This window comes from Triticum urartu, chromosome 3A (genome assembly GCF_056163025.1).
Source record: "Triticum urartu cultivar PI428250 chromosome 3A, HENAU_Tu73, whole genome shotgun sequence".
NCBI lineage: Eukaryota > Viridiplantae > Streptophyta > Magnoliopsida > Poales > Poaceae > Triticum > Triticum urartu.
In genome coordinates, this window is record NC_141875.1 from 461,967,998 (window position 1) to 462,038,839 (window position 70,842).

The 70,842-nt window shown below is 46.5% G+C and overlaps 4 protein-coding genes and 1 long non-coding RNA gene across 8 annotated transcripts; 2 read left to right on the forward strand and 3 right to left on the reverse strand.

The window, feature by feature from the left end:
• Window positions 1–36,883: 36,883 nt before the first annotated feature.
• On the reverse strand, window positions 36,884–37,611 carry LOC147980079 (uncharacterized). The gene is made up of 2 exons (XR_015619092.1): window positions 37,422–37,611; window positions 36,884–37,297 (listed from the first exon to the last, which is right to left on the reverse strand). It is a non-coding gene; the product is annotated as an uncharacterized LOC147980079 (long non-coding RNA).
• Window positions 37,612–37,866: 255 nt separating this feature from the next.
• LOC125544338 (trans-aconitate 3-methyltransferase) lies at window positions 37,867–39,079 on the reverse strand. The gene is made up of 2 exons (XM_048707987.2): window positions 38,810–39,079; window positions 37,867–38,709 (listed from the first exon to the last, which is right to left on the reverse strand). The coding sequence occupies exons 1-2, from the start codon at window positions 38,957–38,959 to the stop codon at window positions 38,074–38,076; spliced, it is 786 nt and encodes a 261-aa protein (XP_048563944.2). The 5' UTR covers window positions 38,960–39,079; the 3' UTR covers window positions 37,867–38,073.
• Window positions 39,080–39,499: 420 nt separating this feature from the next.
• Window positions 39,500–42,119, reverse strand: LOC125544337 (violaxanthin de-epoxidase-like protein). Of its 2 annotated transcripts, none has more exons than XM_048707985.2 (3): window positions 41,831–42,119; window positions 39,966–41,385; window positions 39,500–39,784 (listed from the first exon to the last, which is right to left on the reverse strand). In XM_048707985.2, the coding sequence occupies exons 1-2, from the start codon at window positions 42,110–42,112 to the stop codon at window positions 40,087–40,089; spliced, it is 1,581 nt and encodes a 526-aa protein (XP_048563942.1). In that variant the 5' UTR covers window positions 42,113–42,119; the 3' UTR covers window positions 39,500–39,784; window positions 39,966–40,086. The 2 variants fall into 2 exon arrangements, with proteins under 2 accessions (XP_048563942.1, XP_048563943.1); XM_048707986.2 differs by having other exon boundaries at window positions 39,500–39,802.
• A 155-nt stretch (window positions 42,120–42,274) lies between these two features.
• On the forward strand, window positions 42,275–52,116 carry LOC125544339 (uncharacterized). Of its 2 annotated transcripts, XM_087547354.1 has the most exons (5): window positions 42,275–42,461; window positions 42,556–42,859; window positions 43,745–43,936; window positions 44,025–44,155; window positions 51,481–52,116. In XM_087547354.1, the coding sequence occupies exons 1-5, from the start codon at window positions 42,411–42,413 to the stop codon at window positions 51,730–51,732; spliced, it is 930 nt and encodes a 309-aa protein (XP_087403480.1). In that variant the 5' UTR covers window positions 42,275–42,410; the 3' UTR covers window positions 51,733–52,116. The 2 variants fall into 2 exon arrangements, with proteins under 2 accessions (XP_087403480.1, XP_048563945.2); XM_048707988.2 differs by lacking the exon at window positions 51,481–52,116 and having other exon boundaries at window positions 44,025–44,336.
• Window positions 52,117–54,347: 2,231 nt separating this feature from the next.
• Window positions 54,348–59,935, forward strand: LOC125544336 (protein IQ-DOMAIN 31). Of its 2 annotated transcripts, none has more exons than XM_048707984.2 (7): window positions 54,348–54,601; window positions 55,086–55,219; window positions 55,779–56,015; window positions 56,537–56,740; window positions 57,762–57,821; window positions 57,968–58,985; window positions 59,582–59,935. In XM_048707984.2, the coding sequence occupies exons 2-7, from the start codon at window positions 55,127–55,129 to the stop codon at window positions 59,611–59,613; spliced, it is 1,644 nt and encodes a 547-aa protein (XP_048563941.2). In that variant the 5' UTR covers window positions 54,348–54,601; window positions 55,086–55,126; the 3' UTR covers window positions 59,614–59,935. The 2 variants fall into 2 exon arrangements, with proteins under 2 accessions (XP_048563941.2, XP_048563940.2); XM_048707983.2 differs by having other exon boundaries at window positions 54,352–54,601; window positions 55,776–56,015.
• The last annotated feature ends 10,907 nt before the right edge of the window (window positions 59,936–70,842 follow it).

The following is a 70,842-nucleotide window of genomic DNA, read 5'->3' on the forward strand; positions in this document are numbered from 1 at the left end:
CTTGTAATATAGAGGCACTTACTTGCATACTGCCATGACGCTGGTGGGTCCCTACTATCATCCTCTCCACGTACAGTCATCTCCTTGTTCCTCTCGGTTGTTGATGACGTTGACGATGCAAGAGGGCGGCGCACCGCACACGGTGAGCGAACCAAGGCCGCAAGGCGGAGGACGACGGCGAGGCCTCAGGCGGAACGAACAGAAGCCATGGAAGATGCGCCGGTCCAGTCACAGGAGGAGGGGAGTACAAGGGTTGACTGGTTCGGGTGCGGGTGCGTGTTGGGGTTAATGTCGCCGGAGAATAACAGGACGTGTGGGGGAATAGAGGGAGGGACTGGCCAACGTTGGAGGGTATGTATGGTAGGGCGGCGAAGGCGCAACCAGCCATGGGAGGCGGGAGCAGGCGGAGCCGACGGGGTGGTTTGGTTTGGGTGGCTGGAGGAAGAAGAAGACAAGAGATAGAAGATACACGACAGATGTTGGATGTCAATCCAACGGCTGGTAGGCAAAATCGTTTGTTGACTGGCTAGTAAGTCGACACCACCTTGGATAGGCTATTTCCTCACGGGTCCCAAATGTCAGAATCTAAATCTGTCACGGTCATGCAGCCTTTGCTATGAAAATTTACAGCCCATTTGATGTGCTAGTTCGAAATAAGTTTGTGGGTGCTGGTGGGGGCTAATCACTTGGCTTCTGTAATGCACAGTGAGCTCAAGCAGCCGGCGAGAGTGATGTTATTTCCCTTGGTTGGGATTTGTTAGTTGTTACAATATTTCACTCTAAATTAAACGACTGGCAAGCCATTTTCCTTGCTTCAAAGAAAATATGACAGTCACAGCTGAGTTGAAAAGGGCAAGAACATCTAACTCCAGCTTACAAACTGTACAAAAGCATGAGGGTTAATTGTACATCAGGTTTACAAAAAAAACCAGGTTGAAAAGGGCAACAACATCTAACTCCAGCACTGTTTTCGGAAGTCACAGTCAAATGGATCGGTCAGATCCATAGAATGAACATCCTGGGTCATAAAATTTACTGGATTATGACCACAATATGTTGTAAATAGAAGCCCGGCATGTTCAGACGCTCTTTTGCCCACCTGAAACTCCTTTTTTGCTCTTCCACATACCCATCCGTCAAAACCATGCTGCTGATAAACTTAAGCCTGATGGACAATAGTAGCCTCACATTCAACAGGAAGAATGTGACAAATCTAGTGTTTGCACGGTTGGCTACATATCGTTCTAGCGTTATTGTCTTCAATCGAATCTCATGAGAAGTGAGAAAATCCCAATGCTTACGAATCCACCGATTGGTTATAAGTTTCTTACCCCGCCCTATTGCCTAAATAGACATGAAGATTGAAAACAGTTAAGGTCTAAAAAAAGAGTGTCGAAAGAGCAACAGTTGAACGGTTAATTCTAGTACACTATTTGCGGGCTTCCAATGTGCGTGAAATTATAACCTTTATATACAACTTCTCCAGACATGGAAAGCATTGCAGCAAGCCAATAATCTTGTTCAGATCAAAACTATTCATTTGGATATATAAGATCTTGACATAATCCAGCACCATTGATAGGCCATCCATGGAGAAACTCTTCATTGAGCATAGAACGTAATATTAGTACAAAATGTGTACTCCAAGATGACATATAACTTACGCGCGAAAATTTAAAATGCAGCTTATGGTTACAAGTGTAGATGATAATATAAAGTACCTGAAGAACTGTGGAGCCAAACACCATATTGAAATGAGCACAGAGATCATGTATTACACCCAAGGTCTCCAGTTTAGGCGCAGAGAGGACGGTTATTTGCAACGGTGAATAACTAGAATCAAGGATCAACCTTTGAAGTGAAGGGGCATCTTGGATGATGAGCTGCCTTCCGTCAAAAGAAATTCCAATTCTTACAAGGTTAGGCGACTTTATTTGGAGACAACCGATTCTATCTGTGAAAACAAGCACCAAGCACTCCAGGGCAGGGCAACTGGAGTGGATGATGCTGTGCCATGAGGCCTCCGATATACGAACCCGCACAAGTGAAAGTTCTTGAGAAATGGGAGTCGAAGGTTCAGTACTAGATTGTCTGGTAGGTCGCACAGCGCAAAGGTGGCGGTGTGGAGAGAGGACGAAAACCGCGAGATGGACATCGGTGCTGAGGGCATAGGTAGATGGCGTTCGGTATCTGGTAGGTGATTTCCAGGGGAATAATAGAACTCCAGCAGCTGTAGTTCTATGAATTCAGGGGATTTCATCCAGGCGTCCACCGTGCAGTGCATGGTATGCTTGCTCAGGTAGCATGACGGGATGCAGAGGCTTTGAACGGAGCCATGGTGGGAGGAGATGATGGCTCTAGGGATTTCAAAATCATTGAAGAGAGATAGCTGACGACAGTCGAGATTAAGGGGCACGGCGCGCCATAGAGGCGCCACTGAATTGAGAGGACTTGGGTGCGGCAGCAATCCTTGGTGGGGAGAAGCGAGATGATCTCCCCAAGGACGGCTTCAGGAGATCGCTCATGCGGTCCACCCGAGATTCTATGGGTTCCTGGGATTTGGTGGGGGCGGGGTCGCCGCTTCTCCCCACGCTGCCGGGTGCAGGATCTACAACAGGCGTCGCCACTTGCGGGAGCCTCATCTTCTTGGTGCTGGGGTCAGCCAACTCCATTTTCCTCGAGGGCGTCGCGTTCACGGATTTGAGCAGAGTAACAAATGACGAGCCTAGTTGTAGTGCGAGTGAAGAAGAAGGGGAGCTGGGGGTTTTCTATAGTAGTGAGGAAGAAGGGGAGCTGGGGTTTTCTGTAGGAGTGAGGTGAGGAATTTGGGGGTACGAGTGGAGCGAGCTGATGTGAGGTGGGTGGGAGTGAGGAGGAAGAAGAAGAACACCCAGGTTTTTTTGGGGGGCGGTGTGCTGGGTGTGGGTAGCGCCTCTCATTCAGTAAATATATGGACTTTTGAATTGATTTTACTATTTACTAGGGTGGATGGGCTGTTTTTTCTTGGGCCCAAAGAAACAATTACTACTAGTACAATGGAGACACTCTACAGCTACCCAGAAAAACAATTACTACTAGTAAAGTGGATACAATACCGCTTCTGGCTCCTCCTAGGTCATCGAAACGTCTCCCTCTACTGAATGCCGTTATACTTTTTCCCACCGACATGTGGGCCACGCAGCGCGTGGGCCCAAATGCCATCCACCAAATTAGAAGGCAGTATGCAGGCGGAGAGTCACCCCGGTCGTAGCGCGACAGTAATGAACCGTCGTATCACAAAACCCCACCTCCATGCAGTCTAAGTTTGACGGACGAAGCAACCATCATTTCACTCTTCGCTGAATCCCCTTCTCCCTCACCGTCTTCAAGAAAGGCAACACTCGCATCTACCACTGTTCTTCTCTCCCAACGAAGGGAAGGTAAGCGGATCCATGGTGTTGGTATATTTTCGTTCAGAGGAAAAAAAGAACTTTTGCAAAGCAGTAACCGATCCTCACTCTCTTTTTTGTTTCATTGTCATTGCGATTGTGTTTTCCTTTCAGTGGTCTCCTAGTATTCGTCAGTTTCATGATGGACCAAGGAGAACCAGGCAAAGATCTGCTGATATTGGAGCAAACGCGGGAGGCTGATCCCCATGAGACAGAGAGCTCCAAGAAGATGGAGGCAGCCACCAAGCCGACCCCAGATACGCTCATGGCCACTACTGAGATGGTCAACGCCCCGTTTGAGGTTATAGCCCCCGTGGCACTGCAGGAGCAGTTTTCCCCTTCGAGGATGTGTCCCCTTCCCCCCCCCCCCCCCCCGTTGAACTGCCCAAGGTGATTTTCTTCTTTGTCGATCTCGATTGTGGTTTTTCATCTAAGTATGTGGTGATGAATAATGCAAAATTTTATTAGCTTCGATGCCATGCTATACATAGTGGTTTAAATAACTTGTATTTCTTATACTGGAAAGTAATTCAGAATTTGTTTCTGTTTCAATCAGAGTCCTGATGCAGACAAGGATTGTGTGGTTGTACATGTCACTCGCTATGAGGCGGATGACCTGAATATACGCACTGGGAAAACAGAGTTTTCAGGCTGTTGGATCCTCGAAGCCATTTGCGCATATACCAATGAAGAGTTATATTCCAGCCTCACTGTTGTCAGGCGTGTTGTCCAGGGTGTACTGAAGCACAAGAAGTTCATAGCTACTCCTTCGTTTGTGAGGCATACTGTTCTTGTGAAGCTTACGCAGGAATATGATGTGGCATGCCTCCACAAACAAGTTTATGAGTGGCAAGGCCACAAGGTTGTCTTCATGAAGGTTCACATGATTGAGCTGTTGCCAGACGTCCTCGATGATGTTCATGGCAAGCTCCGTCTTGTGTCCAACCCAAATTAGATCGAGGCATGAAATAGTTTCCCCAACTAGTGTTTAATAGTAGTTTGGATTGTGTCTAATTATCCGAACCTTGCCTGTTATCGAGCCCTCCGGGGCTAGTACTCTATTTGAATCCGTCTATGGGAACTGCTGCTACTTTTGTGTGCCCATGAATCATGTGATAACCATCATAATTGTTGCCAAAATAGATGCGTCCTCACTAGTTTTTTCAGGAATACGGCATGGTAAGACATAAGTTGTCACGGTATATCATACGAGCAGTGTGTGTTTTGATGAAATAGAGTACTCATTCGAGAACTGTGAGCCGACGTATACATAAGTACTTGTAAACACTGTTGGTTCTACCCCACTTGTAGGCAGTTGTGCAAAACACGGCACATTGGCTCAGCTCACTTCAACACTAGGCTATCGACTAGCTAACAATCAACAATCTATTGTCTGACATATAAGCAACTATGTATCCTGTTACAGTGGTTCATGCAGTTAACTGAGGCCACAATGTAAATTCCAAACGTTCACACGCTAGTCCAGCGTTCATGTGGAACACTCACACTAAACTCGGCTTCATAAAAACTTGAAAAGCATAAGTTAAGCAATTTTATACATCTCAATGATTCATAGAACATAACAAACATCACAACAAAAGACAAAGTTGTGAGAAGGTTTACTAATCAGGAAAAAGCAAGCAAGGCTTCTCTGAGCAAAGGGCCTCCTGGTAGGCTTAAATTTCCTAGAGTTCACTCTGGTTTTTTCTTGTTGCCACCATTCAGGGTTAGGTTCTCTCATTCCAGAATAACCAATTATAATTGTGTTCACAGCTGAAATGCTGAACTGAACCATGTAGTGTACTGACCAGGTGAAATTATTGTGCATTCCACTAAATTTAAGCACCGCTATTTGCATAAATAAGCAGACCACAATGCCTCTTGTCCGCGCACCTGTCCAAAAAACCACCGTGCAGCCGTGCCTGCTAGTCCTCGGTCCATGGATGAACTGGTAGAAAGTACATTCCGGACTAGGATGCAATTGTTTTCTCTCATCCCTACGCTACAATCAAGAATTAAAACGTACGAATCAACTTCTTTTATATTGCGTTGGTCATTCTACCTAGTAACTACCAATGTAGGAATACCTGGAAGACGGGTGGTTAGACGACGGCAACAAGAGATAGCCATCTCATTTTGCGCAGTTCTACTAAAACTGAGGTGTGTGCTTTTGATTGCGTGGATAGAAATGATACGGAGACAGACATCCCGAAACGATATGGAGACAGACATCCCTGTTTGCGCAAATACGAAATACGGTTATTTAAACAGTGAAAGATATTTGCAGTGGCGTATGATTAACAACATCATCTATTGTGTTATAATTGGCACTAGATTGATAGTATGAAAGTGTCCTTAAGTAAGTAGCATCACATCACATAACACTGCCACTAGATTAACATGCAGAACAATAGCATTAGTATTACTGTCATGAGAGTAGCACATGGTCAGTACATGTGCAATCAAATTTGTGCAGTTCCACTGGGATGAAGCAATGTTAGCGGTGTGAGATTTAAGTGTAACTGCAAAAACACAATTCATGGGAAATAAATCAAGACAGAAGCACTTCATAAAATGGTGGTGGCATTGCCTCAATTTATCGACGGCACTAGACCATTACCTATAGTGACATTAGGTGGCATTGCTTAATGCTTCATGTGATTTTACATTAACGGTAGTGATATGGGCGTAGGGACAGCAGGGCATAAAGTGGTGAGGCAGATGTGGTTGCCGAGAGCGGCAAACACTCAAGCAACATGTGTGCATTTGTCCCATTTTTTATCTCCTGGGCGACATTTTCCTATGTGAGCATAGGAAATCTAGACCTGCTCATTCTCATTTGCGTCCTTTTTCAACCAAGAGATAGGTCCACTTCCCCCACCCTTCGCCATCCACCATGCTTTCTTCGTCTTTTCAACCAAGAGACCAGTTGGGTAGCCAGTATCTACTACTTTCCCCCGTTTCCTCTTAGAACCAAGTCCTAGATTCATGCTACAGCTTTCCCACTTTCTTCCCTGTTTGAACCAACTCTTAGAGTCGACTGTATGAACTAGCTTTACCTCTAATAATAGTAAAAGTCTAGGTGGCTTTGGAACAGCGGACGGAAGTAGAAAAAGATCCACACGAAGCCAAGTGGGGAGCTGGGGCAGTACAGCAAGGCAGGTTTTGAAGGAATATATACCTGAGGGTCGTCGGCATGTGGCAAAGACGGCGTCGGGAGGCCGCATCTTGGCCACAATACCGCACGGAGGAAGAAGGGGTTGGAGGCCCTCCCGAGCCGGCGCTCTCTCGAAGAGAACGGCACGGCCGCCGATTGGGACGCGCGGGTAGCCGTTGGTCTCCTCCCTCGCCGCCGACGATAGTGTGAATGATGCACCTACACCCCTGCCCCGGTCGAGGTTGTTCGGCCGGATTTGTGACCAGCCGTGAGCTGAGAGAGAGTGTGTCCACCTATGTCTTGCTTAGATCTGGAGAACATGAGAGAGTGAACGAGAGGAACCCTAGTAAAGAAAGCGCTAAGGCTCCTGCTTATATATAGTGGAGTGATTTTGTTGTACCAGCTTCAAAAAAATGCGCTCCTACGTGTACCCACGAGTGGGTGTGAGAGAACTAGTGCGTGCGTGCACCGCTTCCCTTCGTGAGAGTACAATATATTATGCCCAAAGAACATTCGCCGCAAGAGTAATAGTATAAGTGTGTGACGTGTGAGCTAAAATAAAATGTGCGGGACGTCTTTTGTTTTTTAGAAGTTCTGAGTGTAGGGTGTGAAGAGCACATATGTGTGTGACGTCTACCTACAGATAGATGGTGGGTGCGAGAGGACTTGGGAGAGTCATGACTCATGAGGGTGCGTGTGCATGAGAGAGAGGGGGCACGTACAAATGCAATGCATGTGTCCATAAATCATTATCCAACAAACGTTCACCACAAGCCTTTTCCTGATGAACGCCGTAAGAACCGTTAGATCGGCATCCGACAGTGTCAGTTTTGCCATGTTATTTAACAGAACAGCCACTCCTCCTACACACAAATCTTCCACGTGAGTGTTAGCAACTGGCGTATGCTCCCTCTGTTCCAAAATGCAGTGCATATAGCTTTATTGAAAATTCGAACCTCGCAAATTTTTTACCGAGTTTTCGTGTACCAAATTGCACATGTAGAATACCCTACATATATATCATTTCATTCATATTCGAGAGGTAGCTATAAAGATGGGGGAGGAGTCTACAAAGAAAGACCAGCGTATCACCTGCAGCAATTTCAACCATCCTTTGGTGTGGAGGAATATCATAGGAACTCTATATGATAGGATTTTTATAGGATTTTTTTCCTTTAGAGCCAATTGGTTCATAGGAATAGATTCATATACTCCACATTTCAAAGGAAATAAACATGATATCATTTCTATAGCTTTAGAGCCACTTGGTTCATATGAATGGATTCCTATACTCCCATAATTTCAAAGGAAAATAAACATTAGCGTATATTCAATAGAAAAGTTCCTATGATATGAACCAAATTACATCTCTTTTCTAATCCCTCCTCATAGGAATTGAGATACATGTCATCTCTAGATTCAATAGAGAAGTTCCTATGATGTGAACCAAATGACATCTCTTTTCCAATCCCTACTCATAGTAATTGAGATACTCCATGTCATCTCTTTTCCTACAACTTCCATGTATACATCTTCTATTCCGAAATAGCTAGTACAACCCACTAGTAGCTTTTTTCCAAGACATGCAACTATGGCACAAGAACTATATAGTGTGCAAATAACTTTGAAAGATTGTCGCTGGATGAAGCTAATCCGACAGTGCAGAGATGGCAAATCCGAGCACTACTGGCCGTTGGATATCAACATTCCACCAGATCTGCCACATGTACAATTTAGAAGACTCCGCGGTTGAACTTAAGCATAATGCACAAACCTCAAAACACAAGCACTTCTCCTTTGTTCTAGAATCTTCCGTTTCATAATTGATTTTTTTCTAAATGAATTTCCATTATTTGTTTTTTACTTTATTCTTTACAATGCACAACCCCATGAATCTTAACATTTTTATAAAACTAATTGATTTTGAATGAGATGAACTATAAGAACTAAACGAACATCTACATCATGCATATATGACTCAAAGCTTTACATGCTATAGTGTGTATTTATTCATAATTTGGTTTCGAAATCTCATGCGTTCAATGCATGTGTACCTTACTAGTTTTGAGTAGAGAAGAAAACTTCACGTGGCCCCGGGTACATCAAAATGCAGGGCCCATGCATCATTGCCTTTCGGTCAAACCTACGTCCACAATTTTTTGTACGTACTATATCTCCACTGGTCCCCGAACCCAAAATGCTGCCTCGTTCCCCTAAAACCAAGTGGCCCACACATATTTAAGGCGTCGACTCGAACTCAATCCCTCTCCCATTTACTACGACGTGGCCCCGCACGCCGTAATAGTACTCCTATGAACCCTACCACCGCACACATCATCGGTTTTCTTCAAGAGGACGAGGGAGAAGCCGATTTGTAGTGGAGGCGCTTTCAAAAAAATGATATGTACTGGAGACCCCTACCCTAGGGTGCCCTAGGTAGCTGCTGCACACATCATTGGTTTTCTCTTTTCTTTATGCTCTTGCGCCCTAGAGTGAAATGATGGTTGCTTCGTCCGTCCAGCTTAATGCGGGAAAGGTGGGGCTTTGTGATTTGACCCCTCATCGCTCATTTTCTACCACTACGGCGCTACGACCGGGGTGCCTCCAATTCCAACCGCTGCTCCGAACTGTAATTTGGTGTATAGCACATGGAACAAGACGGTGGATGAGCCACATGTCGGCCAAAGGGGTCCTGTTAAGCGTGTCGCCGTTTCGTGTGCAGACTGACCCTGCTTGAGTTGCTACGCCAACACGACAGGTGCAGCCTACCACTTGGTTTTGCTCCTTGGTGAATCCCGACTATATTGATCTAAAAAGATACGTACTGAACTACCCTCTCCATCTCGTTTTTTAGGCGTCTTGGTTTATAGGGCGTGCACGTAGTTCTAGGTCATCCATTTGACTAACTAAATATGAGTTACTATGTCACAAAAAGTATATCATTGGATTATTAAGTGGATGTAGTTTCTAAACATATATTGTTCATCACATATATAGCCAGTTAAATTCTCAACCTAGAATGACGTGCATGCCATGTAAACCGATACGGAGGAAGTATAGTAGTAAAAATGAGGTGATTTTACCGAGCGATCGGCGGGGAAGCATGGCCTGTCATGCGGTCCCACATGTCATGATGTACCAAGGCGATGCGCGTGTCCCTCTTGAGGCAGAAGCAATACTATGTGGTTTGAGATGATGGCGAACCGAAGTGTGAAATAATGGTTGCTTCGTCCGTCTGGGAAGGTGTGACATTGTGATTTGACGTCTCATTGCTCATTACTACTACTAGGGCGGTACGACTGGGGTGCGTCCCCCTTGCTGTTCTGCACTATTATTTGGTGCTTGACACGTCGACCCGGTTGCTATATGTCCCACATGTCGGTGACAGGAAGTACAGAATCCATGAAAGCGAGCGTCGATGGAGGAGTACAAGACACGGCTTGGGTTTTTGCTGCTTTGCGCGATCCATCGATACAAACCCCGACTAAAAAAAGGCGAGGGCGGGTCTTTTCCCGCGCGGCGGGCAGGGGAGTTTGGCATAGTCTGTTCAAGGCAAGGAGGCAGGAAGGGAAACAAGCAAATAAAGGTTGAGCGACTTAGTTTTGGCAAAATATGATTTTACGGAGTACGTACCCACTAGGGTTTATAGGGATCATCTAAAAACATTCGTTTTCCCATTTTATAAGTCCCAATTCTACTACTAGTAGTAGTACCATCACATGTTGGATTTCGAGGTGCGTTAGATCACCCGATGCAAGCAGTGTCAAGAGAAAACTCACCAATGCATGTAGAAGTTCATGGAAATTTAGTGGTCATTCATGCATTCGTTCTAATTAATGCCTCGGTAAACATAACTTCTTGAGAAAAACGAGCATACTGATTACTTGTGCAAACTAGGAGTACGAAATTAATTCGACCACTCACCGTCTACCTTGGTTGGAGAGATTTTCAAATTGAGCCATAAACTGGAAAGGAGGGAGTAGTAACTTTTGTCTTGATTACTATTTGTGGCCTTGTATAGATGCAAAATGTATTTTTTTATAGTGGCCTTGTATAAGTAAATGGAGGGAGTACTAAAGGACATATATATTCCAAACAATATGATAATCTCTCTAACCAAGGTAGTAGGGACGAGGAGTAAACGGAGGGAGTAGTAAAATTTTCTCCTCGTCCTGCGAGCCACCGCGCGCGTGGGCGAGGGAGCGGGCGTAAGGCGTACAATACTACTACTAGTAAGCAAGCTTCACCTCATCCTGCGAGCCACCGTGCCCGTGGGCGGGGGAGATGGCGTACTAAGCAAGCTTCTCCTCGTTCCGCGAGTTGACGGGACACATCAAAAGTACTCCAGTGTATAGAGCCTTGCCTCTAAGGTAGGCCCCACATGGTTTGCCTCTTTTTTAACATAATGTGTCAAGTCGCAATTTGTTTGTTCACCCGTGGTAGACGATCCTCCCTCCACCAAGTGGACAACCAGTACACGGTCAAATTACCACGTGGGCTGCCTTTTTGTACAGAAATGAGCTCCACCGTGTACCCGCGCGGGTGTGGTTGGGAAAGAGACGGGAGTACGTGCGTCGTGCGTGCACCTCTTCTATTCGTGCACATCCCCCACCTATGTGGGTGTGTGTGAGAGATACAAACCTAGACAAATGGCTTGTGCGGAATAACTACTCTTCGTAAGCCATTGTGAGAGTGGACAAAATGGTGAAGGAGGAGATAGGGGAGCGGCGGAGGTGTGCGATTCTTGGCCGGCGTTTGGCCTTGATTAAATAGGAGATTAAATAGATGGCGGATGGGAGGAGCTCGGCTGGAATTGTGTTTAATGCCGGACGTGTGTCCAGAGTGGGTTTCTCGGCTTCCACACGGGCGGGTTTCATGGAGGCGTTTGAATGAGGCAATGAGGCGTATTCAACCGGGTGTGCAGCGAGTGGCGCCCTTGACTCTGGCGTAGGACACCGCGCAGTTCTTCCACTGACGTGTGGGCTCTTTGGGTACATGGCCTGCATGTCAGTGACCCAACGCAGGCAGCACACAGCAGAGGTACCTTTGGTGGGCCAGGGCGGTCAGAAGCGGGCATTTCATAAACCGATAATTGTTTATTGTGTGACGTCATCCTTTTCATGTAGATATAAGCCTACTATGTTGATAGCCTGTTCGATACGTTGTGATTCATAAAGACCGCTGCAAACATCAATGTTCTGCTTATCACAGATAAGATTGATTAATACCCGTAACAATCCATGTCCTTAACAAAGGGTGCATGCACGTATAGGTTGAGCGTGTGTCTTGCGTCGTGTGCTGTGTGCATGCAGGCGTGCGAGTATTGCGTGCATGCAAGGGTATGTTTCAATGTTGCATGCATGTGTGCGTACGTGCGTGTGTTCGTGAGTGCATGTGTACATGTCAGTGTTGCACGCCTGCACGCGTGCGTGTGTTCGTTATGTGTACGTGTCAGTGTTGCACGCCTGCATGCGTGCGTGTCTTGCGTGTGTGCATGTGTACGTACGGGGTGAGGCTACATGTCAGTCGACTGACTTTTCCATCTCTCGTCATTAGATTTTCCAGTCGTTGGATACGAAATCAAGGGCCTGTAGTTTATCATCAAACTCCACCCTCCTGGGCCGCCAGCCACCACCGGCCGAACCGCCGGCCCACGCCGCCCGCGGCCGGCCCGCGCCGCCACGCCGCCCCGCCCGCCCCGAAACCACTCCCCACCGCCAGTCCGCCGCCGCACCGGCCATCCCTCTAGGCCCCCCAGCATGAGCTTTTTCTCCGGCGATCCCCACCCCACCGCCCAATCAACGCGCCCCCACCGCCGGCGACTGCCAACCAGAGGTCTCACGACTTCGAGTACCCACCGACCACTAATTTATTACCATTTCTGTCCTTCATATACGCGCTGACGGGTGGACCCTATGGTAGTGTGTGCCGCTAAATGTGGACCGTTGGACTGGTCAATTGATCGTGTCATCAACAAATTATGGAGCTATATGGTGAGCCAGTGACCATATGATCACCCTAAAATGTATTCTATTAACACAATACAGACTCAAACTACCATTTCTTTCTTTCATATACAGGCTGACAGTTGGGCCCCACGGTTACGCGCCCGGATGGCGCAACACTAGTTGCGCCACATGGAATGTTTGACTGGTCAATTGATTGTGTCATCAACAAAATATGGAGTTGTACGGGTGAGCCAGTGATCGTATAATCATGACATGTATTTTTTTAACACGGTACAGACGCAAGGGCTCATATATACGCACAAGCACTCACCGCTATAAGCACACACGCAGACCCTACCCCTATGAGCACCTTCGAGAGAGTGAGCCAGCATATGATCTTGAGATTTTACGAAGTCACCATAGGTTCCTCGTAGTCGAGTGGAACGTCTCCTCCCACTGAACGCACATCGCCAGAAAATACTGAAATTAACCCAGGATAAATGCGAGCACTGGGACTTCAATCCTGGTGGGCTCGAGAAACCATTGTCCTCCTAACCATCCAACCACATGTTGGTTAGCACGACAAAATGTATGTGGTGACGTGATGAGCTTATTCTGAGGTCCAGTGACCATATCGTGCTTTCGCTTCAAATACAATGACCGTAAGTGTCGTCAACAATATACAGAGCACGCATCAAATGCAAAGTCCGTCAGTGTCATCAAGAAAATACGGAGACGTATCATGAGCTAGATACTGTATGATCACCACGAGAATGCATACGGTGACCGCAATGAGCATATTCTGAAGTCCAGTGACCATATAGTGCCTTAGCTTGAAATACAGTGACCGTCACGTGTGAATGTGTCGTGGGCATGCATACTTTGAGAGGACAGAGAGATAGTTTGTGTGCGTACGTGAAAGTGGTATAGAAAGAGGGGGTGTCCGGTGGAGACAAGGAGAGATATGCCCTTCGTTTCTCTTTCCCGTGACTAATATTTTAGGAGAATATATAAACATTCACAATGCAGAACAAATATTTTTGGATGCACCATGCAATTAACTTTCATGTATAACATTGTACTATTGTATATGCTTATTTTCTTAGTGGCCGATTGTGAGTGTGGTGTGGTGGGCACATCATTTCTAGTTGTGGTGAGTCAACATGAGGACTCATGGGTCGGTTCCATCCTGCGGCACATACGTTGGACCAAGACGCGTTATACGAAGACCCATGTGGAGGACTCGGCCTACAACATGAAGCTAGCTACCAGAGTCGCGGAGAACTCTATCCCCACTGGTGATAAGCCGACTATATATGATTGAAGCTTGGGGGCTAGTTCATCAATAGTATACACACACGCACAATGCCTGGTATTCACGTGTACTTTGTACACACCCCTATCACTAATATACAGTACCAGGAGTAGGCTTTTTACTCAACTGCAAGGGTCCAAACTAGGGTAAAACTTTGCCTAGTATTACCATCCAGCCTAACAGTCAGGGATATCCTACCGAATGATATGATGGAATCATATTTGCCAACTACTAAGAGAGAGGTGTGTCTGGGGGGGCAATGTGTGCGAGAGAGGCCTAAAGATAATGTGCGTGCGGGACACATATATGTGCATATAGAGGGCTAGTAGAGACCGTGCGTGTGTATATATGCATGTGAGAGAAAGTGTTTTCCAACTGAGATTAGTGAAAAGAGTGGTACATAGTAGTCAGAAAGAGAGAGAGAGAGAGATACAGAGAGAGCATGTGCGTGAGACTCCCCGACACCCCGAGAGAGATTGTGAGCATGTGTGAAAGAGAAATGCCGATGCATATGAAGTTTGTGCACTTATGCGGTAGATAGAGATATATATAAAGCGTTTGTGAGAACGGGCCGATGCATAGTGCATCTACGTGTAAAAGGTGGTTCTATGCATTAAATTAAAATATAAATGGCATTATTATTTTTGGATGAGATCATGAATTTTGTAAATTGTGTGTGGATGAAAATCAGTCTATCAGACACCCATATTCTATTGAATTCTAGCATGTGCATGTGTTTATTTCATATTATCGATCCATAGAGTGAGAGCAGTTTGAAATACAGGCAATGGATGCTTTCTCAATTCATATATAAACATTAATTAGTGCACTCCATGTTGTTAGTGTGAAGCACTTTATACATCTGTCACTTGCATGGATACATTCCAAATTGCTAGCTACGAAATAGAATACATGTCGAATTCAACATAAAGGGGGTTTCGAAGATTCGAATTCATAGGAAGTGCATCCATCTATTTGAACCCAAGATAATGGCATTTGTAAATCAGATGTAAAAGGGGCAATCAATCTTTGTTGTGCGTTTGAACATGCTATATATATTCATACGCATGTCCAACTTCTTTTTTTGCAACCAAGGAGATTATATCTGGAACCATGCATGAACTGAGGTAAGTTGCATATTTTTTAATATATACTCGTGTACAATGTATATTCAAATGTACCCCCTCCATTTCAAAATAATTGTAGCTTTAGGATTTTCAAGAGTAAAGATTTCTGAAGTTTGACAAATCCTGAAAGTGCAATTCAAGAGAACCGAAAACGTTAATGCTTCTGCTCCCAAATATTGAATGAAGCGCCAAATAGGCCTATGGTCACCCAAAACCGCGTGAGACTAATGTTTGGTGGTAGGAATTACTGTCCTAACTCTGGCCCGTGTAGTCTATCGGCCCGATGTCCAAAGGTCTAAACCGGGCACTACTAGGGAAAACCCTAGTAGTAGCGCAGGTTTAATGCCCACTAGTAGCGCGGGCTGTCGTGCTACTAATAAGGTGCTACAGCTATTACTTAGCAGTAGCGCGTGCGACACGCGCTACTGCTAAGACACATAGCGGCAGCGCTTATTCTCTCCCGCGCTGCTGCTAATCTAGCTAGTTGCAGCGTGTTTACTATCCATCGCTACTAGTATTCTTTTTTTCATTTTTTCATTTTTAGTGTATTTATACGCCGTTATAAAATTTTTGGTACAATACCAATTATGAGGTTTATATCATTATGTTCATAACAGTGTGTCAAATGAAGGTGGATCAGGTTCAAGTGGAGGCAATATGTGGTGCATGTCAAAAGTATACTACTAATCCAAACTTGATCTAGTTTGGACTAGTAGTACTTTTGATGTGCACCACATGTTGCCTCCACTTGAATCTAATCCGCCAGCACAAGCTATTTAATCATCATCATAGTCATTACCACCAATAGTATTTATTTAATCACCATAGTCATAGTGTAGCACATCATCATCCGACCAAACTCATTCTAGCTAGCTAATCACCACCAACACTAGATGTGGTAGCTATATAATCACCACCAACACTAGCTAATAATAATCATCATAGTCATTACCACCAACACTAGCTATTTAATCATCATAGTCATAGTGTAGCACATCATCATCTTCAAACTCATTTCTAGCTAGCTAATCACTCCTGCTGCTCTCTCTCAGGTAAAATAACATAAAACATGTGTAGCTCTCCTCCTTCATCAAGTTGGATCATGCAGATGAACCTGTCTCCTAATCGTGGGATGCGCTTTTCATTGCTGCCCCCTCGTACTTCTCTGCACACCTCCATCACAAATTTGGTCCAGTCTTTCACTATTAAGCATTGCTCGCTATTAGAAATCCTGAATGCACTAAAATGCATTGTAGGATATCTTGGCCGTAAGCTAACAATACTCATGGTACCTTTAGTCTCGATCCCATGAGGCACGACATTCATCGGGAGTCCCTGTTGAAGAACATCGTATAGAAACATACTTAGCAATGAAGTTTAGCTTAAAAATAATGTATGCAAAAGATGCATTGAGGACAAATAGTAAAAATCTTACCATCTTTCCTAAATAGATGTGACCGTAGTTCATTACAAACACTATTGGTCGCACGTTTTCAGTACTAACATTTCTAAGTGCAGGAAGAAAATTTGTCTTGACAGTATCAAGATCCTCAAGCCATGAAACATAATGACTTAGCAAATGAAGCAGATGTCATGCTTAATTACGAAAAAAGACTTGTCGTTGTGACTTACTGTATCCACTTCGAAGTTCACGTCCAGCTTGATGCTGAAGTGCCTATCATCATCTAGGAAGATTCCGTGGCACAGGCCGCGCTCGTCTTCGCAGTATTTGCAAATACCGAAATCCTTTTCGTTGTCAGACATTTTCTATGTTCATAGTTGAAACATTAATTGAAAATCTATCGAAGACAACTACCAGGATACTCAAAATATCTTATAGGACTCATATTGACATGAGCATTCAATAAGAAAAACCAAATCGCAAAATAAATAAGTATTCAAATTAGCATGCATTCAATAAGTAAAAGTAAATCATCCCATGCATCCGTACATCGTCGAATATTATCACTAATACATCCCGAATAGTATCATACATATAACATCACTAATACAACTAAAACCCTAGCGCACGACGGGTATCGGCGCGGGCGGTGGACACCCAAAGAGAAGGAACCATCACAGGATCATAGCTCTAGTGAGATCCCTGGAGAACCTGCCAGGTATTGGAGAACCTGTGCTCCAACGCAAACAAGTAGCGACGGACGTGCGCGTCCTCCTCACTGACACGGTGATGCACCACCTCCGCGGGGTCATCGAGCCTCTGTACCGTCACTGGCCCACGCGACCGCCACCAAAGAAGGTTCGGGTCAACGACAGGCTGGGTCCTCACCAACCTGCGCCCCCGATAGGTAGCGCCTCCCAGTACCACCCCGGCGGAGCTCAGTCCCGGACATGGCCCATCTGGTGATGCAGGTGTCCTCCGTCGACTCGACGACGAGGATACGGCATAGGCATCGTCGACGTCAATGCGGGAAAAAATGCTTTAACTAAAAAAATAACAACAAATGTGACATGTTCAACTAGTTCTATTAATTCAACTAGTTCTTACAATTAAATCTAGTCAATTAATTCTATACCTAATAAAATGAATAATGACATAAAAAAGGCCTATGCTTTGCAGGAATGTTGACTCCTTCCCGGTGTGGCAAATCCCGGGCACTCGATATGTCCTAGTTTGTAGCACAAGTCATGCCGAAATTCACGGAAAATTTCGACATGACTTTTACTAAAAAGTGGACAAATCGAGAACCTGAAATTTGCCGGAACGGAAATGAATCAACATTCCGGCAAAACATAGGCCACTCGACTTCATTCCCTGGAAACAACAAAGCCACTTGGGTACAATCGAACCACTTCAATAATGGAATGTGCAAATGAACATCAATGACATATATCATATAACAACAATCTTGTTTTTTTGTTTACATAGCAACAATTAGTTTAACCAAGTTTTTGAAAGAAAAACAATTCTGTTTTTTGTTTTTTGAATGAAATTACTGTTTAGGCATTTTCATAAAAATTTGCCCTAGCTAATTTCCTAAAAAATTGCTAATCATTTTTCCTAAATGCTAAAAAATGCCTACTGCCCTAAACAAATCTAGGGTTCATATGAACATCAACACAACATCAACACATATACGAATTTCCCTAGCAGAGAGAGAGGAGGGTATGGAAGAGGAGAGGTAGAGCCTTACAGTGACTGCAGCGAGGGAGGGGCAGGCGGCGTCGAGGACGGGGTCGGGGCTCGGGCGCGCGGCGGAGGGCTGCGTCGATGTCGGGGTCGGGGCGGCGTCGAGGGTGTGTGGCGAGCGGCGGCGAGGTTGAGGGCGGTGGCGGGCGGCGGCGGTAAGGTCGAGAGCGGCAGGGCGACGGCGGCGATGGAGCAATTGGGGGAGAGGGGGAAGTGGAGGGGAAGGACTTAGCGAAATTTTGAGCCCGCGCGGCCGGGGGTTAAGTCAAACTAGCAACAACGCATTTTGACGGAACGCGCTATAGCTAAGTTAGCTATGGCATGTCAAGCGAAACGCGCTACAGCTATTCCTTTCTGTTTTATAATATCAGTAGCGCTTTGCCCTGAAAAAACGCTACTGCTAAGTCTAAGCATGTAAAAACTTCAAATATATACATTGCTCATCATTGATCTTTTTGTGTAGAATCCAAATAGTCAACATGAATCCTCACAGTACCTGTATAGGCGCAGGTGAAGATTCATATTGCAGCCACAAATCCTACACATATAGTTCAATGAAGACCAAGTGCTCGAGATAGTTTGAGAAGTAACATATTTAAGGTGGTAAACACCTTGTTCGCTTAGTAGTATGGGACTAAACTTAATTAGGTGCAATACTTAGCAGTAGCGTGTTTTGAAGAAAAACATTGCTACTAAGTACTTTAGCAGTAGAGCATCCTCGGAAGGGCGCTACTACTATATCTAGCCTGGGGGCAACACCGTGGCAATTATAGTAGTAGCGCTTGTTTCACCTAGACCGCTACTGCTACCGTGCTATTAGTAGCGCGGTTTTCTGAAGCTCGCTACTGCTAATTAGCAGTAGTGTCTGTTTTTAGACCGCACAGCTGCTAAGATTCTGTGTATAATGTTTTCCCTAGTAGTGGGGGTAGGTTTGTAACTTCACCATGACGCCAGTCTCAACCGCCTCCGAGAAGCATTCATACGCCGTGGGCGCCTAAACACCCATGCTCTCGGCCGAAATCTATCCCGCCCACATTTGGGACACCTGAGATTACTGTCCTACCCCCAACCCACAATATGTCCGAAATTTTAGACGGGGACAAAGTTTGTAACTTTCGCCAAATTTCAAACAAGCGTGTCCCAAACCGAAACATTGTTCCCCTTAGTTCCCCGCCTCCCTCCGTTTCCCCATTCATACTCCGTGGGCGCCAAAACGCCCTCTCCACCAGCCGCGAAACCCCAGCCTCCTCCGTCCTCTGCCCCATAGCGCCCAATCCACCGCCGCCCTCCTCCATCATGTAGCATCCCTGACGTTGTCGTCCAACGCAACCGCAACCGCAACGGCCTCAAGGACTTAGCAACTGAAGCCGAGGTAGAGCTGCCTCCACGACGCCGACGCCGACGTGCGCCGTACCAGAACCACTCCGACCACGCCGTCCTGCGCCTCACTGTTGTCGCTCCACTGTCACAACCATCCACCGCACCGGAACTGTTCCCGCTACACCATCGTTCATCGCCTCGGATCTGGTCCCCGCCGCCGACAGACGACCACCGCACCACACTCAACAACTTGGCCGTGGGTTCGTCCAAGGCTCCACCGTCCTCCACAACTTCTTGTTTCCAGCGAACCACAAGATGATTGTTGGAAAAACAAAAGGAGGACACAACACTGCCAGCAGAAAGAGGTACTCCTCTTCCCTTATTCGCCAAACCTTACGTCTCTTCTCACACCATATTCATCCCACGAAAGAAAATAGTTGAGTGCTTCTTACTGCATCTTCTTCGTGATACTAAATGCACAAGGTTTCCTCCCTTTACTATTTCACCTTTGCTAGAGGTCAGTAGCCCGCCTGGATTTCAATTCAGGGTCAGTCGAACCGCAATTAAAAGAAGCAGCACCCGCTTAGGCGCGCGGAGCACCTAGTCCACCTGTTCGCCGGGGAAGCGGCGCATCGACGTCTATCATAGGGGTGTGGTGCGCAGGAGGTGCTTGCGCCCGATCTGGAGGTCGGCGGGGCTTGAATGGATGGCTGGGGGCGGTGCCAAGCACAACGGTGCGGTGACGTCGAGGGAAGGGCGTAGGAAGGGGACTGGGCCGGTGGTCGCTGGCGTTTCGAGGAAGATCGTCAACACTGACTGGCTGGAGGTAGATGAAGGCGATCTACCCGTTCTTTGTACATCGGACGGTGCAGAAAAAATGGACTGACCTATTTGTTTTCAGTCGACTGTTATTTTCATAGAATCCTATAGTAATTTAGTGTGCCATGCATGTTGTAGAGCTATCATATGTCTCCCGTCATTTATTTCTCACCGACCTACTATCTGCTACCTTTACACTGTACTATTTGTGCACACACTTCACCCATACTCACACTATTGTTTTTTATGCATGGGTATTTCAGACTCTGACGCAGTGTTGATGAATGCAGAAAAGAAAAGACAAAAGTCGCTCCAGTGTAATTCGAAGATAAGCACTAAGCGTTTCAGCGCTCTAAAGGGTGCAGTGTCAGCAGTTGAAGACAGTAAACGTAGCTCTGCAGTTGATGATTTCAATTGCCACACACAACCATCCCAGGTGCTTGCTTTAACTTCACGCTGTCAAATGTGGTTGCATGTTGCATATGGTATCTAGCTTGTATTGCTTCCAATTTGGTTAAATTGTATCTGCTTACTTTACACATTATACCTTTGATAATGACATGCCTTCCTATTTTTGATACATACTACATATGTCTAATAACCATGTTCGCATATCAAACTAATGCTCTTTTGTATCCCTCGTCAATCACTTATGATGAGATAGTCACCCCAGTGGGTTACTGTGAGATGTCATACTCGTTTAAAGAGTGCGGTGTCATCCTCCCCACATGATTCTCAAGAAACAGCAAGGCTAAATGAAGATAGTCAACGTAGCTCTCTAGTTTATGACCGCAATTCCCCCACACCACCATCACAGGTGCTTGCTCTAATTTCGCAGTGTGATATGTGGTTGCATGTCGCATACGGTGTCTAGCTTGTAATGCTTCTAATTAGGGTAAATTGCATCTACTTAGTTTACAAATTATACTTGTGAATATGACATGCCTTCCTATTTTTGGTACACACTACATCTATGTGTTAACCTTGTTCTTACATGAAACTACCTCTCTTTTGTATCCTGCATCAATCACTTACGATGAGTCACCTTTATTTGTTGCATATTGCATATTATTTCTAGCCTATTGCCATGTATTGCTTCTAATTTGGTCAAATACATTTGTTAGGCACCCTTTTAATTTGGCAGAGTGATATTGGTTTCATCTTTCATATGGTTCCTAGCTTCCATTGATTCTAACAAGCTCAAGAACCTTGTGCTTAGTTTACACTTTATACATCATACATGTCGATATGTCACGCCATCATGTTTTTCATACATATTCCATCCTCCTATCATGCGGCTGCCTTACATGAAAGTAGTGTTCGTCAGTATCATGCATCAATGAGTTCTGAAGAGCAAATTTTATTCCTTTTTCTTGTGGGTTTGACTTGACAAGGCAAAATCAAGAAAGAGGAAGGAAAAGAGTAAGGAAGGCGATGGTGGTGGTCCTCTGCAGCAACATAAACGGAGCATCTGTACCGATTCTCCTTGTACTGATAGTGCATTACAAGGTCCAAGTCTCTACTCCCCTACTCCACCATTCAAGGTGCTTGCTCTAACTTGGCAGTGTGATATCTGGTTGCATGTTGCATATGGTGTCTAGCTTGTATTTCTCCTAATTATGTAAACTGCATCTTCTTAGCTTACACATGATACGTGTGAATATGACATGCTTTCCTGTTTTTGGTACATACTATATCTGTCTATCACACCATGTTCTTACATGAAACTACTCTTCTTGTGTATCCTGCATCAGTCACTTATGATGGGACACCTTTAAGTTGGCAGTGTGATATTGGTTTGCGTCTTGAATATGATTTCTAGCATGTATTGCTTCTAGTTTGATGAACGCCACCTATGACGAGACAGTTTTAACTTGGCAGAGTGATATTGATTGCACCTTTCATATGGTGTCTAGTTTGCAGTGCTTCTAATTTGTTGAAGTGCCTTCTGCTTAGTTACCACATCATAGGTGTGAATATGTCAAGCCGTCCATTTTTCATACATATTCCATCCTCGTATCATGACTTTGCCTTTCATCAGAGTAGTGTTCGTCAGTATCATGCATGAATGAGTTCTGAAGAGCGAATCGTATTCCTTTTTCTTGTCGGTTTGACCTCACAATGCAAAATCAATAAAGCTAAAGGAAATTGGCAAGGCATTGGATGATAGTGGTCCTTCCGAGCAACTGAAACGGAGGTTATCTACATATTCTACTCCGCCATCCTCCTAACAAGATTCGCAAGACAACGCAAGGCTAGACAGTCAACATAGCTGTGTAGATGATGAGCACATCTCCCCTACTCCACCATCACAGGTGCTTGCTCTAACTTGGTTCTATTATATGTGGTTGCATGTTGCGTATGATGTCTAGCTCGCACTATTGCTTCTAACTTTGTTGAATTGCATCTACTTACTTTACACATAATGCCTGTGAATATGACATATGTTCCTGTTTCTAGAACATACTATATCTGATCACACGATGTTCTTACATCAGACTACTATTCTTGCATATCCTGCATCAGTCACTTATAATAAGGCACCTTTAGGTCGCCACTGTGATATTGGTTGTGTCTTGCATATGATTTCTAGCATGTACTGCTTCTAATTTGTTGAAACACCATACAGTTTGAACTTGGAAGAGTGATATTGGTTGCATCTTTCATATGGTGTCTAGCTTGTAGTTCTTCTAATTTGTTGAAATGGCTTCTACTTAGTTACCACATCCTAGGTGTGAATATGTCACGCCATCCTGTTTTTCATACATATTCCATCCTCGCATCATGTGTTTGCCTTTCATCCGAGTAGTGTTCGTCAGTATCATGCATGAATGAGTTCTAAAGAGCGAATTTTATTCTTTTTTTCTTATCGGTTTGACTTCACAATGCAAAATCATTACAGCTGAAGGAAATTAGTCCGACAATGGATGATGGTGGTCCTTCGGAGCAACTCAAACAGGGGATCTCTACAGATTCTACTCCGCCATCCTCCTAACAAGATACGCAAGACAACACAAGGCTGGACAGTCAACGTAGCTGTGTAGATGATGAGCACATCTCCCCTACTCCACCATTACAGGTGCTTGCTCTAACTTGGCACTATTATATGTGGTTGCATGTTGCGTATGATGTCTAGCTTGTATTGCTTCTAACTTTGTTGAATTGCATCTGCTTACTTTACACATAATGCCTATGAATATGACATGTGTTCCTGTTTCTAGAACATACATGTACATGATGAGCACATCTCCCCTACTCCACCATCACAGGTGCTTGCTCTAACTTGGGATTGTTATATATGGTAGCGTTTTCCGTATGATGTCTAGTTTGTATTGCTTCTAATTATGTTGAATTGCATCTGCGTAGCTTACAACTTATACCTGCAATGATCACTTACCCATAAGACACATTTAACTTGGGACTGTGATGTAGGTTGCATCTTGCATTGTCTTCTAGCTTGTAATGCTTCTAATTTCTTGAAATGGCACTTACGACGAGACACTTTTTACCTGATAGAGTGATATTGGTTGCATGTTCATATGGTGCCTAGCTTTCATTTCTTCTAATTTTGTTGAAATGCCTTCCGCTTACTGTTTTTTCATACATATTCCATCCTCCTGTCGTATGTGTGAATATGAAACAATGTCTTTTTGTATATATTCCATCCTCCTATCCTGCGCTTGCCTTACATCAAAGTAGTGTTCGTCTGTATCATGCATCAACCAGTTATGCAGAGCTAATTTTATTCATCTTCTTGTGGTTTTGACTTCATAAGGCAATATCAGAAAATAGGAAGGAAAAGAGTAAGTTAGGGGATGTTGGTGGTCCTCCGCACCGACGCAAACAGAGGCTCTCTAGATTTGCCACTGCTACTGCTAATGAAGTTGAAGTCCCAAGTCTACATGATGAGTTCATCTCCCGTACTCCACCATCGCAGGTGCTTGCTCTAAGTTGACAGTGTGATAATTGGTTTCATGTTGCACATGTTGTCTAGCCTGTATTTCTTCTATTTTGATTAAATTGCACATGCTGAGTTTATACGTTATACATGTGCATATGACATGGCGTTCAGTGTCTACAATACACTGCATCTATCTATCATACCATGTTCTTACATCAAAGTACTGTTGTTGTGTATCCCGCATCCGTCACCCATGATTGGATGCTTTTAACATGGCAGTTTGATAGTGGTTGCATCTTGCATTGATTTCTACGTTGTACTGCTTCTAATTTTTCGAATTGCCACTTATGACGAGACACTTTTAACTTGGCAGAGTAATATTGGTTGCATCTTTCATATGGTGTCTAGATTGCATTACTTCTATTTTCTTGAAAATCCTTCTGCTTAGTTTACACATCGTAGCTGTGAATATGTCATGCCGTCCTGTTTTTCTTCAATATTCCATCCTCATACGGTTGTCTTACATCAAAGTATTGCTTGTCTATATCATGCATCAATGAGTTCTGACGAGCGATTTTATTCTTCTGTGTTTGTGGGTACGGCTTGACATGGCAAAGTCAAAAAAGAGCAAGGAAAATAATATAGTAGGGAGTGGTGTTACTCGTCGGGAGAAACGGAAAAGGATCTGTCGTCCAGATTCTGCTGGTACTTATAGTGCAGTAGAAGGTCCAAGTCCACTGGCTAAATCTACAAACACAGTATCACCTCCTCCACCAGCTGCAGCATCCGCTTCAACTGTACCAGCATCTCAATGAGTTACTCGTTCGTTTGCTTCGGAACTGGCCGGCTCCCAAGCTACCTTCACACCTAACACTACTTCCGAAGCACTGCTGACACAACAGGATTTGGCAAGATCAGATGAACCTCATGAGCATCAACACCAAGACGGTACCTGACTGAGTCAAGTTGCAGTTGCATGCTCCTTTATATGTACTCTCATAGTTTGATGTACACTAACACTTTCCATATTCATTGTTGAACTAGCACCATGGCGCAAGCGGAAACAGACATCAGGGATAATTCTTGACAGATTAACAAAATCTAAAGGAGGAAGAATGGAGATCCATTTTGAGGCAGGTTTAAAAAGGCCACGTGATGCTACAGAGTCAGCCAAGTTAGTATCAGAGGCAGCCGTTGCCATTAGATGTCATGCACGTATCCTCCCAACGTGGATCTAGTACAAGAATGAGAAAGACAATACCCAGTTTAACACCTTCCTTGACCATTTATCCGTAAGTAATGTTATCCATCGCAATTAGTAATATTATCTTGCGATGTCCCATGCTTTCTAGCTTCCTCCTAATAAGACCCACATTCTTTTTTCAGCAGATGAGGTTCAAGTTGGATCCGAAAGATGATGCAACTAAACAAGTATGCACTCATGTTTTTCAGTCTGCTCTGCGACAGTATCGGTACCACCTTAGAAAATCTCACTTTGAAGGCAGGGCTAACAATGAAATCGCCCAAACATCTCTAGTGGAATATATTACAAATGAAGACTGGACAGCCCTCGTTAAACACTGGTCTGATCCAAAGTATCAGGTAGGCTATATGTATTTGATCAGACCACATATTGAACTTGTATTTATGTATGTGCCTTACAAGTGTATCTTCTTCTAGGCTAACTATTTGAATAACAAGACCAACCGTTCTAAAGTGAAATTCCAACAGACAACAGGATCTCGTAGCTATATTGCACACTACATGGCTCTTGTAAATAGCTGCTACTTCCTTCTTTTTTCTGTGCCATATTATCGTATCTATATTGACTTGTTCCAAATATAGAGGAAAGCCTGTGTGAACCAAAAAGAACCTGAACCGAATGCAGTGCAAATCTCCAAGGATTGCCACACCAGCAAGATGAAGGGCATGAGCACACCAGTTCAAGCCGCTGTTGTAAGTCTTTACTCCTCCCGCCTTTAAACTGATTGGTATTGTGATGTGTTCGTTTAACTACTTGGTTTGCAGTCAATGTCAGTTACTCTTTTCACTTTTATACACAGTTGTCTTAACGTATCATTTCACCTTACATGGTTTAAAAGAGATGAAGGATATTCTTTTGGTCTTGATCTGTAATCTAGTTGTTATGTTCACGTGCGCACACAATGATAAAATAGCCTGTTTGTTTTATATTTGTTTGCCCATGATACGAATGATGTCATACTATGTTCATCCTACTTTAAACCATTTCTCTTTATCCTTAGATGTCAACGAATGTGAGGAAATAGACAATACAGTAGGCATGCTACATGGACATATGTTCTGAAAGTGATTTTATTATGTAGTTGACACTACAATACATGCTAATGTACTACAGTAGTTCACCAAAATAAGTTATGTATAAACGTGTAACCTACTTTGTTTGTTTTTGTCTCATTAGTAACTTATCTGGTACACTAATCTACAAGTTCAAACTTTCAGGAAGCTATGGAACAAATGATTGAACAGCCACAACCACCTGAAGGTGACAAAGCTACCACAGGCACAATGTCACCTCTTGCTGCAGTGCGTAAGTATCTCTCCACTAACAGTGCAAAAAGCACCTTCCTGCATAATTCTGGGTTGGTTGTCAAGGTAACCTCGTCCAAATCGCCTACTGAACAAAATCTTCCTGCTAGACAGAGTGATATATCTGTGCTCCAGACACAAGTCCAATCCCTAATGGACGTCGTTTTGGAAACAAGAATAGTGGTTGACAAATGTCGTCAAGATATGAATGGTTTTGAAACCAGACTATCAGACATTCGCTTCATTGTTCAAGAGAAATGGGGAAAAAGGTGAAGATCGTGCTGCTCCATCAGATTCTACAGCCTGAAACATTAGCACTCAGGTCAAATGATATGTGCTTCTATACATCTGATGGTGCTTTTATCTGCAAGGACTGTAAACTTTATGCCAATAGGCCTTTTGTTGTATGGTTGGAATTTATTTTGTTGTGATACAACATTTATGATGCTGCCAAAGGCTGCAGTAATTACGACGCTATTTTGTATAGTGTAGGTTTATCTTGGTAATGTATTCGGCCGAAAACTTCGTAGGAGCCCAACATGCCAACATTCGTCGGGCCCATTCCAATTGGGCTAAAAATGATTATGGGCCAAAATTTGCATGTAGCCCGCTAAAAATATCTGGGCCTAAATCAGCATAAGCTTTCATATTTTTCTGGTAGGCATGTGCCCATAGTGGGCCTTTAACAGGCCTAAACATAATTTGGGCCCTCAGTAACAATAGGCCGTTTACAGGTGTAAATATCTCGAGCCCATAAAAAACATGAGCCTTTAATAGACCGAAAGTGAGATTGGGCCCTGATTGTGCCAAATAACCCACTGGTCTTAGCAGGCCGAAATGGTGGCCCATTTACGGTGCGGATCTTTCACAGGCGGAAATTCGGACGGGCCGTAAATGCGCCGACCTAATACACGGGCCTTTAACACGCCGGAAGTTCGGTCGGGCTAGATTATCATCATTTTTATATGGGCCGTTAATGGGCCCGATGTGACGTTGGGCCACATATGGCCCATGGATTTCGTCCGACGTTAACAGGCCGAAAGTGGCCCAATTCTATAGTGGGCCTCTAACAGGCCGAATGTCATACATGGCCGAATATGACCCAAATCCTTCACGGTCGTTTATGGGCCGAAATTTTCAATGGCCTGTAAATGGGCCCAAATGAAGCAGGACCTTTAACAAGCTGGAAATACATCAGGCCGTAATTCAGCCCATATACTTAGTGGACTATTAACGGGCCAGAAGTGACCATGGGCCGCGATGATGACAAGTTTAGGACAGGCCGTTAATGGGCCGATTTGACACTAGCCGTACGGGCCTTAAGTGAGAATGTTGGGCCTTTAGCTGGGCCGGCCCATTATGGTCTGCAAAATCTTATGGGCCTTTAGCTAGGCCAGCCCATTATGGTCCGCTAAATCTTGTGGGCCTTTAGTTGGGCCGGCCCATTTAAACTTTATGAGCCCGTCCACGTGTCAACATATCATAGGCCCATCTCGACCGTTGGATGAGTGACACCTGTGCCAACGCGGAGCTGACGCATGGTTCCGTTGGCCAATGAGAATTTTGCACGTGGAAGATCGGCATTGGTCGTCGCTGTTAGCGGGTTATCGGATCCAAAATCGGACCTGATAGCTTAACGGCGTCCCGCTACGGTGGATGCCACGTGTCGGTCACCCTTGATGAAAGCACTTCTATGACACGCGATTTATCGTCATGGAAGTGGACACTTCCGTGATGATAATTTTGGTAATGTCATGGAACACTTCTACGACAGCACAGGTATGACTATCTTCATTCTGTCATAAATTTGTCATGGATGTACATGCATGACAGAAAACGTGACCTACTATGACAAACACGTATCATCACGGAAGTGTATTTTTTTTGTAGTGTATGCGGGTTTTAAATACTTACGACGCGGCCAGAGGCTTGCTTCGGGGGCGTCGGTCCGGGCTGCTGTCGACGTCCCACGCGGAGTTATCCGCAGGGGGACCCTTCCCCCTCTTGGGCGCCTCCGCCTCCAGATTTGTGGAGGCCGCCCTCTTCTTCCTCCCCCCATTAGGGGGAGAGGTGGTTTCTTCCTCCTCCTTGTCATCGTCTTCGGTGGCGGAGGAGAGAGTCTTGTCTTCGGACGACACGTCCGAAGCTCCCTTGCGGCGGAGGCCACTCCGGACCCCCTTGTCCTTCTTCTTGGCCTTTTTCTCTGGCGCCTTATAGGGCGCCGGCACTAGCATCTTCGCCAGGAGCGGGATAACTGGTTCCTCGGGCAGCGGAGCCGGACATTGAATCTGCTCCACCCTCTCCGTCCATACCTGAAAAAAAATAAAGTTTGGATATTCTCCTTGAAACAACCAAGTAGAGGATGCGTCTGGAGACGTGAAAGGCTTACCGCATTGGCAGAATGGGTAATATCGTGCCCGCGGTCCAAGTCTATGGCTAGCGACGTCTTGTTGCCCTTAAAGAGAAACTTCCAGGCATCTTCGTGAGTGGTTCCGAAGAGCCTTTCCAAGGTTTGGTGCTTCTTCGGGTCGAATTCCCATAAGGGACAACTTCGGCTTTGGCATGGGAGGATCCAGCGAACCAGCATCACCTGGATTACATCGACGAGCTTGATGTTTTTATCCACCATGCTTTGAATGCGCGTTTGCAGCGCTATTAGCTCATCCGAAGAATACCAATTTGGGCCCTTCTCTATCCAGGAGGTGAGCCGTATTGGAGCTCCAGACTTGAATTCGGAGGCCGCGGCCCAGGTGGCGTCGCGGGGCTCTGTGATATAGAACCATAGTTTCTGCCACTCCTTAACGGTCTCCACAAAAGTACCCTTGGGCCATGTGACATTGGGCAGCTTGCTCACCATGGTGCCTCTGCACTCCGCGTGCTGGCCATCCACCACCTTCGGCTTCACATTGAAAATCTTGGGCCATAGTCCAAAGTGGGGCTGGATGCGGAGGAAGGCCTCACACACGACAATGAATGCTGAGATGTTGAGGAAAGAATTCGGGGCTAGGTCATGGAAGTCTAGCCCGTAATAGAACATAAGCCCGCGGACGAAAGGGTGGATAGGAAACCCTAACCCGCAGATGAAATGAGGGATGAACACCACCCTCTCGTTGGGCTTCGAGGTGGGGACGATTTGCCCCTTGGCTGGAAGCCGGTGGGCGATTTCTTTCGCCAGATACCCGGCCTCCCGAAGCCTGGTGATGTCCGTCTCCCTAACGGAGGAGGCCATCCACTTGCCTTGCCCTCCACATTCGGACATGGTTGAGTGCTTCCTTGAGGCGGAAAGAATGAGGAATTTGGCGCTGGAGCTTGAGAATGGAAGGGCAGAGAAAGAGAGAAGGCATGGGTGAAGAAAAAGGAATCCTTATCTCCTTATAAAGGCGGTGAATATCAAGCGCCTCCCCACTCGCCTTAAAACTCGCCTGTTCCCGAGGGCTGTGTAAACGACACGATTAGATTACCCACGCCCGTATTGATGAGAATCCCGCAATAAGGGGACACGATCTCTGCTTTGACAAGACGTGCCTACGAAAACCGCGTCTCGAAACGTGGAACGGCAGACGGAAAACGGTTCGAAATGATGACCAAACAGACGTGATGACACATTATAAAAAGTTGTAAGCGGATTGGACTCGTGTAATATTATATTCTCTACGGTTGTGTGTGGTACTTGTGTTGCAGATCCGGAGACGTTCATTGTGTCCGAAGACTATCTTGGAGTATTCGAAAAGGGGAACCCGCCTTGCAATGCCGAAGACAATCTACGCGCCGGACACCTCGTCATTGAAGCCTGGTTCAGGGGCTACTGAGGGAGTCCTGGACTAAGGGGTCCTCGCGCGTCCGACCTATTAGACATGGGTCGGACTGATGGGTTGTGAAGATACGAAGACCGAAGACTCTACCCGTGTCTGGATGGGACTCTCCTTGGCGTGGAAGGCAATCTTGGCGTCCAAATATGAAGATTCCTTTCTCTCTAACCGACCTTATGTAACCCTAGATCCCTCCGGTGTCTATATAAACCGGAGGGCTAGGTCCGTAGACATATCTCCTCATAATCATAGTCAGACAGGCTAGACTTTTAGGGTTTAGCCATTACAATCTCGTGGTAGATCAACTCTTGTAATACTCATATTCATCAAGATCAATCGAGCAGGAAGTAGGGTATTACCTCCATAGAGAGGGCCCGAACCTGGGTAAATAACGTCTCCGCTGTCTCCTGTTACCATCGACCTTAGACGCATAGTTCGGGACCCCCTACCCGAGATCCGCCGATTTTGACACCGACACCGATCTCGCAGCACCATCCATCTCGATGGGTAAAGCGCATATAGAAAACCATCAGATCGGATTCCAGCCGCCTGCATATCTTCAAAATGGATCTTCCATCTCGCCGGATGCAGGAACCCTCCGATCGGCTCCTTGTCCACCAGATCGATCGCCTCGCAAGACTCTAGCGGCGGCTCCGGCGAGATTGCCGGCGCCGTCAGCGCGGGCGGCGGCCGTCCTCCATGATCCGTTGGGGGCGGTTCCGGCGGTGGCGGCAGGGCCGTCGACCAGTCGCCAGCACCTTCACCCATCAGGTCTGGACTTGTGTACTTATCTTTCCTATGTGAGCGGGAGCTTATCTCCACTCAGTAAAAAACAATTAATGATGAAAACAACACGCAAGTTTTGCAACAATTAAAACAAGGCAAAGTGAATCATGTCTCGATAAACAAATTAATCAAGCATTTTTTCTTGCGCTCGGAATGTCTTTGGGCATAGAAGTGATCCGGTCCTTCGCATTGTTTCCAAGAGGATTCTTTTGGCCAACATGATTCTCAACTCTTGGGTGGGCAACCCCCACCTTCTTCCTCTCAAGATGCATATGGTCTCATGCCTCCATCTTAGTCGTCTCTATCCTCTCGCTCTCAATTATTATCCTTTCCTATTAAATTTCCTCATCACTTTTGCACATTTAAAAAGAGCTTGCATTTCTCCTCTTCTTCTTTTCTCTTCAATTCCCACCCTTTTTTGGAAAGGATCTTCTTGTTGACTTCCGCGGCCGTTAGAGTTGGGTCGTGTCCATGGAGGTGTTTGTGTCTTGGATGAAGCCTCCAAGATCCCCCCCCCCCCCACACACACACACATTAGGAGGCCAGGCCGGGGTCCCGCCCGAGGCACAGGCATGGCCGAGGGTGCGGGTGTGACAGACGGAACCATCGCGGATGTGGTCATGTACACATCGGCGATCTCCTTCGTCGCAGTTGCCTTCTCAGCATTCTCACAGGCGCACTGGCAGGCACACCAGTCCTTGCGGGCAATGCTTTCCACATTCAGTCCCGATGCGGACAGGGGCCCCACGGTCTCTGTCGACCCAAAACCCATGCTGACGGGTGTAGGATGGGCAGACCACGACGGTTACGAGTGGGGTGGGTGGCAGCACGGACGCGGAGTTAGGATTGAGGCGGGCTCGAACATGATGAAGGGAGGATAAGGGATGAGAGGTTGCTCGGGGAAGGGTTGATTTTGGAGGATTTAGGGCGTGTCTAGAGTGTCGGGTTTGACATGGCGGACATGTTCGAACACGTTCAAACGGTCCCACACATATGTGTTGGGTTTGAAGCTCGGTGAACAATCCGAACATTTTGGCTACATATGGGGGTGTTCTTTGATGGAACATTTTATGTTCGGACACTCTCCGGGCTGTCCACTTGGATACATGAAGGGTTTTCTCTACCTGCCGCTCTGACGGCCGGTGGCGGGTAGGAGAATCCCGATGCCTCAGTTCTAGCTAGTAGATAGGTTAGGATTTCAGGCCACGTAGAAGCGACGCTGAGGTGGATGGTGGCGCTTTATCTTTGAGTCGGTCTTCTGGACTTTGATTCTTCTCGAGTTCGTCTATCGAGATGGATTAGACAGAGTTTCGTCATAGATTCTTGCCGGCTCCTCGTGACGGCAAGGTTGGTTTTCTCGCCCTACGTTCGCGACTGCAAGATTTTGTATCGGGTTCTTCAGATTAATTCAAGGGCTCAATGGTGACGACTGCGGCTTCGGGACACTGGTCCTTCAAGGTGTGTGCACGAAAACTTACCGGCTGTCGTCGAGAAGGTCAAGGCGGCTCCTGTATAGGAGCGGCGACATCACTCGTCAACGGATCGTTTCGACGGCGATAGTGGTCGTTCGATGGTCCAAATTTTTTTATGTGATTTTTTTTATGTTTGAGACGCCTTGTAATTTTACTTCTCGTAATAAAAAAACATACTCTGCCTTTTTCCGTTCGGTACGGTGGCACTGTAGGCATTCGAAGCCTCTACGGCTCTACGGACGACAGAGGCTGTACGCGTCGCTGTCGCGTCCCTGCCTGTGCACAGTGGCAGCGCACGGTCGGTATGTTGACATTTGCTGCTCCCACGAGACCAATTTGTGCGGTTCTTGTCATCGAGACGTCCACACGAGGCGACGTACGTACAGCCAACTCAACGCGACTCCGTGCAATTCAGTTTTTTTCTCGAAAGCATGCAATCCATTCTCCTGTCCTGAAGCGCTCGGCCTGATTGATCCCTCTCAGGCCTCTACTCTCTCCGGTGACATGTACGCGGGTTAGGCTAAGTTATCTTCAGATGCTACGTTGCAAAAGGCTGAGATCGACCTGAATGGGACTGCTGGCAGGCACTGGCCGGGCGCCAGTCATGTGAGATCATGCGTAGTAGGGTCGATCGTGGAGGGCTCCCCGTCTTGATATCATCCCGAAATGTGAACTGTACCCCCATGAAACTCTCGGAAGACATGCCCATGAGAGCTCCTGGGATGCATGGCGCAGCAGTACACGAACCATCTCTCGCTGACCGTGAAGTGGTGGAGCACAAAGCGGTGGAGCACGACTCCCACTAGCACTAGAGCTGTGCGTCCCTTTTTTTCCTTGCCAATGCGTTCGCTTCTGCTTGTACGGTTCCGAGGCATGCATCTTGCTGTTTCCCTTGACGGAAAGTTATTATTTTCTTTCCGACGGAGGTGCATTCTGGACGGAATCGCATCACATGTGATGTCGTAGGATTACGATGAGGCTTGAACGGTCGAAAACCCAAGAGAATCTCCAGCTAGCCCGACCGGTCTCCAGTGATTAGTGTGAAGTGCTGTAGTTGGATTGGTTTTGATAATACTCCCTTCGTTCCTAAACACAAGTCTTTGGAAAGATTTTACTATAGACTACATGCGGAGCAAAATGAATGAATATATACTCTAAAATGCATCTACATACATCCGTATGTGGTTTATAGTGAAATCTCTATAAAGACTTATATTTAAAAACAAAGGAAGTACATAGAGAAGAAATTGCATGCATGCATGCATGGTTTCCGACATGCGATACGTGTTACTCAGCCGGGATGTACATATACACGTACAGGTACAGAAGAGAATATACACGTACACAAGAGGTGGTGACGGAAGCACTGAGCTCACGCGGCAGGTTAGGGCATCTTGGATCATGGAGATGAAGGATGCATCGCGCGTATGGAGCCAGTTTCGTGATCCAAGAAATGAGGTGGGGTTTGATATGAGTGGCTGCCATGGCGCTTCGGACGAACGAAAGAAACACGATTCTTCCTGTGTCTGTTTTGCTCGACAGAGATGCCAGAACTCCAGATTAGACTGTCAGTTCATTTTCAGCGCTGAGATGGCAGGAGTGCACTACCTGTGGATAAGGCTGGGAGCGGGATCCCGGGCTACCAAAACTAAGCCCTAGCACAGTAAACCAGCAGCAAGATCCAAACGCAGAGTCGGGTTGATACGATGCTGGCGAGAACGCATCTCATTTTCTTAGTGTACTATGTATATTAGTACTCGCACCGGCCCTTTTTAGTCTGCATATAACTTTTGTTCAAAGTCAAAGTATATTTACTTTGACCAAACTTATAAAAAATGTATCATTCACAATGACAAACTTGAGAAGATGTGATCACCTACATAATGACTTGTTGGGCGAAACTTGTTCCTCGGCTTTCAATGGTCAGGCATCAGTATCCTAGGCCTGCTTCATGTCTTTCTTTCTTTTCTTTGTAGAAGAAAACCAGGGACATTCAAATCACAGCTAATCCTATATGACGCCCATGTGCGCGTCTAGGCGCGGCTTCGTTGAAGCAGAGGCGGGATGGGCCGGTCCATTCGGCAATGAGCGCGCTGTTTTCTGATCCATTTTTTTCTTCATAATTTAGAAGCGGTTTTTCTTCAAAGTCACTAATTAAGAGGTTCCCCATGCAAAAGTCACGTTTCACCTTCGCTGGTGCTGACAAGCGGTGTATCACATGTCTGTCACTTGTCGTAAACTGAGAGCCTTTTTTTTTAGATTACTCTTTTTGAAATGACTGACTGTCAAGTGGTAGCCCTTACAAAGGTGCTTCGTCTCTTAAACTGTGTGTTCAAATCTTGAACCGTTTTTACCATTAGATTGCTTGCGCCGATATCTATGAAACTAGTTTCAATGTTAATAGGTTTTGATGAAATCTTTTCAAAACTAGATCCGATGTTAATAGATTTTGACGAACTCTTTTTTTCTCCAAAAAAAACCAAGGAAAACTGAACAAAAGAAACAAAAAACAATAGGAAAAAGGCTAAAAATCTCGAAGCATAATTGTACTTTTCACTTTCTTTTCGAAACACGGGTTGCCCTTTTCCTTTTTTGGGGAAGCACAGCTGTGCTTCTTGTGGAAGCACATATGCCGCACTTCTCCCATTTTCGGGAAGCACGTGACATGCTTTCTCGTGGGAAGTAAAGGTTGTGCTTCTCACGGATGCACAATTGTTCCTCTCGTAGAAATACATGTTATGATTTTCCTTTTCTCGGGGAAGCATAGTTGTGCTTCTCACGCAAGTACATGTTATGCTTCTCACGGGATAACGCTGCTTCCCGAGAAAACCTTTTTTTCGCCAAAACCTAGTGAAAACCAAAAAAATCGAAGAGACTACAAACCAATAAAACACGTGCAAAAATAGGGAAAAAGCGTAATCCCGCGGGGTGCATATAACGTGTGACACCTTATAGTGCTGGCGCACGCCACGCCACGCGCTTGAGAGCTTCCGCGCCAGGAGTGTGACCGCTGTGGAGGGTCTGTTATATAGTTGCTCTCGTCTCTGTTTCAATTTTTTCATGTGCAAGTTTTTGTTTCGGTTTTTTCTTCATTTTTTCCTTTCAAATGTGGTTTTCTTCTGCTTTTTTTGTTTTCTTAACATTTTCTTTTTTATAGTTTCTGCAATATGCAGAAGGTTTTTTCCAATATACATTGAACATTTGTTTTCAAATACATACGGAACTTTTTTTAGTATGTGGTCCAACATTTTTCAGATACACACTAGTCATTTTTATACATTCAACATTTTTTATATTCATTGAAATATACAGACAGTTTTTGTAAATATGCTATAAATAATTTTTTAATACACACTGGACATTTTTTGAATATATGGTGGAATTTTTATATACACTTAAGTTTTTTATAAAATGCATGTTGAATTTGTTTCTATTTTTTATTTTTTTAATATGTTTTAAAATATCCATCTTTTGAAAAACATCAATCATTTCCTTAGTGTAAATCGGCTGAAAAACTAATGTGATTTTTTGTATAAAAAATCCAGTCATCGTCTGAGTGGCCGACCCATTTTGCTCTAGCTTCAATGAAGACGTGGTTACTTGGCAAACACGGTCGACACATAGGAGCTCTTGCAAACCGCTACCAAAAAAGAGATGACCATGAAGAAAGCATTACAATAACCATAACGACATGGAATAGTGGATAGGAAAAATCGGACCCTCATTGGCACGGCGAGAACATTGCTCAACGAGTACACGACCCCAATTTGATTTAGTACGGACGTCATCAGCACCTTGTGTCATGTCATCAACCAGATTTATCTTCAAAAATTCCTCTAAAAAACATCATATGAAATTATTACTGGTTTAGTCCAAATGTTTCATATCTTAGAGTCTTTGGTGACCATGCTATATTCGTGATGTGTATCACAATTCAAAATTTGTACCTAAGGTACATGAGCGATTTCTTCTCGGCCATGACTCAAACTCGCATAATTAACGGGTCTATAACTCTTACTTTGGGAAGTTATATAATGGCTCTTAGAAGGAGCACTTGCCATATGTGCTAGATGAATCTCCTCTAGATGAAGTTGTGTGATCCTTTATATTGGAGAATTTAAACCTGTCAAATCAAATGCTTCAGATTTCTCTGATGACAATGATTCTCCTCAACCGCGACCAAGAACTCGCCAAGCTGCTGCCGAGGTTGAGAACAATGTTGATCCGGAGAATAATACTCTGCTTAAGACTAATGCTAATGAGGAAGAACATCCCGTGGGAAATGCTAATCCTCCTATGCGTCGAATTGCAAACAGAGTGGACGTTGACATGATCCTCGACTACATTCATCAACCAGGTCCAGTTGCTCGATCTCGTCCTTGATTAGCTAACTTCTGTGGGCATTTCTGTGCTCCATTATTCCTTGATGTGGATGCCCCTTCAGCACCACTAGCTTATCGTCTACCCTGGAACCGCCAGACCTCATTGTCGTCCCCCTGGAGCAGCCCAACAAAGAGAGTAAGTCGGTCGCATTGTCGAACCACGAGATGTAGTGGCCAACGGAGCCGCGTAGGCACATGCATTGTGAGAGACGAAAAGGGTGTGCGATTAGGGTTGTACCTCGCGGTGTGCGTCCGTCCCCCTGTTGCCGCCAGAGGAAGATAGGAGACCTGCTACGAAGGCGAGCCAGGAGAGTGAGGGTCGGCACGGACCAACCTTCGGCGCCTGGAGTAACACACTCGCGAGGAGGCGACATTGTCGGTTGAGCGCCTACCACGACCACTAAGATGTCGCTTCGGGGGGGGGGGGGGGGGGGCTCGTTGTCGTCCACGATCTCACGTAGGTTGAGTATGAACCTCTCGCTGACCTCGTCGAGATTTTGCGTGGAGGCGCGCCTAGCCGGGCGTGGGAACCAAGAGGTGACGACAACGTGGTCGTCGACCGTGGTCTCATGCGGTTTTCGTCCAAGAGCGAACTACCGGTGACAGGCCATGTGCGCTAAGATTCGTGCCCCCAAATGACAACAGTTCCTAGGTAGTTTGCTGGGATAATGTTTCCAGGAACGTAAGCCAAATAACATTTTTCAATAAAAATTGCATCAAGATTTTTAGACTACGAATGACAACTTGGTGAAACTTGAAGATATTTGACTTAGTATAAATCTAGAACTTTAAAGTATTTTGAAAAGAAGGCAGTAATAAGTCGCAAACTTCACATTTCAGTATTTTACTCTACGGTACTGATCCCAATTCACCAGCCAGCAGTTCATCTATCACCTGGGCCTCCCAGCCAGCATGAAGGCCTTGAACACAAGCTTCCTGGGCACCGTCGGCCGATCCCCCCACCCCTCTTCCACCTCCTTCATCACACCCTTCACCAGCGCCTCCAGGTCCACCCCTTTCTCCCTAGCCGTGGTCGCGACGGAGCCGGTCATCACGAACCCGGCCAGGTCCTCCAGCGTCATCTCCGCCTCCATGTCGACGTCGGCCGGCTCGCCCTCGCGGCCCACCCCGACGGGCTCGAACGGGAACGGCAGCTGGCGGTACCGCTCCATGGCCAGCCTCGTCCTCGGGTCCATGTACGGCCGCATGGCCGGGTACAGCGTCCCCTGCAGCTTGTCCCCGAACGGGTGGATGTCGTAGTTGTACCCCCACACGGCGAGGACGCCGCCTGGCCTCCTGAGGACGCGGTTCACCACGGCGTAGAAGAGCGGGACGTCGAACCAGTGGATCGCGGTCGCCACGATGACCAGGTCCAGGGAGCCCTCGCCGCCGACCAGGGCGACGAGGTCGTCCTCCGGGAGGTCCTCCGGCGTGTGCAGGTACCGCACCTTGGGGTGCGCGACGGCGTGGCGGAGCTGGCCCTCGCTCACGTCCGTCGCGACCACGCCGTCGTAGTGCTCCGCGATCTGAGCAGAGGATTTTCGCTTTTCAGTTCAGGTGCTCGCTCGACTCAGAGAGTGCAGATCAAACAAACAGACGACGTGGCTTAAAGGGTTGGAGGCTTACGCTGACGGAGGCCTGGCCGGTGCCGCAGCCGGCGTCCCAGGCGCGGTGGTGGCCGGCGGTGAGGGAGGCGAGCATGGAGAACCACTCCTTGGGGTACCGCGGCCGCTTCTTGGCGTACGTCTCCGACGGTTTCTCATACAGCCCCGCCATTCTTGTGCGCTGCCGCTGTTATCAACTGCCGTCTGTCAAATGCCTCGAATTGCACTTGCAGGGCTGGATCTGGATGGAATTTATAGACTACTATCACCTTGGAGGTCAGAGTCAAAGTCAAAGTCAATGTGGTCACACGATCCATATAAAAAGGTAGCCATATATTATCCACTAGCCATCAGGATTCAGAAACGTAAACTGGAGCAAAATAAATTCTCACGTGCAGAAATATAATGCAGCAGAAACCAGAAGTTAACGCAGCAGTGAGATGGTTTTCAACATGGAATCAGTAGGCATCCAAGGAAAGCCACAGGGGTAAAAACAGGGAGTGCATCAAACCTTATGGAATGATGTGCTAAAAGCATTGGAACGCCTCAGATCTGAATGAAACCTGTGGATTGGGGGTATAAAGCAGGTCAACCAGACGTAGGAGACTTTGCTTACTCTAGCTTGTGTGAAGAACACCATTTTTGCTTCGCCAACATAAAAGTATACACCGAACTGAACTATCTGAACATCCATAAGATGCTCCAGCAGCCATAAGTGGGAACACTTCAAGATGCTTAAATATCGCAACAACACATGTATTAACGACTTAGTTGTCTACACGATAATGGCTCGTTTATGTTCACTACAAGTTTACAGTAAGCGGCAAAAGATAACTGTACAGCAACCAGAACGGAACACCAGCAGAGAACTGGGACAGTGGGACTGGCATAGCAGACACAGGATGAACCCTTCTGTCCTGCACTCCTGCTATGTGTGAGGATCCAGGATTTATACAAGTGATGAAGACGCCCCTTGAACATTGCATCCAACGTCGACCTGTCATGATGAGAAAAGCTGGAAATTCAAATTAGACACACAAGAGTATTATTACTGAACAATCTTTGTATTGAACTACTAGTTCTATATCTGTAGTTGTTAAGCATTGGGCATGATGATGGCAGCAGAAAAGGTGAGGTATTATATGACAACAAGTACATACAAGAATAAGAAAATATACCTCCCAATTACAAATAAGATCCATTTGGTAATACCGGCGGTCATTCTTTACATCTTTGTAAGTAGAGGTGCACATGTACATCAGTTGGGGAAGGAATTGCCCCTTTCATGCTGTGTGAACATCATATTCTCTGCATAATGCCAGCTTCTTTTCCTGGAGCGATCTGGTAATGCAGCCGTGAACCTTCGGGGGTTCCCAAAGGCGCGCCCGTGCAGGAGCAGTTGTCAACCATATAAAGCTCCCATTTCTTGATACCACATTTCTCCAAAGCAGAGTCCAATCTTGGGTTGTCCCCGTCAGGATAAGACCCATCAGGGGTAACAAGCACTGCTCCAGTGTATGATTGTCCAGCAGCCTGAGCAGCTCCATGGTAATGGAACAGACCCCAGCCGAAATCATCCGAAACATCAACAACTGTCCAAAACTCTTTCGAAACCACACCATTATCCAGCACACTGAAATAAAATGTACCAGGGGTGCTAGCTCTTCTCACTCTGTACTTTCTACGCCTCCAAACCAGCTTTCCTTCCAGGGTTCTGACTTGAAAAATTGGCTCGTACCAAAATGAACCTTTAGCTTTCCCTCTGTAGAATAATTGGTACTGGCATGGGAATTGGTCATATGCTGGATTTTGTCCAGCTACAACTCTCCAGCTCCACTCCAAGCCATCCAGCCAACCGACAAACAGGTCTTCTGCAACTTCATGGCTAAGCTTTAGTTCTCTGAACATTGATAGTGGGGTCACAGAGGGCTTACTAGGGATCTCAGCATTGAGCTCAAGGCAGTTGTGCTTTTGCAAAACACAGAGGGAAAAAGCCTCTAGATGTGGACTCTCGTACGATGCAATGCAGCGATAGTTACAGACCTGGTCGGTTGGAGAGCAAGAATTCAGACATTGAATGGCTTTCCTACAGTCGGGATCAAACAAACAATTCAGTATTTGAGGACCGCAGTTTGTTATCATACAGCCTAGGGTAGACAGACCTTTTGCCCTAAGGTTTTTCAGCATAGCCACCGGTCTTATGTATGCATTAACCACAACAAGTAAGCAAAACCTAATGTCATCTGAGTTGTGCCTTTCCCAGGCATTGGATATCGTCTTGAGGACTTCAGTTGATTCCTCTGTTCCACTTGGTTTTCCAACATTGATTAGCTTGCCAAAGAAGTCCTGTTCTCCCGTGTATTGAACATACGTGCCACCTAGCTTGTTTACTAAGGACGGAGATGACTGAAAGCAAAGTACATTCGGTATGTTCTTGCTGTTATCCATAAGCCACTGAACAGACTCCTGGCCTGTTATTGCAACATTGACTAGCATATCACAGCGAGACAACTCTTTCTTAAGATCATCATGGTCAATCCACTTGTCAGTGAATACAAGCATTTCAAATCCTTCATCAACCCACTTCAACCTATCAGCCTAGTAAAAAACAAGATACAAGATTATAGGCAGTAAACTGATATTATGAGATTCATTATATAAATTAACATGCAGGTTTTAGCAAAGCCAGCAAGCAAAAATTGCACATTTCATGCTCACCTACAGAAATGTATCTGACCCCTGGCACTCCATATTATTCAATAATAAACAATTGAAGCATTTTGAACCGAGATAATGATACTACTCATACGCTTAAGAATTCAAGATTAGCAATTGAGGCTAAAACAACTAGTTCAAACATTAGCAGGTGTCCAAAATGAAGCTGGGGTTCCTGTTCAGACAGTTGCGGTCATACAGATGGTATTGATTGTTTACTGTATGCAAAATCGTGAAGTATGCGCAGTAGGAAATCAGTAGAATCACTTCACATTCTGAAGTAACACTCACAAGGCCACGAAGTTATGGGTTAAGAGCGAGGCCCTACCGTATGGCGCATAACCTCGTCCCATGGCGTATCCTTGAGCGGGCTGATGCTTCCGTCGCCGACGACGGCCACGATGCGGACGGCGTCCTCCGGGGACGTGGCTTGGCCGGCGACGCTGGCAATCCCGGGAGAGCAGGTGATGCCGGAGAGGCGGCGACTAGCGGAACGCTTGCGGGCAAGCACGGAAGAGGTTCTAGGGAGGCGGAACCGGGTCGGTTGGAAGATCCGAACGGCGGCGGTGGCGGTGGCGGCGGCAGCGGAGGTTGGGAGAGCGGTCGCCATGGGAGGGGACCGAGTGGAGGAAGCGGCTGCACGTCGCGGTAGAGCCTTCGAGGACCTTTTCCTCGCGAAGCCCAGAGCCCTTTCTCAGCCGTCCGATCCAAAATCAACAGTCAGTATTAATAATAAAACAGAGGGGATGACGCAAAATTTTAACCGAATGAAATGAAATAGAACGAAACATCAGCTGCCGCGCCAGAACCTCCATTAGAGCGGGAGAAACGCAAAATTTCCCCCCAATCCTCCTCCGCCTTCTTCGATTCGTTCTCCGGCCCGCTCGAGAAGAGAACCTGGGTCCTCCATGGCGACTCTCTTCCTCGCCCTACAGTGCGTGGAATGCTCCACCATGCAGGTGGGCGCCTCGACCAAGCAGTCCACCGATTTCCGCTTCTGTTTGTTCCACCATTGATCCGATCTCGTTTCTGTGTTGCCCTTCGACGACCCAGGTGAAGCAGCAGAAGAAGAGCAGCAACAAGTGGGCGTGCGCGGTGTGCAACCGGCGCCAGTCCGTGATCCGCGTGCACGCCCGCGGCTACCGCGCCGCCGACCTGCGCCGCTTCGTCCAGGACGCCAACCTCGCGCGCGGCCGCGGCGCGCCGGTGCGCGAGGCGGACTGGGACCCGCCGGCGGCCGGGGATCAGCAACACGAGACCCCGAGGGAGAGGAAGCGGATGGATTGGTCCGAGTACCTGGACGACACCACCGGGGAGCGTCATGGCGGCCGCGGCTCTGCTGATTCCCGTGATGATGGTATGCACCGGAATCGTACTAATCCTTCTCAAGCTTGGATGCTTCGAATCTGCTAACTTACACTTTATCATTCAAGGTTTAATTTACAGAGGACTTCCTGGACTGGAATCATGTAAACCTGTAGGGCCTGCTGGGCTGTGATCTGAAATTGACATGCATTTATATGTTATTTGGAGCAATTCATACAGCATTACCTATGCCAGCACTAGAATAAACATCTCACGAGTTCCTAGTACTGTGTACCTGCATTTAAATGCTTATTGCCTGTTATTATTTCTCCGGGAACTGGAACCAGATGGTTAAGTTGCTGCATTTTGCATTCAGGATATGGCCGTACGTGGTATGCTTCTAAAAGTTGCATACATGTTTATTCATTAGCAAATTGCATTTTCCATTACCTACTGTAACATTGCTTGCACAAGACATTTTTGTTGCTTCTCTTTGCACATAACACAATGCAAGTCGACTATGTGTTGCACTTTGCACCTGCTTTTCCAATCCGACCTAATCATACATTCATACCTGTGACCGTCGTGCCTGGCTGCTGATGCAACATAAGTGGATGATGTGGGGTGATGGACAGCGTACGGCTGGCCCTGTCTGTGGTGGCAAGGGTTTGATCATGCTCTGTTTCAAAACGAAATGTTGCATATTGCAATACATGACGTGTTATATGCAAAGAAAACCAAACCCTGGTCTTTTACGCAGATTTTGTCAAATTAGATGGCGAAACTCGCAATATACTCTCTATTTATTCTCAAAATTTGTTAGCATCACATTTCTAGGCATCGAATGGCCTCATTTCCAATGCATAGCCCAATTATTTTGAAATTTGAATGGTAATGGCCTAATTGTTCTCATGCTGCAATTTACAAACATATATAGGGGTTGAAGTGACAACTGAGTTACCCCAGGAAAGACCTAAAGCTCCTTCCTTGAAGAGGCCCCCAAAAGCCCAATTGGGTGTAGCTGGAAAGAGGCCCAAGCCACCAATCAACCCCTCTTTATCCAAGATGCAGCAAATGGAACAAGGTCCAACTTCCTCAACTGTCTGCTCTGCAACTTCTACTGCTGAAGGTAACATATGAAAAATCCTGGTCACACTTTCTTACACCTGTCGTGAGCAAAATAGGAGAGTTGAAATAATCGTTATTGTTTTGTGCAGCACAAAGATCAAAGTTCAGCAAGTATTTGGACAGTAGCTTCTTTGAAGATAGAAATCAGGAGGGTTCTGGGCTCCATTGGACTGACCTTGATGAAAGTGCTCCCACTACTGAGGTAGTGGTGGATGATGAGGTACACCCTGATTTCATGTGATTGTTCTGGTCTGGGATTGCTACTCCTATATCCTATATATTTAAAATAGCAAGTTGTAAGATAAGATTAAATGTGCTGTTGGCAAAATGTTACTCTGTTTGATAGCACTATGGACTTTTGTGAATGCTTTGAGTTGGAAGAAAAGAGTACTGAAAGTAAATTAGGGTACATACTAACTTTTCTACGCAATTTAACAGTGTATCTGCTCAGCCTCTTACTACGCACCCACCTTCATCCTTGGAGTTTCAGATACATCTATGTTACTAAGATATTCTTGTCTTCAGATAAGTGTTGGATGTAGGAATAGGAATTATAACTCGGAATGTTTTGTTTCATGTATAGACAGTTAGGCACTACTGCACGAGCCCATAATGCATCAATATCTTTAGCCTTCTTCAGTTATTAATATTTGAACATATATAACATGATGGTGCTAAAACCAATGGAAACATGTTCTAAACTGCTAGTCTCTACTCTCTAGTTGACTGAGCACCAAACAACTCAACTCCAGTTATTTTTTTTATAACTTGCTAAGTTTATTTCTCCCAAATCTGGGTACCTTTCTAACTTTTATAATATTATAAGAATGAGGCAAACCATCATATGGTCGTCGTAGGACTGTTGGACGCGCTATAGAAATACAAACCATACAGCTACGCCCAATCGCTTCACTAAAATGGAAAAGGGAATGCCTTTACCCTTTAATCATGAGCTTTCTTTTGCATATTAGTATCATTTATAATCTCTTGAAAGTTGAAATGCATAGTCTAATTTAATTTGGCGATACCATGCTTCTCTCAGCCATGCACAAAAGTCCAGGCAAATGATTGCCTCTTTTCTGTTGGAGGGACAGAGCCATTAGTTAGCCACATTGTCATAGCACTGTTGAAGGACAAGCAATTGATTAACTCGTTCATATTTTTGTCCCAGTACCTTCATATCTGGGTTATACAGTCAATATTAATAACCTAATCTGTCTGGCTAGCAAGCGAAAGGCAAATCACTAAGAATGTCCCATTGAAATTTCCCAACCTCGCATTTTATGAATCACAAAACCGTGATCAAGTTCAGACCGTTCCGTTGTTGTGTTGTAGTGAGGGATGCCGTTCAGTTTCATTGTTTTCTCTTTCTCTCTCGTTCAAGCATCACGTTGTCAGTTTCACTGATAGATGTTGCTGCTGCTATTGATCCATCCTGAATTTGCACGAGTATAGTGCTGGAGGTAGTTCACTGGTAAGCCCGGAGCCGTGCCTGTGAGGTGTCGTGCTTTGTAGTGCACCTTAAAGCGAGCAAAGGCCGACAGCTCCGCGCGTCTTGGCATATATTCCTCTAGTGGTACCGAGCAGGAACAGCTAGGCACCGCATGATACCCAGTTACGGCAAGCAGCACGGCATCGTCTCGGCTTTCGATCATGACGTTAAGACCCTGAGAGGGGCTTCTATGTTTTTGCCCGTTGACGTTTCCTCATGCGTTTGTTTTAGTTTTATATACAGCTGCCTATCTGTTGTTTTTTTATTGATTGAAGGTGTAGGAGTACCATCCTTTTCAAGAATTGCTAGTCGTTAATGCACACCACCAACATCTCCGCATCAAATTGCCTGATGTAGATGCAAACTCATCTACAAACGCAATACATTTTGGCCCGCGTCGTAGGCTTGCCGTTTCTTTCCCTCTCCCCCACCTCAACCAAAAATCTGCTGCGACGCCATTTTTATAGAACTAGCTGGGCATTTAATCTGGCAGCTGAGTACTGCACCCTCTTCTGGTCGCTTCCGGATGTGAAGTCTTTGATACTACATTTTGATCGGCGTCACATTCTTGCGGGTGGCAGCTAATTTCATGGCGAGATATCTTGCGTGAGTTGAGCCGAAAGCTTTTGCTGAGCATAATTGAGTCTATGATGATCATGTTCTCGCCCTTTATTCCCTCCCTTCGCTTTTCTCCATCTTTTCCTTTCCCGCTTCTCTTTTATTCAAGGAAAAGTAGTTGTGATTATTTTCAACTCTGGTTAGGTCAAGTACTTAAGAAATTCATTCCGGTGGAGAGAAAACGGCCTCTGGATAATAGAAGCCGTTACGCATTACCGTACAGGCGCGAGACAGCTACCTGCCGCGGTGACACGGCGTGCTTGCTTTTCTGACGGCAGCGAGATGGCAATTGGCAAGTGCGAGTATGTCACAAAAATATTGGTTTCATTAGAACGTGATGAAAATGAGTGGGACTATACAATCACGTGTTGCATCGATTGCGGCAAAATCGTCGTCGTAGAAATGGAAAAATAACGCACCGTGAATTGTGGGGTTGGAGTGTCTGTCTCTTATACGGCCCGATCCCATGCTAACCCTCACAGTAGATCATTATTGTGCAATTACATGCGACGCGAGACAGGTCAAATCCAACCCCCATCTGGGCATGATTCGCTGTTCACCCTGTACCGGCGGCCAGCGCGGGCGGTGGCCCAACCTGGTTCCCAGCGGCAGCAGAGAGCCGGCGGTTGGTGGTTGTTGGCTGGTCCTGGTCGATCCATCGGCATTATCGATTCGCCGGGGCAATGGTTGGATTGGTTAACCTCTCTTTCTACGTCCGGCCTGTTTGCCCGTTCCGTGCTTCCTCCGCTCTGCCGTACTTGGGAACGGGACGCTGCAAAGAAGAAGGGGAGAGAGATGCTTGGCTTTGGCCTTTGGGACGTCGTGTCTTTTGGCGTGGAAGGAAGTGATGGTGACTGGACATGGCACATTGCACAGCGCCACTCGTCCTGATTGAAGCGGGCCATTTTTATCGTTAACACGTCCGGAGGGCAGGAGGTGCACGCGCCACCGACCGCACGCACTGTCGTGCCGGATAGCAATTGCTGTAGATGGCCATCTGCTCCTTAGCTGCTTCCGGCCGTGCGTGCTTATGTTTAATGGCTGGCTGATCGTGGTGCCAAACCGGAGATGTGTCCGTTGCAGCGGAGCGGAGCAATGCGCCTGCCCTCTGTATCATCACCCGATCGATGCAAAGCTTAAACTAGTTCATTTCTTTCTCTCTTTTAAGTAGCACGCTTAGACGAGACACTAATAAAAGCATAGTAGGGAAGATGGAGTGGTGCAGTTAGGGCAACTCCAACGCGCGACCCCAAATGATCCGGCCACGTCCATTTGGAGATAAACGGACAGAATAGGCAGCCCAACACACGGGGCAATTGGACCAATATCCGTTTTTGACCCATTTCTGGCCTAAATTTTGGCCGCGCTTGCGTCGAAATGGACAACGCGCAGACGGGTGGGACGCGCGCCCTTGTCCTCCTCTGGACCATCCGTCGGGGACACACCCGCCCATTTCACCTCCATTTCGCCCAAAACCCTCCCGCACCCCTTCCCTTCCCTCCACCATGGCTGGCGGCGTGACGAACCCCGTTGACCCAGCCATGCCCGCATCCCCTGTTGCGAAGAAGAAGACTACTAAGAAGCCGCAGTCGGAGCTCACGCCGGTCACCAAGCTCGATGCCGAATCGGCCAAGAGGAGGAATCAGCGGACAAAGGTGGCGGAGAAGAAGGCCGTTGCCGACTACGCCGCCGAGACGGCCGCGCTGCGTGCCATGCAGCACCAGGACGACGTCGACAACAAGGAGTCCATCGTCGCCAAGGTGCACGCCTTCCTCATGTTAGGGTAGTGCCGCCCCCTACTGGCCATTCTCTCGGTCGCTGCCATGGCCGCGACCAGCACAGGATCGTCGGCCGTTCATCCTTTGCAGCACCGGTCCCAGAGCTCGTCTGTCACACCTGAGACGCCAGGGTATCGTGCGCCGCCGCTGCATGGCCATGAGCAGACAAGGTTTTCCACATCGTCGGACTACAGCGTGGTTGCTCCGGCCACATCCGCGGGCGTCATCGACCTCAACATGACGCCGAGGGATAGTGGCGCTGGCCAGCCAGCTGTCTGACAGGGTGCAGAGGAAGCAGCCCCGGTCGATCCCTTCGGCCAACATGGCCGGCCCCCGCAGGCTGTTTGACGAAATGCCACTGCCGACGCCGACAGTCGACGACCCTGACTTCGAGGGTCGTGGTGAGGCCTTCCACGTCGACGGCCAAGGCCAAGCTTTCGATCCCGAAGAAACCCAAAGCCAGGACGACCGCAACCACTATGGTGACACCTAATTCGCCGTCCATGATGAAGATGAGGACGACCATGGAAACTCATGGCATGAAGGTGATGACTTGTATTGTGAAGATGAGGAGGAAGAGGTCGACATTGCGGAGGAGCCCTTCTTCATCGATGAGCTCACCCAAAGGGCCAAAACACAAAAGAAGAGGGAGAGCATTCACACGGGATCATACACCCAAGAGGAGGACACTTTGATTTGCGAGAGTTGGATGGAGATTGGCCAAGATCCAATGGAAGGTGCCGAGCAAAAAGGATTCGTCTTTTGGTCAAGAGTTCACGGAGACCTATCATGAGCGAAGGAAGTTTGCCCCCTACCAATTTGCGAGCACCCGCGACATCAACTCAATTCAAAAGAGATGGGGGTTCATTCAACAAGAGTGCAACAAGTATTGTGACTCGCTTGAGAGCGTCAAAGCCCATTGAAAGATCGTGGATGTTGCCTAGAGGGGGTGAATAGACGCTTTAAAATAATTATGGTTTAGGCTTGAACAAAAGCGGAATAAAACTAGCGTTTAGTTGTTAAGCATAAAACCTAAAACAATAGGCTCACCTATGTGCACCAACAACTTATGCTAAGCAAGATAAACAACTAAGTGATAGCAAGATATATCATGAAACACTATGGCTATCATAAAGTAAAGTGCATAAGTAAAGGGCTCGGGTAAGAGATAACCGAGGCACGTGGAGACGATGATGTATCCCCAAGTTCACACCCTTGAGGATGCTAATCTTCGTTTGGAGCGGTGTGGAGGCACAATGCTCCCCAAAAAGCCAATAGGGTCACCGTAATCTCCTCACACCCTCACAATGCAAGATATTGTGACTCCACTAAGGGACCCTTGAGGGCTGTCACCAAACCCGTACAAAAGGCAACCCGTGGGGGCGGTCACCGGTACCCCTACACTTTGGCAACCCTTGGGGCGGTCACCGGAACCCGTACAGATTTTTTGGGGCAATCTCCACAACCTAATTGGAGACTCCGACGTTTGCACGAAGCTTTACACTACAATGATTGAGCTCCGTAGCACCACCAACCGTCAAGAACGCCCAAGCACCCAAGAGGAACAAGCTCTACGATACCAAACACCCAAGAGTAAAAAACTGCTCAAACTTCACATCCCAGTATCATCGTGAAGAACTCAAACCTATGCACCAAACGCAATGGCAAGGGCACATAGATAGCCCAAGTACTTCTCTCCTGGATCCCATCACAACAACTAATGTTGTGGAGGAAAATGAGAGGAAGAACGAAGAAGAGAATACAAAGAACTCCAAGATCATCCAAGAGGTTTCCCCTCACATAAAGGAGAAAGTGGTTGGTGGAAACGTAGATCTAGATCTCCTCTCTCTTTTTCCTCAAGAATTAGCAATAATCATTGGAGGGATTGAGAGATAGCAATCTCGAAGAAGGTCAACAATGGGGAAAGAACACGAGCTAAAAGGATGATATACATTGAGGAAGAAGACCCCATTTTATAGGACCTCTCGAATCCAACCGTTATGTGCTCAGCCCCCACACAAGCGCTACTATCGCTCGGGAAGTAGATTCAGGAAAATAGAGCAAAAGCGAGGAACCTTGGGGAGGTAGAGCCGTCGGAGCGGTATTGCCGCTCATCCCAGCGATACTGCCGCCGGAGATGCAGAACACATGAGTAGAGTAGGTAGGGCAGAGCAGAGCACGACGGTAGTACCCCGTCAGCGGTACTACCGCCAGACTGGGATGACTACTGCTTAAAGATGGTATTGCCGCACCTCACTACCGCCCTACTATTGTTGAACCCTACATGAAAATGGAACCCCCAGAATAAGCGGAAGTGTGCGCGGTACTAGAACAACAAAAGTATTGCTTACAAGCGGTACTACCGCCCGATTGGGACGGTACTGCTGCTTGCAAGCGGTACTGCTGCTTGCAAGCGGTACTACCGCTGCCCAGAGTGGTACTACTGTAGGGGTGCATCAAGCAAGCCCCAAGCAAAACAGATGCATCAAGAAAATCGAAACTGCCATAACTTCTGCATATGAGCTCCGAATTGAGCAAACTCAAACTTGTTGGTTATAGTGAGAAGAGGCAGCAGAAAAATGCCAATGATATAGAGATGTGAAACCTCTATGAATGAAGAATAGGCAACAACTTCAACATCGAAAACATCATAGAAGATGCATATGAACTCCGTTTCCGACAAACTCGAGCTTGTCGTGAAGATGACCAAAAGCTCCAAACCTCACAATGAGAAAAACCAAACAAGAACCAAGAAATATGATGCCAAGGATGCAATGGTTTGAGCTCTCTACGAACGATATGATCAAGCTACTCACTTGAGAGCCCCCCTTGATAGTACGACAATCGATCCTATAACTCAGTCTCCCAACTAACACCATGAGATCGGTAAAATAGAAAACCTATCAATGGCAAACCTTTGCTTTGCGCATAATCCACTTGAGCTAGATGTTGACGATCTTGTCCTCCTCAAGATGGACTACCTTTCTTGATTGCGTTGGCTCGATGAAAACTAGTAGATTGCTCCCCCATACTCTACTATGGGTGAGCTACTCTTCGGCGCATCTTCATAAGTCCATTGTCACCACAATGGACGGCAAGCTTCAAGTATATGATCTCTTCGTGATGACCCACTTGAACTTGCACACCGCAACCTAACCCCACAAAGAACTCTCACTTAGAACATGGGTTAGCGCACAAAGCATAATGGACAATGCTTACCATGCCATGGGATCACTTGATCCCTCTCGGTACCTCTTCTACACTTTGTGTGTTGATCAACTTGATTCACTCTTTGACTTTGTATTGATCAACCTCTCACATGACCAATCTTTAGATAATTCCTTGAATTACACCTTGGTCATCACATACTATCCTTAAAACCAACAAATGGACGTTAAGAAAAATCTATGGACAAACCCTTCAAATATAACTCAAGGCAACCATTAGCCCATAGAGATTGTCATCAATTACCAAAACCAAATATGGAGACACCGCACGTTCTTTCACCCGTCCCTTGAGCGGTCTAGGCCTTGGTGACTTGGTATGAACCTTTTGTTTTTTCATCTTGTGTCCTTTCTTCTTAGCATTCCATTTATATGTTTCATGCATCTTGTGTCCTTCCATGTTACAATTGCGGCCACATCTTTGATTGTGCAGGCCTTCCAATCTTTGAAAGCCTTCAAGGCTCGGCACAAGAACAAGTTGGTTACTCTCACGAATTGTTGCTCGCTCATCAAATATTGCCCCAAGTTCAAAGACCAATATGCCGCTCGTAAGAAGAAAGGAGGGAAGGCGGCCATGGCTGATGAGGGTGACTTGGTCAAGAGGTCGAGGGGCAAGGCAAGCTCCAAGGCCGACGAGAAGGGTGATGCATCTTTCATAGCTTTGCAAGGAACTTGGAGAACATGATGGGTCAAAAGAAAGTGAGGGAGAAGAGGAGGAACAAATGAAGATATACCTAGAGCTCCAAACGAAGAAGCTTGTCATGAAGGAGGTTGTGAAGAGGAGGAAGCTTGACATTGAGAAGGCCACACAACTCAAGAAGCTCGAGATCGAGGCCACCAATGCCGACACCAAAGTAAAAGAGGTGGCACTCGCGATCATGAGCGTCGCCAAGAACAACACGTCACCGGAGAGGAAGGCTTGGTTCGTGAACCAATAGAAGGAGATGTTCGCCCGCGATGGCCTGAACTAGGTGAGACTACGGCCGTGGACTATGCCCGTTCATTTTGAAGGCTGGCTGCTGTATTGGCCGCTGACTTTGTTGCCGGCCCCAAAACTCATTCATTTTAAAGGCTGGCTCGTGTGATATTGTTTTGTTGCTGGCCCAAAAACTTTGGTCATGCAAGGGCAAGGCTAGTGTTTGGTTGACCGGCGTCGTACTATTGAAATTGCCATGTTTCAGTGCACATTTTTGATGGGAATTCTGAATCACGGCGCAGTATTATCCATCAGGTCAGTAGGGTCATCATAAGCGCAGATGAAGATGCTAAACCCCGCTGGACCCGCCTCCACACTTTTTTTTGAATGTTGGCAAAGCTTGCCAAATTCATTGATCAGAAGGGGAGTAACAGAACACCTCCAACGGAGGAAAGCACAGCAAAAGGGCTGGTGCAGAAAGAAAAGAAAGAAAATGGACACCCGCCGACACCAACACAAACCCAAGATCCGCCAGCAACCGTGCACATCATCGGAATCCATCATCGAGGCCTCCAAGATGACGCCTCCAAGAAGAAAATGGTATCTAGAACACTACCGTCATCTGATCTGGCTCCGCTAGATCTTAGGTTTTCACTCGGAGACCTCCGCCATGAGGCAAGAAGAGCAATGAGCTCCACGGCGGCACCTCCAAGGAAGAAGACGACATCCAAAAATGCCGTTACCGTCGGCACCGACGAGGTCGATGCAAGATTTTCATTCGGAGTCAAGCCTTCTTCCAACCATCCAGAATCCGAGACCAGCCCAACACCACCGGGCAGAACAAGGCCAAGCACACCACCAGCCACGGTATAGTCGCTGCCGCACGCAGAACCTAGGCGAGCACACGCCAACCTGACCGGTCCGCACCGCCGCTCTGAGGACCTGGGCGAACCAAATCGACTCCGGCCATCCTCCGGCTCCGTGCACAGATCTGGGCGAGAATTCGCACCGCAGCACACAGGAAAGACCGAAGTAGAATCATAGTTGACCGGCCCGCACCGCAGCGCGCCGAACAGAGCAAAACCAAGCCAAGACTTAACGTGCTCGCGCCGCCGCGCGCAAGGACCGGACCTCCGTGCTGGATCTGGTCTGCCCGAGCTTCCTCTAGCACCAACAGGCTGGAAGGCGCCCCTGCTCCAGGAGCTGGACATGCACACGCTTGCAAGGGGGAACCCACCAGCATCCACCGGGCCACCGCTCCCGCCTCCCCTATCCAGGCGCCACCGGCCATCGAGATCTGGGCGCAGGACCGCCCAAACTCAGATCGGGCTTGGAGCCCCTCACCGCCGTGTCGCCAACCTTCCTCACGCACCAACGCCGCCACCAAGCAGATCCTCGCTGGGGCGCGCCGGCAGCGTTCATCCCGCGCCCGCGTCAGATCCGCGCCACCCTGCAGCGCTCCTCTTCCACTGCGCGCGACGGCGGCCGCATCAGATCCGCGCCACCCCGCTACGCTCTCCCCTCCACCTCGCACACCGACGGTCGCGCCACCCTGTAGCGCTCCCCCCGCCACCTCGCGCGCCGACGGCCGCGCCAGAAACCACGCCGCCCGCGCCAAGGCGCAGCAAGGACGCGCCCTCCCAACGCGCATGCCGACTACCGCGTCGCCAGTCAGCCGCCAGGAACCCGACGACGCCTCGTCGAGATCCACATCCCCGTGGCCGAGCCGCCCCCGCGCAGCTCGTGCTCCTTGCGAGATGGAGAAGACCTCGCCGCCGCCGCCGCCGCCGCTCGGGCTTTGCCCGCCGGCGTACTCCGGCGGCGGCAAGGAGGATAGCGCGAGGCGGGAAGTTGACTGGCGGTGGCGATTTAGGGTTCTCCCGGGCCGCTGCGGCGAGCGACACGGGAGTTTCTCGGCCGATCGATGGATGTCAGTCACTCCACTGGCTTCCCGCCTCCACACTTTTAACACCGGCTCCCGGACGCACACCTGCACTGACGAGAGGTCCCGTACGTGCGTTCCCGGTCCCGCGCCACCATCCGCTCGCACGGACGCACGCACGTACCGCAGAGGGACAGCCAGCCAGCTCATCACGCCACGAAAACTGGAAAAGCGGAGGCCGTGCCAGTTTGCAGCAGCCTTCGGCAACTCCACTTTTTATTCAACCAACCGCTCTAAACTCCAAACACTAAATTCGACGCCTCACTGACATCTCGTCCTGGGGGCATGCTGGCCCCACCAGCCCGGCACCCAACTGCGACGGGCTGGTTCCTCCGGCTGGCCCCACACGTCAGCTTGCGGATGCGTACGTACCGGCAGGTGAGGTGAGGCGACGGTGCATTCCGTTGCGGTGCGGGCCCCGCGCACCGTCTCAGTCTGTCTGTCAGTCGCTCATTTCCTCTTCTCTCCGGCTCCCCTTTTGCGCCTTCGTCTCTCTCGCCACAACCTCTCTCTCTCCTCTGCTCCACGCTACAGAACAGAACAAACAGTAGGAGGAGCGCTCTCCTTCGGCCGCGCGCGTCTGCGTCCGTCCCGCAATGGAGGCGTGACTCGCGAGCGGTGGTGGGCGCGGATAGAGGGGGTAGCGGGTGAGCAATCTGCCGGGAGAGCGCCGACGCCGAGCCCAGCCCAGCCCAGGTTCGTGCGTCGCGTCGCGCCATTCCCGTGCCGCATTTTCCTTTTGTTTCTCTAGAATCCTCGTGCCGCATTACGCCCGTGTTTCCGCTGAGTGCTCGCGCGCGAGACTGCCGGCGTTCTGCGCCAACTGCCTGTGTTGTGTTGGTCGTGGGGTTCGCGGTCGTGGCCGCCGCTTTTCGTGGAGTCGCTGGGCTTGTGCTTGTTGCTTCTTCAGATCCGTGCGCTCCGCTCGGATTGGCTTTTGGTGGTTTCTTCTGCCGGTTTGGGCCTTGCTTGCTCGCCTTTTGCGCTTTCTCCTGCCGTGGCATTCCAGTCATCGTCGTCTGTCTTCCTTCACTGTGTGTCCCTGCTTTTTTGACAAGATTTCCAGCCTGCGTTTACTGGTTACGGCTACTTCGGCCTGCCGCCTATGAGTTTTTTTTCCAAGATTAAAGAGAGCCGTGTGGTGTGTGGATCTGTGTACTGACGAGTTGCTCTACTGCAGGTCCAGAATCTCCCGTGGTTGAGCAGTTTTTGTAGGCTACTATGGGGAAGTCCCCAGCCAAGTGGATAAAGTCCGTGCTCCTCGGGAAGAAATCAACAAAATCCAGTTCTACCAAGGCAAAGGATCTTCCAGCAGTAAGAACTTTCATAATGCACATCTCTTGTTAATTAAGAGCTAGTTTTCCTCTCCTTTTCCAAAAAAAAGAGCTAGTTTTCCTAAGGGCTTGACAGATGATTTACGCAATTCGCAGAAACTTTTTTTTTTACATATTCATTGGAGTTAGCTTTTACATATGTTAGCAGTTATATATTTTTCTGGTCCAATTTTGGGTTTATCGATGCATCCTTCTATTTTAGCTTGAAAGAAAGTCCTAGCCAGCTCTTCCACAATACTGGTCTTGGAGGCAATACATTTTTTTTTCGAAAAGGGGAAAGACCCCGGCCTCTGCATCATATGATGCACACAGCCATTTGAAGGCAATACACGTATTAAGACATCAAATTGTCATTAGTCTGCACGGCTCCTTGACTGGATTGCACACCAAAGTAACATTACGTGCATTGCCTTTCATGTTCCTCTTGCTTTCATCTGCTTTATTCATGTTCTCGGGTTGCTTTCAAGTGCATATTGTGTTTTTCTTCTACTTTTGATGACTAGTTGAGTTAATCATATCGCTTCCCTGAAATATAGAAGGCTGCAAACAGCAACGGATATACTGCTGGGAAGGAGCCTGAATCCTCTGATAATTCTCCCCTCATCTCGGAGCCGGTACTTGTTAGCTCCCACAATGTGTCGGAAATTTCTAACTTGCCCAACGGGAGGGCAATCGAAAACATGGTTAGAGTTGGGTCCGACACACAAATTAGTCCAGAGAAACTGAGAGAAGAACTAGCAGCAGTGAAGGCGCAAGCCGCTTTTCGAGGTTACCTGGTAAGTGCTAAGCACCTTTCCTATCAACTGATTCATACAGTATTTGTACAGTTCATGCCATCTTGGTGATGCGTCTGCTGACTACAAAACTCTGCAAGTGTTGCTCCTAGCTTCTAAACCTTTTATGTAGTGCTGTAGTGGCTCATAAAAAAAAGGAAACAAGAATAGTCAGCCTCACGAAAAGAAATTCGAACATGATAAAAAGTTTGATGGGCTTATTGGCTGATCTCTATCAAACAATTAATAGCTTCTGCTACTTTAACACCTTCACAATTTTCTTCAGGACACTATAGAAAGCACCCTCTGCAATAATGTGTCCCGACTCCCCACATTAATTATTGTCACAAAAAAAAAATGCATTTTGAATCCTGGGCATCTGGAAAGGCATACATGGTTTGGTTTATCTATTTATCTGGGTATACTGGGGATCATCCATTCACTGCTGCAGCAAACATATTCATTTTCATTTAGTTGCAGCAGCACAGTGCTAATGTTGGAACGGTTGTGAACTTGTGGTGCAGGCACGCAGGGCCTTCCGTGCATTAAAAGGTATCATCAGACTTCAGGCACTGATCCGAGGGCATCTTGTAAGGAGGCAGGCTGTTTCAACCCTTCATGCAACATGGTTGATTGTGAAGTTTCAAGCTCTAGTTCGTGGAAGAAATGTTAGACTTTCTAGTGCTGCCATGCAATTAGGTGTGAAGTTTGGCCAACATAAGTATGGGGTGAGACCTGTTCCCTTTTTACCCAGTTTCTGTTCAATTTTTTTTTTACCCAGTTAACCTCTGTTGTGGACAGTAAATGCTTGCTACCATGAAAGTAGCTGTGAAGTCTGGCACACTATATTTTTCATAAATCATGTATTGCACAAAATAGTGCATGCCTGAATATCAAGCAGCAAAGTGGCCTTCAACCAGTCCCCAGCATACAAAACTTAGTGTTTACTACATATTCTGTACTTGGATTACTACAAATAGCAAGAAAATAGTGTTAATTGTGTACCTTTCTGCATCTCGTTTTGCATTATTTTGTCATAGTTATGAGCAAGTTCACTGTATTATTATATTGACGTGGATAGTAATGACAACTTGCCCTTTTACCTCTATATTTTTCTTCTTAGGTTAATGGACTTGTTTTCTGAAGTCGTTGTAGAATTTTCTCCCTGGCTGCTTTGGACCCCAACAGGCTTTGTTCACTTGGTCTTAGTGCAACTCAACAGACACTGTTCCCTATCATTACTTCATGATTGACACATATTTTCTTAGGGTATTCCTTACATGATAGAAAAATAGCTGTGTATCTATCCTATAACGCTTCTTCCTGGGTGTTTTATTTACCAGAAAATTCCTTATTGGTTTCAGCAGAGCCTTCACTGTCACTGTTGATATGCTGACCACTAAATAACATCCCCACATTTGTGATATTCAACACAATTTGGTAATACACAGAAGTACCAACAATACAAAACATAGAAATTGCTCACTAGACATGCATTTTCTTTCCTCGGGAATCTAAAATTAAAAGTTGCCCATCACTGAAAATAAGTCATGGAACTATTCTGCAGAACTACAGCACAAATTGTATATGTTGAACATGTAATTGTATTTTTTTTATGCTTCCTCTATCTTTTCCTCGGAAGGTGACTGCTCAAAGTCTAAAACGTAAACTCTGTATTCCCCGTGTGCATTTTTACTGTTTGGTAGCTAGTATGGCAGAAGAATCTAAACATCTATTTGTTGTTATTAGGGTGACAAGTCATCTGATGCATGGAAGGAGAAGCTATCTTCACATCCATATGTTCGAAAGGTATGCAATTATTTTTAGAAAAGTAATTGCTGGTCAGGAAGAAAGTCTTGACACTGCTAATTCTTATCTAAGAAATGCATGTCATCACAGCAAGCTTAGTTTCTATTTATATTTCAGAGTTCTAACTCATTTTTGCATATTTATAGCTTCTGTCTTCACCAGTTTTGGTACAAGCTCTTCACGTTCAGTATGACGAGACGAACCCCAATTCAGCCAACAACTGGCTGGAGAGATGGACAATAAGCTGCATCTGGAAGCCTGTTTCCAAACCAAAAATAGTTACTGACGGGAAACCACAAGTAAGGAGGGCCAGTTATGCCATGGAAACTCACTCAGCAAAGTTAAAGCGCAATGTTCGGAAGTCTTCTACTGCCACTGTTGAGACTCAGGCAAATACCGTTGAACCTGAAAAATGGAAAAGAAATCCACGGAAATACAATGGCTCACCTGCTGATTCAGTACCAGACAGCCAGTTATCTGAACTTGAGAAGGTTAAAAGGAACCTTAAGAAGGCAGCTAACTCCATGGCTGAAGCCTCTAAGATATCTACCAAGGCTGATGTGTCGAAGGTACCTAATTCCATAGCTGATGAGCTGAAGATAATTGGTTCCATGGCTGAACCATCAAAAAAATCCAGCATACCGAACGGTATCTCTGACCATCAAGACAGCGAATGCGAGAAAGCACTAGAGAGTACACGTGAGGCTCTGTTTCCTCTTGAAACTCAAGATTCTCACAGTGGCAATCTTTTGGAAAATTCAAATATAGATAAGTTGGTACCTGACACAAAATATGATCTAGAAGCATCACTCTTAGGGGACAAAGTTAATGGACCCACTACTGTCGCTCAAGCAGATGAAGTCATGCCACTGCAGAACCTTGATAATGGATATGATATTATAGAAAGGAAAGAAGAGACTAGGTCCAAGGAAGAACCTCTGCCTAATGGAAGCCTTAAAACCAAGAGAAGGTCTTCGTTCTCTAATTCAGAATACCCTGAGAGTGGAACCAAGAATACTCCAGTTCCATCAAGGAAGCCAAGCTATATGGCTCCAACAGAATCGTTAAAGGCGAAATTGCGAGGACCACCCAGATTAGACTCTGATCTACCAGTGGACAAGAATGCCTTCACTCGCCGTCAGTCTCTTCCTTCTGCTGCAAACAGTACGTTTTATTCCCCATTTGAATTCCCCTGAAAAACATAATTTACGCATACACAAAAATCAGTTCAAAATAGGGATGCTCTTAGAAGTGATAGATACCTTTTCTAGATAATGTCAGCGAATACTCCCCACCCTCTGCATCCTACAATTCACATACACAAATTATTAGTCATTACAGTATTTTGCGCCATATGTGACAACAATAGTATTTTGCGCCATATGTGACAACAATAGCGACAACTAGTTAATCAAGAGCAAAATCAAACATTACATAACCAGTTATAAAACCGCCACCCAAACTACGACATAAATCCCTTGGTAGCCAACACCAATGATGCGCTAAAAAGTGATACTATATGTCATCATAAAGGGGTGGCAATGGCTACTCAACGCATTAGCTATCTTCATATGTATGGTTGCTGATGTTGGAATGGCTATCTGTATGCATCTGATTACTTTAGATTTTGCAGCTTATTAGTTGGAACTACATGTTTGGAAGAAATTTCAAACTGTATAAATTGTTGATTTCTGAAACCTAAACATTCTGTTTCGCTTTTCGTTACTTAAATTCCACTTTTTTCGTCCTACTATCTGCAGATAGAGGAGTCAAAACAGAATGGAAGCGGTGAAGAGGCTATCAAGCTTCCACCATAAGGGTGCATTATTGTGGAAGAAATTTCAAGCTGTATAAATTGTTGATTACTTTATGAAGTCTGCTGCTGTCTACCTGTCTCTGCCCTTGTTGTTCTGTCTACGTTGTAAACATATGTTGTTACGCCCTTTTCGAACTAGCTTGTGGTCATATGTTTGGTGCTATTTTTTCCTCGAGTTACCTTATAGTTCCTCGGTCTGTGTATTAAATGTATAGCTACTGTTATTTGGCTCATTTCTGTTTTGATGACGACACAACATAACTGATTGCATTATGAAGCGCCAAATTACAAGTTTGAATAGCCTCTCTTTTTTCTTGCTTTTCCTCCACGTACCTTTGCACCTTTTGCTAATCCTCAGTTTCATTTTTGATGGTTTTTCTTCGCTCAAATGGGCTTTATGCCTCATATATACATATATCACATCACTTATACTTTAATCTCGTCATGTATGGCTGAAGAACTCACCTGAGATGGCTTATGTTCCAGAAAAGTTTTGGTCCAACAGAGCTCTAGATTAAAGAAAACCTGAGATTACTGCTATGAGAGATGCAGAGAATAGTAACTAGACCCAGCGGCCTCCCTCTCAAACCCTAGGCAGCCGCCACCGCTCCTGCCGACGAGGCCACGGGCCCCCTTCTCCTCCGCATGCCACTCTGGCGGCAGGAGGGGTTGGGGTGCTTGGATCAACACTATGGTGCTGTAGTTGAGTCTCTTAGGGTGTGTTTCGTTGCTCACATTTTTTTTGCCTGTTCCAGTTGGGCTTGGTTGATAAAAAACAGGCTAAAAAACAACATCTACACATTGTTTTGTTGCCTGCATACCCTCTAGCCTGAGTGCGACGAAACGTAAGGCAAGTTATTTGGTTGCGGGCTTGTTTAGGCGGAAACGCAAGTCAAGTTGTTTGGTTACATGCAACACATGTTCTCTAGTAATCTCCTCGTGGAGGTGGCGAGGTTATTAGCACGGTAGGCAGGACATAACCAAAATAGATAGCATACTAACCAGTTTAACTTAGTACGAATCTTAAACAACCAGTCTTTAACAAGCAGAACATAAGTAAAACTGTTCAATGATAAACACAACAATGCAGGCAACAAAGAGCTTTCTAGACACTCACAACGAAGGCGTGGTCGTGCTTGTTGCACTGTGGTCATCACGTCAACACCGTCTTTGTTGAAGACGATCACCTTCAGGGTGTCGGGAGTCAGCAGCTTGAACATGACCATGTAGCCGATCTTGATCTGGTGAACAGTGGCGAAAGGGCCCAACCCTGATCAAGGTGACCCTGTCGTTGATCACCCGGACCATCACCCTACAGGTGCAGCCGGTGCTCGTTTTGAGCTTGAACCCCCAAGGGACGATGGGGAAGTGCTTCGTGAAGCCCAGAGGCATCAGCAGCCACTCGAGCTTCGGTGCAAGGATCACCTTGCAGAAGTGGGTTGGTCCTACCTCCTCATGGTAATGACCATAGTTCCTCCGCTTGCCGCTGGGGGGCTCCTCCACCACCACGTCATCGTCTAAGGGAGACACCAACTCCTTGCCCCTTGTCTAAGGCCGGCACCACCTCCTTGCCCTTGTCTCCGAGCGCCACCACCTCCTTGCCCTTGTCTCCGAGCGCCACCACCTCCTTGCCCTTCAAGTTCTCTGTCTCGATCTGCATTATGAACAACACGAAGTTCAAAGGATGTTCACCACTCATTCGTCCCACCCACCTAGTCCAAGGTGCCTATATTTGCCACCACCTGAAAGGATCGAGATGGACCTAGAGGGAGGGGGGGTGAATAGGTACAATTACAAATTTTAATTGTTACTTAGCAATTTTAGGCAATAATGCAGAATATGAAGGTGAGCCTAACAATTGCAAGTATGATGCTAAGAGCTAAGCAAGGTAAACAAGTAACACAAGATTGTAAGTAAGCAAACACAATATGATATAAGTAAAGACTAAGAGACAAGTAACCACAAGTAGGAAGTTAGGGTTAGGGATAACCGCAACTCCGAGAGACGAGGATGTATGCCGATTTTCACTTCCTTGGAGGGAAGCTACGTCACCGTTAGAGAGGTGGATGTTACCACGAAGGCACACCAACGCCACGAAGGCTCACCCTATTCTCACTTTGAGACAACACCACGAAGGCATTTCTCAACCACTAGTGGTAGACCTTGGGGTGGTCTCCAAACCCTCACAAACTTTCCGGGGGAAATCACAATGGTCGATTCCTCTCTGAAAGACTCCTACCGCCTAGGAGTCTCCAACCTCCAAGAGTAACAAGAACAAAGGGGGAAAAGCTCAAGACTTGCTCAAATCACGGATTCCTTTGGTGCCAAGAGGGGGAAGGAGTGGATCTATCACTTGAGTGGACAACTTCTCTCAAATGTTCTCAAATCCCTTGGGGATCTAAGATTTGGTGGAGTGTGTGTGTGTGAGAGAGAGAGAGTGAAAAGTGTTCTTGAGGATGTTCTAAGTGAATGGTCAAAACTTTCACGGGATAGGTGAGAGGTATTTATAGTATCCCTCAATAAGTGGCCGTAGGAGCCACTTGGGGGCAATAGCTGTCGGACGTCCGAGGCCTCGGCAGACACGGGATGTCTGACAGGGACCGGGCGTCCGATGTTTTGGCTCGGTAGAGAAGGTACTGATGCGGCTAGAACTACGTCGGTATTACCCCAAAGAGAAAGGGATGATGCAGCACAACTATGGTAGGTATTTCCCTCAATGATGAGACCAAGGTTATCGAACCATTAGGAGAACCACGCAACACCACGTAAACAGCTCCTGCACACAAAGAACAAATACTTGCAACCCAACGTAAGAGAGGGGTTGTCAATCCCTCATGGGTAAAAAGATAGGTAAAATTGTAGTAGATTGGATAAATAGATCTCGCGGGAACGTGAGATAAATTAAATAAATAAAAATTGCAGCAAGGTATTTTTGGGTTTTTGGATTAATAGATATGAAAATAAAAGCAAAGAAAAATAGATATTGAAGGTAAATATAATAAAGAAGAGACCCGGGGACCGTAGATTTCACTAGTGGCTTCTCTCGAGAAAAATAGCAACTGTGGGTAAACAAATTACTGTTGGGCAATTGATAGATTCAAATAATCATGACGATATCCAGACAATGATCATTATATATGCATCACGTCCAAGATTAGTAGACCGACTCCTTCCTGCATCTACTACTATTACTCCACACATCGGCCGCTATCCAGCATGCATCTAGTGTATTAAGTTCATGGAGAAACGGAGTAATGCAATAAGAATGATGACAAGATGTAGACAAGATCTATTTATGTAGAAATAGACCCCATCTTGTTATCCTTAATAGTAACGATACATACATGTCGGTTCTCCTTCTGTCACTGGGATCAAGCACCGTAAGATCGAAACTATCACAAAGCACCTCTTCCCATGGCAAGAAAAACCGATCTAGTTGGCCTAACTAAACCAAAGATTCAAAGAAGAAATACAAGGCTATAAGTAATCATGCATATAAGAGATCAAAAGACTCAAATAACTTCCATGGATAAAAACAAAGATCTGATCATAAACTCAAAGTTCATCGGATCCCAACAAACACACTGGAAAAAGAGTTATATCAAATAGATCTCCAAGAGACCATTGTATTGAGAATCAAGAGAGAGAGAGAGAGAACATTGTGTGTCTTCTGGTCCGTAAAAAATCCAGAGAAAGTTTCGCTGCATTTGGACTCCGTTTGATATTGATTTTCTGCGTTGTAAAAACAAGCAAAAAAACAGCAACTGGCACTGGGCACTATGTCAATATGTTGGTACCAAAAAATGATATAAAATGGTTATAAAATGATTATAAAACATCAAAGAATGATAATATAACAACATGGACCAATCAAAAATTATAGATACGTTGGAGACGTATCAGCATCCCCAAGTTTAATTCCTGCTTGTCCTCGAGTAGGTAAATGATGAAAACAATTTTTTTGATGTGGAATGCTGCCTAACATGTTCATCACATATTCTTTCTTTTATAGCATGGACAATTGGACTTTTATATGGTAAATTCATTTTTCATTTCGGGACTGGGCATCCCTAATACTTTTGCCGTACTCTCGTGCAATGACAAGTGAACAAACACTCATCTTGAGAATAACACATCTAGCATGGAAATATATTAGCCACCCCTACCGTTTCATGAGCGGTACGAGCACACAAAAGAGAAGTTTATTTTGAAATTTAGAGATGGCACATACAAATTTGCTTAGAACGGCAAAAGAAAACCGCATATAGGTAGGTATAGTGGCCTCATGTGGCAAAACTGGTCTAAAGGATTTTGGATGCACAAGTAGTGATCACACTTAGTGCAAAATGAAAGCTAGCAAAAGATTGAGAAGCAAACAACCAAGAAACAAAAAATCTCATAACCGAGCATTAAGCATAACTAACACCAAATAATGCACCACAAGTAGGATGTAATTTCATTGCATAACTATTGACTTTTGTGCTTGCATAGAGAATCACAAACCTTAACACCAATATTCTTACTAAAGCATAATCACTCATCAACATGAATCACATATTATATCATCATATCTCAAAACTATTACAAGGAATCAAGTTTATTTTGTCCAATGATCTTCATCAAAGTTTTTATTATATCCTCCTTGGATATCTATCACTTTGGGTGTAACATCCCAATTTTTCCTAAATTTGATGTTAACAAATCATTCATATGCATCTCATATTTTCCATGCATTATTTGCTTTTCTGAAATATTCTTTTCATTATGGAACAAAGGCAATTTATTGGAGTGGAGATAACATGACTTCTCCCCTATTTTAAAAATGTTCATAATGTCTAGAATATTATTTCCAGTTCATCTGATATGTTCTGGTAATTTTTGCAATCTCCAAAATATTTTAATTGTGTGTTATTTTGTTATTTAAGTGGTCTATTGCATCAAAATGATTTTACAAAATTGCATTAGTTTTGGAACTAGTGTTCCTGTAGTTTATATTGATAGGGCTATTTTTACTGTGTGTCTAGGTATTTTTATTTAGATTTTATACTGTGTATTTTTTTCTGCTGCTGTCCTTAAAAAAAAGAGAAGGCAGCGGCCCAGGCCAGCCAGCGCAGCAGCGCAACGGCCCAGCTAAGCGTGGCCCATCGCCGCAGCCCACTTTTCCTGAACCGGTGCCCGAACCGGCACACACCCGCCTCTGCCATTCACCCACGGGCCCCACGCGCCCCTGTTTCTTCCACACCGAGCCGGACACCGCACGCAAGCCGAGGCCGAGCCGGATCGCCCCGCGCCCGTGGTCGACCCTGCGCACGCCCGAGACCCGCTATGCGGGCAAAACCCCTTGAAGAACCCTACCGCAGCCTTTTCCCCATCACCTCTCGTCCACACGCCTCTGTCCGGTGTTTTGGATCTCGCCGGAGGAGCTCGCAGCCGTCGTCTTTCACCGCTCGTTTGCGCCGCCGTAAGAGCCCGTAGAGCCACGCCGCCTGCTCCACTCGATCTCCCTCTCGACGCCGCACTCGTTTGACACCTCGGGTTAACCTGCAGCGCACCAGGACGACGCCGCCACCAACGCCCGACTTTGCCGGAGCACGCCAGAGTTCAGGAGCTCACCACCGCCGCTCAAGGGAGCCCCGTCGCCGTTGAACACCACCACTACGTCCACCACTCGTCACCGCACCTGTCCGTCCCCTCACTTTCACCGGGGAGCCACCGGAGAGCCGCCGCCGTCGATGCCAGAACCGCCGCCGCCGTCCCCTGTTCGGGTGAGAACACGCGCGCACAACACGACCTGAGCCAATCACGCGCTGCCATGTGGCAAGTCGCTACAGGGCACACACAGGAGTCGCTACATGACCAGGGGGTTTATGTTGTTTTCTTTTTCAGATTTCAGCCTAAACTTTCACTAGCTATATCTTTTAGTCTATATATCCGATTTAGGAAATTCTTTTTCCTATGCACTCACAAAAATCAACACTTCATCACAGTACCAAAATCTCACATGTTTGCATTGTTTAAATTTGAATTCATTCAAATTTGAAATAAACCTTTCGGAGGCCGTAACTTTCAAATCGTTTATCAGAATCGAGTGATTCTTTTTGCTTGTGATCATAGTGCAATTTAGGTGATTTGTGCATGCTTTTATGCTACTATTATTTGCATTTTAAAATGGTTTTCTTGCTGTTGGTTTTATTTTGGCTCTATTTGTGTTCCGATGATTGATTTGTTGAATTGTGTGAAACATGTAGATTGTCCGGAGTGCGACACGAACTATTGTCAGGAGTGTGACTTTCTGAACCAGAACCAAGGCAAGTTACATGTTGATCATCCTTTACCTATTGTTTTCTATGCATGTAGTTATATCACACTATGAATATATGCATGTATAGGATTACTACATTGTTTTGCTATGCTGTTGAGCTATCTTCCCGTCATTGCAGATCGAGGCAGTTGTAGTTGCTATGCTATGTAAATGGGGATTGGTTCGAGTATTCATTGAGGTTATGTGAGGATTATATATTTAACAAATCGAGTAGTAACTCAGGATTTAACTCACCTCTGGGCGAAAGTGGTATTGCTTGGTGTTGAGGGAAGGCTTCATGGGGTCTTGCACCTTTTCTAAGGCCATGCGCTCATGAGAGTGCACCCTAAGTGGAATGCCGCCCAGGTTCAAAAAGATCAGACAGACTTAGTGACTAGTAGCTTCCATGTGCGGCCACTGGCTATATGGGCTCTGGCTTAGTTGATCAGTTGTTGGAACCCTGGCCCAGATAGTGTCAATAGATGTAGCATATGTAGGTGGGATGTGGTCCTCAAGTGGTTAAGGGAACCTCTTCTAAAAGACTTCGTCTCAATGTTCGGATTGGGTCCAGTGGGTAAAGCATACTAAACTCTACAGAGTATTAAAACTAATCATGATTAGCCGTGCCCCCAGTTATGGGAAAATTTGAGCCACTATGCCATTACAGTTGTTGGATGATCTTGACAGATGTGACACTTAATAAATTTGTTGGGCAACTTTATAATGGGTAGGATGGAATTGGAGCTGCCCACTCAACCTTGTGTATATAATTGTAGTAATAAAAGAACTAAATAAAATTTGACTATTAGGTAGTTATGAGGACAAAATCAGCTTTCTGCAAAAATAAACCCTCAAGCCTTCCTTTTGATATACTATGCATATACATGTAAGTCTGCTTTATTATTACTCCTGTGTAACTTGCCAATACATTCAAAGTATTGACCTAAATGGCTGCAACGTCTCATGTTGCAGGGTATTCAGACAAAGAGTAAGGTACCATTAGGGTCGCGAGTCTGCACTCAGCATTGCCAGTGGGCTATGATGGGACTCATCATTATTTTCTGCTACTTTTCGCTGTTTGATTGAATAAAGCTAGCCAAGTGCTATGCAGATTGTTTTATTTTATACATTCTAGATCATACGTTGTAATAAATGATGCACTTGCTATTCTGGTATTCATCTATATTGTGTGTGCTAGCGAGTTCGATCCAGGGACTAGCACGGTAAGCATAGAGACTCAAATCCTTCGAGGTTTGGTCCTTACATTGGGATAGGTTTCATATGTTGCTTTTGATAGCTCAAACAAATTTAAGTGAAGAACATGAGCATAAAAATTTTCTTCTCTCAAAATAATTTAAGTGCAGCAAGAGAGAATTTCTAATTTTTTTACTAACTCTCAAATAAATCTAAGTGAATCATGAGATTATTTCTTCAAAAATACTAAAGCACACCGTGCTCGAAAAGATATAAGTGAAGCACTAGAGCAATTCCATAGCTCATAAAGATTTAAGTGAAGCATAGAGAGCAATTCAAACAAGTCATGGCATAATTTTGGTTCTCTCAAACAGGTGTGTCCAACAAGGATTTATGACTAAAAACACAAAGCAAAACAAGAAAAGACTCATATCATACAAGACGCTCCAAGTAAAACTCATAATACGTGACGAACAAAAATATAGTTTCAAGTAAAATACCGATGGTTGTTAGAAGAAAGAGGGGATGCCGCTCGGGGCATCCCCAAGCTTAGTTGCTTGATACTTCTTGAATATTATCTTGGGGTGCCTCGGGCATCCCCAAGCTTAGCCTTTTGCTAATCCTTATTCCTTCATCCATCGTAAAGTCACCCAAAACTTGAAAACTTCAATCACACAAAACTCAACAAAACCTTTGTGAGATCCGTTACTATAAGAAAGAAAATCACTACTATAAGTGTCAGTGTACAAAAGTAGGGGCCTTTCTGTACCCCTTTACTTGTGCACGAGCAGTCGTAGCGGCACCTCCAGCCATGCTTGGCGGAGTAGAGGAAGCAAAGGTACAAGGCTGCCAAGGCAGCGCTCGAACCAGAAGCATGAAGAGTGAAGGGACAAGGTGAGCTTTCACCGGCAAGACCCTTGCCGGGGCGGCCTACGTGGCCCCGGCAAGAGCCATGCCGGGGCAACTTGCTCAGCACCAGCAAAGCCACCATCCTTGAGCCTGAGAACTCCGACACCATCAACAGCGTCAAGACCAAAACTCAGGGGTGCCTTGCGTAGTGGCATGCAGATCTTTGTGAAAACTGAAGGCCTGCAAGCCTAGATGAGAACCAGAAGACGAAGACCCCCGGAAAGATATTGCCGGGGACGACCGAAGACCCCCGGCAAGACCCTTGCCATGGACGCTCGCAAGCCCCCAGCAAGACCCTTGCCAGGGACGCCCACGAGATCCCGACAAGGCCCTTGCCGGGGCATCTGCGGGGCCGAGGCCAGGCCCGCACTTGCTAGAGTTTCGCTGCGCCGTGCCCATTACGACGTGGCGGACAACCCACCAACTAGGCGAGCGCCTGTGTGGCAACATGCAGCTTCTAGGCCAACTAGCCAAGCACCTGCGTGGTGGCATGCCGATCTTCGTGAAGACCCTGCCACTGCACCAGCTCAGCAGCCAGCCAACCAGCGTGGCGCTGCATGCCTCGTCAGCTTGGACGCGCGTCAGAGCAAGGCGAGGCAGTGACGAATGGGATGAGCTTCTTTGCCGTCCCCGATAAAGCAATAGGGCACGTCGGTAGTGCATTAAATGCGTTTGTCCTACGGTGCCAGGCGATAGACTTGTACACTGTACATACTTTCCACCTCCTGTGTGCCACTGTGGCAACCCCTTTGACATATAAAAGGAGGCCTGAGGCGTACTGACGAAGGATTCAGACTTTTTGGACTAGGCATGCACCGCAGCTAGTTCAAGAGCTCAAGAACACTAAATACACACAAAGCAGGACTAGGGTTTTACGCATCGTTTGTGGCCTGAACCTGGGTAAAAATTCCCCCGCGTTGATCTTCTAGACCCGCTCTTTGCACAGCCCCACGCCCCGCCAACTGTAGAAGGGACTCCCTGAGGGATCCCATAGGTGTTGTTCCTGATTCCCCGACATCTTTGGCGTGCCAGGTAGGTGGCGCAGGCTGTGGAAATTTGGTCTAGAAGCTAGCGCATCTTCTTCTTCATCGCCATGGCTTGGAAGAAGAAGGCGGCCCCAGCGGTCGGCTCGTCTGAAGCCGGTCTGTCTGCGCTAGTGCGGGCAGGCGACAGGGCAGATGCTGACAACGGAGGAGGTCAAAGTCATCTCCATCGCTCTGGTGCCATCACCCAGGCGAGTGGTGTCGTCTGCAGCCGCAACAACCATCCGTGTGGCGACGAAAAGCTAAGTCACACAAAACCTTGAGCAATTTCTTTTTTTACATAAGGTTATCTTCCTCAAAAGATCCCGCTCCTTGTATGGAAAACCTGCATGCAAGGAAACCCTTCGGCTATTGGCAACGCCCTTGTTCTGTTTCGAGTCCGCTCAACAGTTCAAGCGGCTACGCCGAGAATGGCAAGGTGGCTTGCCCGGCAGCACGCGCCCCCGACAGGCTGCTAAGGATCCGTTCCTCAAAGCGTCACAGCACGGGTTTACACACCGGCAAACCTATCCAACTTGCGTAGGGTGTGCACATACAAAGAAAGATCAAACAGGAAGATATCACACACTATTTCAAAATACTACAGAGTTATATTACATCAGTGATTGCCGCGGTTCTAACTTAAGATAAATTTTCTTGTGCATGAACTCGCAGCGACAAAGAGAAACGGGGTGGCTAGTCCTGGCGTTGGCCCTCCACCGTCTTGACTCCGTTGACGCAGCTGATGACGAGCTCGATGCGTTCTTTGAGTGCCGTGAGGTTCGCATCCTCCGGCAAGCTCTCAAGTGCGTTGGCGAAGTCGACGCTAGGGTTCCAGAACGGCTCCTTGGTGAGCACTTGGTCAGGGCACCCCGGCAAAGCCTTCGGGACTCATTGGCCAGATAGGTCGCTCGATTGGAGCAAAGCTACTCCAGGGCATCGAGGACGCGCTTGAAGAACAAGGTCAGCCTGGCATTGGGGCTTGTGTTCGCCTCCTGGGAGAACCTGACGTCCGGCATGCCCATGACGGCTAGCTGCGTGGTGAGCGTCATCACTCCGCAGCCGCTTTTCGGTCTCGAGGGCCTTGTTCAGGGTCTCCTCCTGGGCCATGACCTATGAAAGTGTCCCCTCCAAGGTGCCCAGTTGCAGCTTTAGATTATCAATGGAGCTCTTGGCCTCAGAGAGCAGCTTGATATGGTCGGAGACGGTGACCTGTGAATCCGCCAGAGTGCGGTTGGCCGTGTCCCTCTCCTCCGTTAGCTCTAAGACCTTCTTCTTCAGCTCCTCCCGCTCCATCTCCAGCTTCTCCACCTTGCAAGCATGGTCCAGGGCTAGAGCATCGAGTGCGTCCTTGTGCCTTTGCTCCAGCTCCTCGGTCCGCTGTGCGATGATCTTCCCGATTTCCTCGTCCTTGCCAGGGAGCGTGGCAGCAAGCGCCTACTCGCGGGCAACGAGGTCTTCCTCCTGGGTGTCCAGCAGAGCTTGCTGCTATTGCCGGGCAGCTGCTTCCTTGGTGGCCTGTTCCTTCGCCGCCTCTTGGGCCTTCTCGACGTCGGCCTGCTTCAGGATGAGCTCTCGCTTGCGCTCATCCAACTCACCCTGGGCGGTCCTCAGTTCCTCCCGGGCCTCACCGAACCAGACTTGCGTCTGAGCGATGCGCTCCTGGAAATACGCTTCCACCTTGTCCATAGCCGCCATCCTGGAGTTCACCTTATCCTGGCGGGCACGGTGGAGCGCCTGGAGCTTCTGAAAGTTGGCGCTCATGGCCCGGAGGAGCTA

Coding starts and splice junctions, on each gene's coding strand:
- LOC125544338 (XM_048707987.2), bottom strand. CDS start 38,959: ATGGCGGGGCTGTATGAGAAACCGTCGGAGACGTACGCCAAGAAGCGG. Junction 38,710..38,809: donor CCGGCCAGGCCTCCGTCAGC/GTAAGCCTCCAA, acceptor TCCTCTGCTCAG/ATCGCGGAGCACTACGACGG.
- LOC125544337 (XM_048707985.2), bottom strand. CDS start 42,112: ATGGCGACCGCTCTCCCAACCTCCGCTGCCGCCGCCACCGCCACCGCC. Junction 41,386..41,830: donor ACGAGGTTATGCGCCATACG/GTAGGGCCTCGC, acceptor GTTTTTTACTAG/GCTGATAGGTTGAAGTGGGT.
- LOC125544339 (XM_087547354.1), top strand. CDS start 42,411: ATGGCGACTCTCTTCCTCGCCCTACAGTGCGTGGAATGCTCCACCATG. Junction 42,462..42,555: donor TGGAATGCTCCACCATGCAG/GTGGGCGCCTCG, acceptor TCGACGACCCAG/GTGAAGCAGCAGAAGAAGAG. Junction 43,937..44,024: donor TGCAACTTCTACTGCTGAAG/GTAACATATGAA, acceptor TGTTTTGTGCAG/CACAAAGATCAAAGTTCAGC.
- LOC125544336 (XM_048707983.2), top strand. CDS start 55,127: ATGGGGAAGTCCCCAGCCAAGTGGATAAAGTCCGTGCTCCTCGGGAAG. Junction 56,016..56,536: donor CCGCTTTTCGAGGTTACCTG/GTAAGTGCTAAG, acceptor CTTGTGGTGCAG/GCACGCAGGGCCTTCCGTGC. Junction 56,741..57,761: donor TTGGCCAACATAAGTATGGG/GTGAGACCTGTT, acceptor TGTTGTTATTAG/GGTGACAAGTCATCTGATGC.